The 72,089-nt window shown below is 45.0% G+C and overlaps 1 protein-coding gene across 1 annotated transcript; it reads left to right on the top strand.

The window, feature by feature from the left end:
- The first annotated feature begins 38,071 nt into the window (after positions 1-38,071).
- On the top strand, positions 38,072-39,174 carry LOC125526004 (homeobox-leucine zipper protein ROC8-like). Its single transcript, XM_087536150.1, has 3 exons — positions 38,072-38,248; positions 38,391-38,508; positions 38,629-39,174. Exons 1-3 carry the CDS (start codon positions 38,139-38,141, stop codon positions 38,848-38,850), a joined length of 450 nt encoding a protein of 149 aa, XP_087392276.1. The 5' UTR covers positions 38,072-38,138; the 3' UTR covers positions 38,851-39,174.
- Positions 39,175-72,089: the final 32,915 nt, after the last annotated feature.

Below are 72,089 nucleotides of genomic sequence, written 5' to 3'. Positions count from 1 at the left end.
CAGTTGGCGCGGCTTCCGGCAACGATGAAGATGATCTGAGGCGGCGAAAGTAAGTCTGCAGGGGGGATCTCTGCTGCAGTGAACGCTTCTGTCGATGGTGCACCTCAGGTGGGGTGGATGACGGCATGGCAGGAGTAGGACATAACACACAGAGTTTTCTTTGACGCCTATCTGAAAATGAAGTAAATCTGTAAGGGCTCTTTAGAATTGGAGGATTCTATAAATGCAGAGACAGGAAAAACACAGGAATAGGATAGGAATGCACGTGCAAAATAGAGCATTTGGAAACGTAGGATTTCAGTCAACCTGGGTGTTTGGCTCACATGAATTGGAAGAACAGAGGAATGGAGAAACAAAGTGATGTGACGAGTGTACAACCTCTTTGGCATAGCCTTGTGGACCTCAGCATCATTGGGTTGGACGTGGAGGATGGTGATGATGCTGGTGTGACTATCAGAGGCGGGGAAGAAGATCCGTGGCCTCTAGAAATGGCGCCGAGGGTACTGCTCCGCTGTGATGGACGGTTCCGTCGTTGGAGCAGCTCCGCTAAGGTGTACGGTGACGAGGCTGAAGCATGACAAGACAGACAACGTTAATCTGAAGTGGGACCCTAATATCATCTGCAATAGATGATGTAAAATACATCACCAAAAAGTGCTAGATGTAAAACGCATCAGCCACGCCACGGCTGCTCCAACAGATGTTGTAAGTACTGTTCACTCTGAACTTAACTGAAGAAAATGAACTTCACAGTCGAAACTGAATTTTACTGTCGAAACTGATTGAGCTAGTAACAGAGCATTGCAATAGATGTTTAGGGCGTTCGAGCACTAGTAGCAGAGAAGCAGTGATCTAAATCAGTAGACGCTCGAGCAGGGAACGCACTACCAGAGAGCAGGTCCTACAATAGCACCGCGAGCGAGTGCTAAAGCAGCAACTCCTGTAGCTGCCGGAGGTCGTGCAGCAGCAGCAGCGCAAGCAAGAGCAAGAGCAGAGCAGCAGCATGAACGAAAGCAGGAGCAGTGCAGCGGCGCGACCGACAACAAGATCAGAGCCGCAGCGCGAGCGAGAGCCGGAGCAGCTGCTGCTAGTGTCGTTGTGGAAGTTGCCGCCGAGGGAGCAACGACGTGGGGAGAGACGCCGTGGATGATGTGGCCGGCAACGGCGCCGCCGATGGAGACACGCCATGTCTGCTCGGTATCGAGCACCGGCAACCCCGTGAGATCGAATAAAAGATAAAATGCAGCGGTGAGTGCAGAACCTCCTTGGTGGCGCCGAGTTGGCCTCAGCTTCATCGGAGGAATTGGTGAGGGTGTTGCGATTTCGGTGGGGCAGGTCAAGACGGCGCTGTGGGGATTGAGGTGGCGTGATAGACGAGGCGAACGTTGGGGCAGCTCCTTGGAGGTGGAGGACGGGGCGGCTGATCCGGCGGGACAACGAGATCGACAATGGATCCTCATCCGGTGCGGTGGATGAAGGACGGCGAGCTGTTCCGGTGGACGACGTAGTCGGGGAAGAGTCTCCGGCTGGGCGGCGGTCGGGAGGCCAACGGAAGAGCATGGGGTTTCGCAGGTTTTGGCGGCCTTAGTGTACGAATGGGGGCGAAGGGGGAGGGGTGAGCCAAGCTTAGGGACGCGCTTGTCCGAAATGTAGGGTAAGTTACCAGCGTACCCCCACCGGTTTTGACACCGTGACGTGGAACTTCATTTCCGGTTGAGGGGTAGAAGGGGGATTTCGCGTGTCTGGGCTGCGGGAGCGATTTCGGATGAGGAGGGAGTTCTCGCGCGCGTCCAAATTTGGGGATAACAAGTCGCGGCGCGGGTTGAAGAAGCGGGAGTTTCAAAGCATGTGAGACAAAAGATACTCGAGCTTGAAAATTTTGGGATAACAAGGTGCGGATTCCTTGTTCGGCAGAACAAACTTAATGTGTAAAAAACAATTCATACAAGACACAAAAGAGTCATGTCCCCTTTTACTATATTGCTATAGATGCCATTGAAAAAACTACAACAAAAATGTAAAAAAATTGGGAGAACAAGATTACCCTGCACAGTACCAAATTGATTCGCACTTCCCTCAACAACAACAAAAAACAAAATCAATTCCCACCAAAGAAAGAGTAATGTCCCTTTTTATATGATTACAGATGCCATGATCTTGAATTTCAATTTTTGAATCCACGTTATGTTGAATTCGAATATATCGTTAGGTGACCTTGCGGTTTATAATTGATGTAGTCATACATTTTGATCTTCCATCATATATGAACATTTTACTCCACCATGTGAACATATATATTGTCGTCTACCATATGGACTAAATTTGAATCAATTTTCCTTACTTGAATACAATTGTTGTCAAGTTATACAATAATTTAAATATTATCTTGATAACAAAAAACATACATATAGCAGTAATCATATTTCAATATGAACTACATGTATATACCATACACTCTCCAATTCAAATATTTGTATCCATTTTATGTTGAATTCAAATCATAGTACATTATTGGTCTAGGTAGCGAGATGTTTGGGATAATCTAAACCCTATTTTCATACATATAATTTTTGGCTGAATTGGGACAAGTTTTGGTATAAGCCTCTTGCAAAACCGGAGATTCTCTCAACAAGCCTCGTGGTTCCGAGAGGGAACGTGTCACCTTTGTGTGCGAAATGATATACGCTGCCTCCTCTGGTTTTATTTACAGAGGCAACATAGAACTATATGAGTGCCCTATTAAATTTTGGAATTATTTCGGGTTCATTTGGCCTTTTTATACATTAATTGAGTTTCTGGACTTTTAATGTGCATAAGCTAAATATGAATTGCATGCACATGCTCCGGTGCACCAAAGTGGGTTGAAAAATCACATGTGTGTCCCTGGTTGAATTTCTAGGTCCCATGGAAGAAATGAGAATGAAATTCAAACATCTGGGTGTCATGACTCGGCCGAGAACATCAAGAAACTTTGATTTTAAATTCATGTAAATCAAACTCGCGTGGAAATCATGAAACTTGGCATGGTGTCATGTCATGGCACTAACATGTTGTGGTAAAAAAATGGGCCAATTTGGAAGCTTGTGGTTCTAAGAGGGAACGTGCCACATTTGAGTGTGAAACGATATACGCTGCCCCCCCCTTGAGTTTCTTAACAAAGGCAACATAGAACTACATTAGTGCCCTGTTCAATTTTGGAATTATTCCAGGTTCGTTTGTCGTTTTTTATACATTAATTGAGTTTCTGGTCATTTAATGTGCATAAGTCAAATTTGAACTACAAGCACATGCTCTCGTGCACCAAAGTTGGTTGAAAAATCACATTTGTGTCCTCGGGTGAATTTCTAGGTCCCATGCAAGAAATGAGAATAAAATTAAAACATTTGGGCATCGTGGCTCGGCTGAGAACATTGAGAAACTTGGTTTTAAAATTATTGTAAATCCAAAACACGTCTGAAAATCATGAAACTTGGCATGGATGTCATGTCATGGTACTACCATGTTGTGGTAAAAAAATGGCCGAATAGGAACAGATTTTGGTATAAGCTTTGGCAAACCGAAGCATCTCTCAAGAAGGCTCGTGGTTTTGAGAGGGAACGTGCCACCTTTGAGTGCGAAACGATATACATTGTTCCCCTTGAGCTTATTTACAAAGGCAACATAGAACTACATGAGTGCCCTGTTAAATTTTGGAATTATTCCGGCTTCGTTTGGCCTTATTTACACATTAATTGAGTTTTTGGTCATTTAATGTGCATAATTCAAATTTGAACTACAAGCACATGCTCCCGTGCACCAAAGTTGGTGGAAAAATCACATTTGTGTCCTCGGGTGAATTTCTACTCCCTCCTTCCATCTATATAGGTCCTAATGCGTTTTTCGACTCTAACTTTGACCAAACGTTAGAGCAATAATATATGACATGCAACTTACACAAAGCATACCTTCAATTTTGTATGTCAAAGGAGCTTCCAATAATATAATTTTCATAGTATACATCTCATGTGCTATCAATCTTGTCAATAGTCAAATGCTATCTTGAAAAACACATTAGGCCCTATATAGATGGAAGGAGGGAGTAGGTCCCATGCAAAAAATGAGAATAAAATTCAAACATCTGGGCATCGTGGCTCGGTTGACAACATTGAGAAACTTGGTTTTAAAATCATGAAACTTGGCATGGTGTCATGTCATGGTAAAAAAATTTGCCGAATAGGAACAAATTTTGGTATAAGCTTCTTGCAAATCGGAGCTTCTCTCAAGAAGGCTCGTGGTTCTGGAAGGAACGTGTCACCTTTGTGTGCATAATTCAAATTTGAAATACAAGCACATGTTCCAGTGCACCAAAGTTGGTTGAAAAATCACATGTGTGTCCTCGGTTGAATTTCTAGGTTCCATGCAAGAAATGGGAATGAAATTCAAAATTCTGGGCGTCGTGGATGGGTTGAAAACATTGAGAAACTTAGTTTTTTAATTCCTGTATATCCAAAACACGCATGAAAATAATGAAACTTGGCTTGGTGCCATGACATGGCACCAACATGTCGTGGTAAATTTGCAGTCCGATTTGCAAAGGCGCACAAATTAACAATCAACAAAGTCATTTTGGAACAAGTGCTATCACGTTACAATCGGAAACACAAGTATTATTGAAACCGTGGGCGTTCTACTTACTAGTACCATTTACGTGCCGCCATCCCCATTTTTTATTATCTAGGAGGCGTCGTGCAGGGTAACTATTTGAGTACGAGAGGCATGTGATCAGACCCCTGCGCATGCTTATCGGGAGGAGAGCCCTTTGACCTCCATCTGCCGTCCACCTCTCTCCCAAGGTCTCCATTAATTGCGCCCGAGCCTCTGTTTAATGGCGTGGCTATGTCTCACTCGACTGAGATTTAAGAGAGAAAAAAGAAAATCTGAAAGCATGGATCTTGATGTAAGATCCGACGGACCTATATAGCATCTACTGCGACTTATAGCAAGACTGATGAATATATAAGGACGATTAAAAAAATTGATCAAAGAAGGGCTTGCCCCTTCTGATTTTCATTACTAAAAACCACCACAATTCACAAGAAGTTCAGCACAACTCCAGCCTAACACGAAGGACTAAAAGCTACCAGATTGAAATCTCAACATCCCAGGAGGCCAACAAAGGCCAAACATCCGCGCTAGAACCCAACATTTCACAACCGACGACACAATCCACATCCTAAACCGATTATTACATAAAAAAAAACCAGGAAACTAGTCTCCGCGGCGAGTGGTGATGAGCTCTTTCGTGTCCTCAAGACGCTGCTTGAGAACATCCACGGATTCCTCCACCAGCCTTTAGCGCTCATTGTGGAGCATGTCATTTTCATCCATAAGTTTCTTCAACAAGGCACTGGTCTCCTCCTGCAAGTCTGCACTTCGGACGATCTTCTTGCTCAGTAGGTCGCGCTCGGCCCGGAGCCTCTCATTGCCCTCCCTTAGTTGCCAGATGACGCCCGTAGCCTGTTCAAACGAGGCTATCATGTCGTCCTGCAACCTCGCCGAGCCGGAGATCTGATCCATCTGGCTATGGACGATCGCATGCATGCGCCTGTAATAGTCGTCGCCTGCCCGCGAGAAATTTCCCAGGCCACCGCGGCGCGGCGGGACATCTCTGCTGCATTCGTGGCGCGGCGGGACATCTCTGCTGCTTCCACGGCGCGGCTGGACCAGTCTGCTGCATGACGGCATGGCGGGACCTCCGTGCTGCTTTAGCGGCGCGGCGGGACCTCTGTGCTGCTACTTCCGCGCGATGGGACATGTCGGGTGCTCTCGCAGGGAGGCGGGACATCTCTCGTGCTTCCGCTTCCATACTAGCCTCTCCCTGGTGGCAATCTCTCGACCCAGAACTCACGCTGGCCATGGCAGAGGCAAGGGAAGGATAATGAATGAATTGTTTGTTTTTGTGGATGAGGAGTTGAGGAGGAATGTGCAGTCATCTTGGCATACTAGTATTTATAACCGAGTACTAATACACTCCTAAGTGGGAAACCGTTTAGGTTGTGATCGGTATGAACAGGTTTGCAATTCAATATAGCGTGGAGTAATTTGGAATGTGACGAGACGCAAGCTCAAAATTTATTGACGGTTCTAGTTTCGAAGTGCGGCACTATTCTCAGATGGAGTACTTCTTTTTCTACTCCCTCCTTTCCGGTTTTATAGGGCTTATCTCAAAATTTTAGTTTTTCCATTTTATAAGGCTCAATTTGGTTGTCCCCAACACATGTTCAGATTCCAAGGTGCATTAAATCATTGCATGCAAGTATTAAGAGAAATTGACCAATGCATGCATTAAACCTATCTCTCGGGACTTCTTGCACACACCATCGTGCCACCCACAAAAACTTGTACTTTGAGTTTAGTAGTACGTTATACAGGAAGAGAAGAGGTGCACGCACGCACTCGTCCTCTCACACACGCGTCTGTTTTTTCTCGAAAAGGAGGATGATGACCCCCGGCCTCTGCATCTGGGAGTCACACACGCAAATTATTGAAATATATCGAGTGTAGTGCTTTGATGTGTCACGTCAACTCGTACATCAATGAGAAGTTTGATTATCCTCTCCCTCGTGGACTTAACTGCACCTGCCTTTGGCTGTATGACAGGTTGGCCACACACCTATAGGGCCCACCTGTCATACACGCAAAGGCAGGAGCGTCCCTCCCTCGCCCATGAGCGTGGTGGCTGGCAAGACTAGGAGAAGCTTTCGCTACACGCTCTCCCTCCCGCACGCGGTGGACATGCAGCAGTTCAATCGGTGTCAGATGGCCAGAAGCGTACTGTAGTACTCCTCCAGTGCAGTAGTATTCCATCATTGTTCGACTTCCCGAAGAGGCGAAGAGCCAAGCACAACCCGGATGCTCGTGTGGCAGTTTCATGTGTATAGTAGTCTAGGATAGTGTGTACCGTGCCTGTAAGCTTAAAATCGTTGGGGTCGGCTACATGCTATGTGGTCGTCTCGAAGTTTAAAAAAAATTAAAATAGTCTTCTAGCCCTACCCGAAAACTGCTGCGCGTACTGCCCGAGAAAAACCCCGCCGTCAACTTTTAACTACGTGAAAATAGTTCGAGCTTGTTCGTTCTATATAAATGCAGTACTTACTGTATGTTTATTCACCCATGGGGTTGTTCAATGAATGGAGGGGCGGGAGGCACAAGTGAACAATACTGTAGTACTACTAGTAGTAAGTAGGAGTCGTACAGTAGTCACCTTAAATAGAGAGTTTCTTTTCTTTAATGTCACGTACACAAATTGAAACGCTTGTTGTGGAGAGAAAAAAGATAATCACTCCACTATATATGGACGCAGGGGCCTGAGCGCTTGCTTTACTAGGGTTGCTCTCTTCATTCTCTCATCCTCTCCAGATATAAACAAGATAGCGGTAGCGACATTTTCTCTCTGCTCACCGCTGGTCACGGATCTGGCCGGATCCCTTCGGCCAGTGTGTGTAGAGCACTAAAAGGTGCATCATTCACGCGGTCATCGCCGCCGAGGGAGGAAACCCATAGCTGCTGGAGGGGCCCGATCCTCTGCCCGTGCCGTTCTCTCCGACACATGGCCGGCTCGGGAGGTCCTCTGACCCTTCTTCCTCCCTGCCGTATTGTCCGCAGATCCGACCTACCGCCGCTGACATCCCGGCGACCCTCAGGTATAAGTTCTTCAAAAGAGGCCTTGCTCTACTGCCCCAGCTCCCCACGTGTCTGCATGTGCATCTTTTTCTACTCCCATCAGCTCTTCCAAAGCCACCTAAATTTTTAGTATTATTAGAGGTAAAGCTACTTCATGCATTCGAATCTAGGGCTTTGTTCAAACAACTAAGAAAGGGGGGGAAGTTGTAGCATGAATCTAGGACTTTATTCAAAGAGGAAATAATATGGTGAGAGTAGTAGAGACCGGATACCCAACCGGTCTCTTGGTTGAAAAGGGAAATAATGGGAAAACGCAGTACAAACTGGATAAGGAACAGATCTATTATTGGTTGAAAAAAGGATAGAAAGTGGCGGCTGGTGGACAAGTCAACATAGTATGTCCAGGATTAGATTTGCTGCCATCACATAGTAAAAGGTCTCTAGGATTAGATTTGCTGCCCTCACATAGTAAAAGGTCTCAGGATTATATTTGCTGCCCTCACATAGTAAAAGGTCTCCAGGATTAGATTTGCTACCCTCACATATTAAAAGGTCTCCAGGATTAGATTTGCTGCCCTCACATAGTAAAAGGTCTCCAAGATTAGATTTGCTGCCCTCACATAGTACAATGGCACTCCTGCTGTTTTCCCCAGTATGATAAGTAAGTTGCTCCTTTACGCTGCTGAGTGTCCTAGTGTCCCCACGGTCCCATGCCCTTAAACCAACTCTTTAGCTGCTGTTGATTTACTGTGTCTGGTAAACAAGCAATGCCACCATTAAAGTAATCCCATATTTGAGGAATCTCATTGTTGATCGTAATGCTTTTAGTAACATGAAGCATTGCTGACGTTTTAAAATTTCTACTGTCCTTGCGTGATTTCCATGAACATAATTAAGATGCTTCTTTTCATTTTGTATATGTTTCATATATTCTTATTGACGAGCAACTATTTACTTTCTATCTTTTTGTGCAGATAGGGATGTCCATTTCACCTTGTTGCTATTGTGACCTTTTGGTGAATTGCACAAAACACTTTTTTTTGAATGAGTGTCTTGTGCAGTTCAACTAAAATGTCACGTGGGCAACATCTCTCAATTTTGGTGGAACTGCACAAAATGGTGATTGGAGTTTCCAAAATCTCCGTCAAGTTCTGCTGGTAATCTCGTGCAACATTTTATTAGCCTTTGCAAGATGGAGCCGTCACTGTCACCACAATGGCACTTTATTTTAGTGGAACTGCACAAAAGGATAAGAAAATTATAGTTGCACCTTACATGAGCCGGACAGCCAACATTAATGTTCCTCAATTTTAGTGCAACTACTAAAGAAGAACCTACCAGCTCACAAGAGCAATTACTTATTGCTAGCTGGATGATGCAATCTTTGCTTCATTTCAGGTGAACTGCAGAAAAAGGCACATGAATTGAATGATGGAACTCCAGGCAGACCTCATCCAAGTAGAGCTGGAGGTTGAGTTCAAGGAGGCCACTATTAAAGCGAAATCATGCTCTCCTATCTCCTTGTTTGTGCTGTGCAAACAGGAATACTCAACTACAGATGTTGTGACGGTCAAGAGCATTCGCCAAGTTCTTCGATCGTATGACATGGCTAGCCAAGATGGATTTAATCCTGATATTCACTTTATCAAAAGGCTCTAATGGGTTGGTTCTGAATCTTGCAAGCTGGGAATCAGTGAGATGTGTAGGCATCTTTGTTGTACTTATTATTTTGATCTTATTTGTTGGTTCTGAATCTTGCAAGCTGGGAATCAATGAGATGTGTAGGCATCTTTGTTGTACTTATTATTTGGATCTTATTTGTTGGTTCTGATTGACGCGAAATTATTTGTTCATCCAGCCCAGCAAATGGACTGTACATTCTATAAAATGTGGGTTAAATATATGCCACATTTTTGCAGGCTGACATGTGGGCCAATAGGTCAAAGCCTATGCAGGGCATTGTCAACTTGGTCAACAAATGATTGTGTCATCCACAGCCATTGGATTTATATCCAATGGCCGGCATGCACCTTCAATATCTCGTCTTCTTCCTCCAATGTCGCCGGGACCGCCTGGTCCGGCCTCCGGCGGCTAGCGGCTCTGCTTAGCACGCATCACTGCGAAGCACTACCCCACTGCCGGCCAGGCTATCCCTCTACCCCTCGACACCTCCTGTTATTCTCCATACACTACAGCCCCATGCCGCAACAGAACCAGTTATAACCCTTCTCCTCCTCTCAATCTGTGACTCCACTGCCGCGTTTTCCCATCTCCGAGTCGTTCCCGTCTGGGGCCTCGCCATCATCCACCGCCTCGCTGCATTCGGTGCGGAGTGGTCAACAAACGAGAGTCATCGGAAGAGGACTTTACGTGGAGAGCCTGACGGCTGGGACCCACGAGGTCCATGGTCGCACGCAAGGAAAGTTCCTCCTTATTAAGATGAAAAAATGTTTCCTCCACCTGACAGCTGGGACCCACCGGCTGTATCTTCACACGGAAGGAAGTGCCTCCTTGTTTTGCGAAAAAAATTATTCATCCCGTTGACAGCTGGGACCCGTCAGATTTGGTGACTGACTTGTGGGCCTACTAAGCGGACGTGTACGCACGGCTTTGTTAACTTAATCAACAAATGATTCTAGCAGCTGGACCGTTGGATGTTAATCCAACAGCCGTGCTCCTTCTTCAACCTCTGTTCTTGCTCGAACCAGTGAACCCGAACCAGTGAAGTTTCCCACTCCTCTCCATCTGTGACTCCACTGTAGCTTAATAAATAGTAACGTCTTTTGGTTTTAGCCCGGTTTTCCATAGATTAACCAGGCAATTCTCTTCTTCTTAATTAATCGACGAGGCAATTCTTTTGCCTCCGTTTCGAAAAAAATAGTAACGTCTAACTGAGCCAGTTAGTTAAATGCGTACACTTGGTGTAGTAGGATCTTTATTTAGTTTGATGCATACACTTGTTCTTTTTTGGTAGCCATTTTGTAATGATGGCTGATATTTGGTTTGGAAGAGAGAGTTGCGTCTTCACTCTTCTGGCCTGCTTACTGCTTCTGTTGCACCCCCAGCCCTGGTTGCTGCTGCTGCTGTTTTCAATGTACAATCAGTAGTATATTTTGTCTGTTGGTTGAATAAATGTGTTGTTAGAACGACAAACACAATGTTTTGGAACTCGTTGCACGGTTCGATCCTTTAGTGCCGCGTACCGTACGTAGCGCATACTATTTATCGTACGGAACACATTTTTTTTGAAACTCGGAACACATTTTCCACTTGTTGATAACATGCAGCCCACTGATGAAGGCCCAATAGAGAAGCCCATAATTAACTGGAAGGGAGGCTCTCACATGAATCCGACCCAGGTACTTGCTCATGGTCCCTAATCATAAATAAGTAAATAAATAAAGCTAAATGCTCATGCACCAGTTCTTTGGGAAAATAGGTAGCCCAGTATTTCTTTTTGAAGAATACCCAAGCTAGGCCTATTTGTTTTCTCCGAATTACTAGGCTGCAAATCTTTCAAGATGAGGAGGGATGCATTCCGGCCTGGCTTAAGAGTATGGTCAATGTCTGTTAAAAGTAATATCAAAAGGGGTTAAAAATTCCAAAAAATTTATAGCAAATGGGATATAAGTTTCTTTTTTTGTTTTTGTTTTTCACTGATATCTTATACGTATTTCATTGGATTTAACATGACATAGTACTAATTAATTTTTAAATTTTTTTAGTATGGCTACTAATTTTTGGATTAACAATATTTCGTTCCCCAGCAAAAATTTGCGAATTTTCAAAATTTCCCACATATTTAGTTAATTTTTTGACCCTGGTACTGACCAGAAAATGGCCAGCAATTCTAAAAATGCAAAACGGGCTGCAATAAATTCCATATGAATTAGAAAATGAGTAAAAATTATAAAAATAATAGCAAATGGGATGTACACGCCACAGATTTTGAGGCTGGCTTGTTTACGCAAGGCTTTGTCAGTGAACACACGATTCTAGCAGCAGTTAGTGATGGATCTCCATCCAACGGCCGACGTGCTTCTTCAATCTCTGATCTTCCTGCTCTAGCCGCCTAAACTAGCGACGGCGGGACTCCCTGCTCCCTCCTCTTGTGGCCCGCTGTGATGCCGCGCAGGCTTCCCCGACCCACCCTACTCCCTCCGCTGGCCTAGCCGCACGCAATCAACTGCCTCCTTATTACGTGAAAAAATGATTCCTCCCACTGACATCTGGGGCGCACCGGTTGGGAGGCTGACCTGTGGGCCTACTAAGTTGACACGTACACAGGGCTTGTCAACTTAGTCAACAAACGATTCTAGCAGCAGTAACCGTTGGATTTGAATCGAACGGTCCTACTGCTTCTTCAATCGCTGCTCTTCTTGCACCAGCCGCCCAAACCAGCGCCGGGGAGACCGCCTGCTCCTGCCTCCAGTGGCCGGCTGTGTTGCCGATGAGGCCTCATCGCCCCCTACTACTCCCACCGCTAGCCCTGCCCTGCGGCGACGGCAGCCTCACACTACAGCCGAACCAGTGAACCCTCGTACTCCTCTCCGCGTGGGCATCCACTACCACGTCTTCCCTGGCTCCGTGTCGTCCCCTTCCTAGGCCTCGCTGTCGTCCACCGCCTTGGTGCTCTCGGCGCGGCGTGGTCAACATGGTCAACGACATTCCATCGGAAGAGTATTGTACGTGGAGAGGCTGACAGCTGGGTCCACGGCCACAACCCAGGTTTTTTGTGATTTGCCAAGTAAGTCGATTTGTCAGGCCTGTTGGACTGCAAATCTTTCAAGACGAGGAGAGCTTTCATTTGGCTGGCCGAGAAAATGGCCCATCAGTAATGAGAAATGGGTTGTAAATTTTTAAAACACATCAAACCGGCAATTAGTTTCAAATATCTTTTTTTCATTTCGAGATTTGAAATTACATTAATTTTTATGCATGGAGAATTTGTTGGATTTTATATTGATATACATTTATTTTTAAAATCAGTTTGAATGTGAGTCGAAATTTCGGGATTAAAAACAGTTCGGACTGCACCGAAATATGCAAAATTTCGTATAATTTTTTAACCATGGCCACAATATGGGCTGTAATGCTAACAAAAAGAATATGGGCTCCAAAAAAACCTTAATAATTAGCAAATGGGGTGTAAATTATTAGAAATAATGGTAGATGGGTTGTATGCTGTTTTCCACAGAGTTGAGACTTTCCTAGAAAAAGGTTGACACACAAGCAGTGACTGTTGGATGGCCATCCAACGGCCCTCGTGCTTCTTCAATCTCTGCTCTTCCTGCTCCAGCCACTCAAACAGGCGCCAGCGGGACTGCCTGCTCCCTCCTCCCCGCAGCCAGCTCTGCTGCCGCGCAGGCCTCACCGCCCCATCGTACTCCCATCGCTGGCCTAGTCATCCCTCTACTCACCCACACCTGCTGTTATTCTCCGGCGACGGCAGACGAACCAGTAAACCCTCGTACAATCGTACTCCCCTCCACGTGGGAAACAACTGTCGAGTCTTCCCTGCCTCCGTGTCGTTCCCTTCCTAGGCCTCGCCGTCATCCACCGCCCTGGTGCTCTCGGCGCGGCCTGGTCAACGTGGTCAACGACCGACATGCATCTGAAGTGGACTTTACGTGGAGAGGCCGACAGGTGGGTCCAGGGCGCACGCAAGGAAATGCCTCCTTATTACATGCAAAATAATGATTCCTCCACCTGACATCAGGGACTGAAAGTGCAACTATCCCTGGGTGGTTTTGGTAATTCCTAACAACATATAGCTCACTGAGCTGACATTATTCCAAGATTAATATTTCAGGAAAATCTCAATGAATGGCATGGCATGGATGAGGAAAGTGGATCCCTCAAAATTTTAAGGACAAAAAGTTTGGCTCAAGCATGAAGCTCAAGACTCTACATTTTATATTTTAGTGATCCAAGATCACATTGAGTCTATAGGAAAAGCCAATACTATCAAGGAGGGATGAGGTGTTGCTTAATGGCTTGCTTGCTCAAAGTGCTTAGTGATATGCTCCAAAATCCTCAACTACTCTCCCACATCCACATATGACCTAAACCAAAAGTCAAACTCAGCCCCACCGATTCTTTCTATCCGGCGCCATCGAGTTTCAAATGTCATAGCCACTGCCACAAACCCTAGGCAAATCGGTCTCACCGAGATGGGATTGTAATCTCTCTGTTTCCCTTCGTAACGTTTCGGTCTTACCGAGATGAGCGATCGGTCCCACCGAGATTGCAATGTAAACTCTCTATTTCCCTTTTGTAACATTTCGGTCTCACCGAGATGAGCGAATCGGTCCCACCGAGTTTACCTGACCAACTCTCTGGTTAGCTTATTACCAAAATCGGTCGCACCGAGTTTGTGTAATCGGTCACACCTAGATTACGTTATGCCCTAACCCTAACCATATCGGTCCTACCGAGTTGCACCTCAGTCCCACCGAAAATCCTAACGGTCACTAGGTTTGCTGAATCAGTCCGACCGAGTTTACCCATTCGGTCCCACCGAGTTTGGCAAATTGTGCGTAACGGTTCGATTCTGTGTGGAGGCTATATATACCCCTCCACCCACTCTTCATTCGTGGAGAGAGCCATCAGAACATACCTACACTTCCAATACACATTTTCTGAGAGAGAACCACCTACACTTGTGTTGAGGTCAAGATATTCCATTCCAACCATATGAATCTTGATCTCTAGCCTTCCCAAGTTGCTTTCCACTCAAATCTTCTTTCCACCAAATCCAAATCATGTGAGAGAGAGTTGAGTGTTGGGGAGACTATCATTTGAAGCACAAGAGCAAGGAGTTCATCATCAACACACCATTTGTTACTTCTTGGAGAGTGGTGTCTCCTAGATTGGCTAGGTGTCACTTGGGAGCCTCCGACAAGATTGTGGAGTTGAACCAAGGAGTTTGTAAGGTCAAGGAGATCGCCTACTTCGTGAAGATCTACCACTAGTGAGGCAAGTCCTTCGTGGGCGACGGCCGTGATGGAATAGACAAGGTTGCTTCTTCGTGGACCCTTCGTGGGTGGAGCCCTCCGAGGACTCGCGCAACCGTTACCCTCCGTGGGTTGAAGTCTCCATCAACGTGGATGTACGATAGCACCACCTATCGGAACCATGACAAAAACATCCGTGTCTCCAATTACGTTTGAATCCTCCAAACCCTTCCCTTTACATTCTTGCAAATTGCATGCTTTACTTTCCGCTGCTCATATACTCTTTTGCATGCTTGCTTGAATTGTGTGGAGATTGCTTGACTTGTGCTAACATAGCTAAAATCTGCCAAGAACTAAAATTGGGAAAAGGCTAGATTCTTATTTGGTCAAGTAGTCTAATCACCCCCCCCCTCTAGACATACTTTCGATCCTACAGGGACCCACCGAAAGGGCCTCTGTATTTCGCGAAAGAAACATTACCGCCACTGATAGCTCGGACCCACCAGCTATATCTTCGCACGCAGGGAAGTGCCTCCTTATTACGCACAAAAAGAATGAATACTCCCCCTGTTAGCTGGGACCCAGTATAGTGGCAGGCTGACTTGTTGGCCTACTAAGTTGACGGGGACGGAGGGCTTTGTCAACTTAGTCAATATGCACGATTCTAGCTCCAGTGACCGTACGATGTCCATCCAACGGCCGTAGTGCTTCTTCAACCTCTGGTCTTCTTGCTCCAGCTGCCCAAACCAGCGCCGGTCGTGCCTCGTGCTCCTGCCTCCCGTGGCCGGCTGCGATGCGGCGGAGGCCTCACCGCCCCCTACTACTCCCACCGCTGGCCAGGCCATCCCTCTACTCACCCACACCCCCTGTTATTCTGCGGCGACGGCAGCCTCACACCACAGCGAACCAGTGAACCCTCGTACTCCTCTACGCGTGGGCATCCACTGCCGCGTCTTCCCCGGCTCCGCGTCGTCCCCTTCCTTGGCCTCGCCGTCGTCCACCGCCCTGGTGCTCTCGGTGCAGCGTGGTCAACGTGGTCAAGGAACGGCTTCCATCGGTTGTGGACTGTATGTGGAGAGGCTGGCAGCTGGGTCCACGGCCGCAGCAAGGAAGTGCCTCCTTATTACGTGCAAAATAATTATTCCTCCACCTGACAGCGGGGACCCACCGGACGGGCCACCGTATTTCGCCCCCTGACTGCTGGGACCCACCAGCTACATCTTCGCACGCAAGGAAGTGCCTGACAGTCGGGACCACCTGGTCGAAGCGTACGTAGCGTTGTCATTCTGGTCGTGAACGTGTATGTACATATATACTGGTGGATGTAGAGGCGCGCACGTGTCGTAGTAGAGGCGGCCAGGGTGCAAGAAAGAAAATACGGCCACGTATGTGTACATACGGGCGGGGTCTCGAACGCCTACTTGCGCATACGTATGGCCAGGGCTTGTGTACATGGCTGGGTCGGAACTGAGAAACAGCGTCGTCGTCGTGTTCATGGGGAGGCAACGGAATGCGTCGTGTTCATGGGGAGGCAACGGAATGCGTCGTGTTCATGGGGAGGGAACTGAATGTGTGGTCGTGTTCATCAGGAGGGCTTGGACGGAACAGGCGATGGAAACGAGGCGTGGCGTACCGCAAAACAGAGGAAACGGCCTTGTGTTCGACTGGCCATGTTCTAAACGGGATCCTGTTCATTGGGAGGGGTCTGGCGTACTGCACAACGGAGGAAACGGACCTCCTACGGTCGAAACGGGGGTCCTGTTGATCGGGAGGGGTGTGGCGTACCGCAAAACGGAGGAAACGGACTTGTGTTGGTGCGCTACGGTCAAAATGGGGGTCCTGTTCATCAGGAGGGGTGTGGCGTACCGCAAAACGGGACTCCACGGGATACTGTTCATCTCCATCGTTGACCCCCTCCAGACTCCACGAGCTACTGTTCACCCACTGTTGACCTCCTCCAGCCTCCACCTGCGACTGTTCATCCATGGGCTCCTGTTCATCCAGCCTCCACCGCGCGCTACTCCATCGGCTACTGTTCAACCAGCCCTCTCCACGGGCTCTTGTTCAACCACCCCTCCACGGACTACTGTTCATCCTGCCCTCCATCGTCTACTGTTCATCCAGCCCTCCATGGGGTGGTCTTGTTCATCCAGCCCTCCACAGGGTCCTGTTCATCCAGCCCCAACCGGCTCGATCGACCGTGGTCCTGTTCATCCAGAGGCAACACCACAGGGTCCTGTTCATCCACCCCCACCGGAAAATGTTCATCCACCCCCCCCCCCGCAACGCTCACTCTTCATCCAGAGGCAGCATCGATCGGCTTCAGTTAGCAGCAATAGCGAAGGAATCGCTTGATCGGGTTCAATTAACAGCCATCGATCGATCGCTCGGGTTCAGTAATGCGTAGCCTGCAGTGCAATCGCTCGGGTTCAGTTAGAGCCCAATGCCTTGCTCGGGTTCAGTTAGAGCCAACGCCTCGCACACACGCGCGTACGTGTACGAGAGAAGCGCGCATCGCTCGGCCCCCGACCTCCCACCGTAACCGGGAACTCCCCAAAATTTTCCTCGCCCTCACTTCTACCATGGTTTTTTCCGTCATGGACAGCCCAAAGAATGTCATGCAGCTACGTCTCCGGCCCGCCCAGGACGACAAGCCCATTTTCTGTCATGATTTTTTGTCATAGAAGTAGGATCCCACCACATCTATGATGATACCGGGTTTTGTCACAATTATCGTCATAGAAGTGTCATATGTATGACAGAAAAAAAATTCGTTCGGCCCAAAATGTCACGGATGTGTCTTTTTTTTTGTAGTGAACCTGTCCAGGGAAGTATTTTCTCCGGCGGTTTCGAATGCACACAATTCTCTTCATCACCATTTCCAAAGATGTGGAGGATCATGATGATTGGTTCAAACTCAGGAGGAGTGCATCCGGAGAGATTGGTGCGAGCCCTTTGATGAAGTGTATCGTAGTTGTTCGATTGCTTGCCTATGGGTGTTTGGCCGATGCCCTTGACGAATATGCTCGTGTTGGAGAAGATACAATCTTGGAGGCCGCTCGAAGGTACACAAAAGCCATGACTGAGATATTTGGGTCAGAGTACTTGAAGGCACCCACCGGTGAAGACAACGAGAGGCTCTTGGGAATGAGTGATGAATCATGATCTCCTCGGATGCTTGGATCAGTTGATTGCATGCACTGCACAAGGAAGAATTGCCCTGCGGGGTGGAAAGGTTAGTACAAAGGCCACTGCAAAGATCCAACATTCATACTTGAGGCTGTTGCGTTGGAGGATCGATGGATTTGACATTAATTCTTTGGATTCCCTGGCTCTCATAATGACCCGAATGTGTTGTCGGCATCACTATCGTTCGCTAGGCTTGTTGCCGGAGATTCCCCTCCTTACAACTATGTTATCCATGGCGTCAGTACATGCTAGGTTACTACCACACAGATGGCATCTATCCTCCATAGTCCACATTCTCAAGACAATCCAACGTTCCAAAGGGAATAAGAGATCTTACTTTGCAATGCGTCAGGAGTCAGCAAGGAAGGATGTGGAGAGGACTATCGGTGTGCTTCAGCAGCACTTTGGCATTATTCGGGGCCCTACCGAGTATTGGAACCCCAAAGTCCTATGGAAAATAATGACATGTTGCATCATCTTGCACACCATGATCATTGAAGATGAGACAAGCATGCCACAGAACTTTTGGTACATCTCCATTGTGAATCCTGTTGAGACGGAGCATGATGCAAACATGATACAAAGATTCGTCGCAATACATCGAAGCATGGAGAATCAAGAAATTCATTCCCAGCTTCAAGATGATCTTGCTGAGCATAAGTGGCAACTCCATATCACTTCATAGTTGTGCTCTTATCATGATCTTTACTTCATTTAAACCCTTTCATGTGTTTGGCTTTGACTATTTGGTTTGTAAACTCTGAATTTGTAATATTCACAAATTGTGTGAACCTTAATTATTATGTTTGGATTTAATATGTAGTTGACATGTTGTATATAAACTTAAACGTGAAGATTTGGCACGGAAAAATTAGGGTGTTAAGTTTAGGTGATTGGTTAAGAACACTACTTTTTTAAGGAGCAAATATAAGGAGTTAAAGGATAAGAGCCAATATAGGGGCCTAAATCATAAGGGATCGCTTAGAGATGCTCAAAGAAGGCTATCCGTCCTTCTGTTGCTTTGTATTTCATCTGTTAGGGCATCTCTAGCCGAAGTATGAAAAGGACTTAACTCCTTAAAAGATTCCCTTTTGAGGTTAAACTGGATCCAGCCAAACCCCCAAAAGGGTTAGCTCTTCAAATATTTTAGGAGACGCATCAGCCGCCTCTCAATTTTGAGCAGGTGAAACAAATTCTCGGCAAAGCATTCCCTTGCCTAGCACAGTTGCTCTCTTCCCCACTCGACGTCCTCCACACCGGTCCTAGCCTCCTTGACTCTAAAGGCCAAAATGCAGGCACGATGGCACCCTCAGCCCCTGCCTCTCTCCCCACCCAACTTTGACTTGTTTGGCGCCCACCGTTCTCGCCTGATTCGATGCATCTAGAGATCATCGCCGCCACGCTCTCATCGATGAGGAGGACCACCGTGGAGCCACGAATCATTCGGAATGGGTCCACGTAGCCACCGCGAGTGCCTGTTCCATCCTCAGACCTCTTGTTTGAGCCACCACTGCCTCCTTGAGGTCCATGTCACAGACCGCCTCCGCGAAAGTATCGTGATGTGCATCAGCAATTGTTGTCACTTACAGTGAATATCCAAAATACAGAGACGCGGGAGAAGAAGTGGTTCGGCACATTCGCCACTATGGAGGAGGTGACATGCGTGTATGACATGATGGTGGTCCACAACTTTGGCATCTACACGAAGTTTAACTTCCCCCTCGGCACTCCTGTTAGATTGCTCTCCCACACTGAGGAGAAGGAGCATTGCAATGCCTTGAACCAGCTCGAGGCTGAGTGCATCGATAAGGCCTTCGTGGCTGAGTTAATTGTGAAGAATCCATAGGTTCTCGCCGAGAATGGCGTGTGGTTCGAGTAAAAGGAGAGTGACTGTATATTGGAAGATCTCATGGTCGAGCCCTCCGATAAGGAGGAGGATATGTTGTTGACTTGGCCTTGCACCAATGATGATGTGGTCACCCCCTTTGGTAGTGGGGATGATCCCTATCTCCTCCGACTGGGATGACTTTGACGCGTACTGTGCCCAAGGCGGAGACGATGTTTTTTCTCTATTATGCTAGCTATTGATAAATCGTCTAATTGTGCTTTGTATGATGTGCGACCTTATGCAATTGAGTAGTTTACAATTGTGTTTGAAATATGTTTTGCAAATTTTTGATGGAGTTAAGTTTGAGTTCAGCTAGGAACCACTTTTGTTAACTCCTCATATTTGAGGAGCTAAGGTTTGAGGAGGCGTTTGAGGGGCTCAATTTTAGGAGTTCGGCTAAAGATGCCCTTAACTCTGCATGGTTCGAGTCTAATGTATTGATGCAGTTCTAAAAATTGTGCACTCATATATTAGGATGAATTAGTTTTACAAAAAGTTACATTTTCAGAGTTGGGACTATTAAATTGTACTGCTTGCCAACTTTTCTAGATAATCCAAGAGACTTAATGGCTATTTTAATCTATTAATGCCTCACTTTATAATAACTAATCATGCGCTTTTGCTTCTTTTAATTTGCAACTACGCATTCAATTAGTGATATGTTTGATGATGACTTTTTAATATAGTCTTGATTGCAGAGTCGGTCAGATTATATTTTGTTTGGGATATTATGCACGTTAATTGCCACATCATGTATGAAAATAAAGATATGGTGTTCATCAATTTTTTTTTTGCATAAATAATTTCTTTGTATCCCTTTTCCCACTCCAGTGTTATGTTTAGTCTACTAAATGCTACATCTGATCAGTCTCAGACATTAAGTATTGAAGGGAAGTACCAAGTTTGTGCAATGCTAAGCAGTAGCATTATGACAATTTCGATACTGGGTGCAAGCAAGGTATATATTATGATCTAGGAATGCTTACAGAATGTTATTATATGTTGTATCGCTTTCAAATCGGTTTTCTTTACTTTATGACCAACTAACGGAGACATGTTAATAGTTTCTATTATTTTTTAACACCCAGTTTATACAACTCACAAATTATAGCTCATGATTAAACTTAATATGTTAATATTGTTGTGCTCAGTAACAAACAGAAGGAAAGGATGGAAATCTAGGAACACATCTTTTGAACTGCACAGTGCATTTTAATACAAAGGTCTATTTTATAAAAAAAACAAGTTTACTCTATGAAGTTCAATTAGTTTTACAAACTATCTTACTAGCACTTTACCACATGTCACATTGGGTGAGCATCTTAGACATGTCACATTGGGTGAGCATCTTAGTAACACTATCACGACATGTCACATGTAGTCAGCGATAATTAATATCAAATGATTCTCTCAACATTAGTTTAATTAGCTGATTCAACCTTATGTAGTTTGTCGTAGATTTTTTTCATCTCATTCACAAATATGTGGTATTTTGTAGTTAAAATTTACTCTCCATAAAAAACGCAATAAGATATCCATATGTATGGAAATATGTGAGATCCTATCATATACAAATGGTTTGCGATATTGATTAGAAAAAGTAATGTCACCAAAATATAAATTCTCCATATCACTAGGTGAATATATTGTTCCTATGCAGTACCAAAGTAAACTACTTCATGGTCCTTTCAATTCATGGCTTCTTTTTTTGTATATCCCGCAATTCTGGAAAAGAAATTGTCAGAGAGCTTCCCCTCATTTATGTTGTAAAAAATATTACTAGCCCATGTGAATTGGTTGATGACTATCTTTTGCTAATAGTAATGCATGCCTAACGTACTCTGGTCCCTAAACAAGTAGATGTATAAGCCTATAACCAGTTTTGTGGAAGAGTCCATATATACCTTTCAATGCACTACCATAAAGTACATGTACAAACCATGAAGGTGAATTTAGTACTCAAAGTACTATGCACTATTGCAGAAAACCAAAAGGCAAAATTAATACTTTCCTACGAACTCAATAACATATGTTAGATTACATATGAATCAGAGCAACAACTATATAGTAAGTAAATCGTTTCAGTCTACTACTTACATATGTGGGAGTGAGGCTTGTGGTTTGCTAGTTAGGACAACAATTCTACCATGCTTCATACCTATCCCTCCCGGTGACTGCTTAAACAAAACTGATCAATAATGTAGCCAAAATTAATTAGAAAGTAGTATTAGATTCTTAAGGATAACAAAATCTATCTTCTCTCTCTCTCTCAGAGGTGAATGCCACATACCAGGAGTTCCTAGATAAAATCTAGTAATCTGTTCAAGTGGTGATGAACGAATATCTGCTAGCACTGTTTTCTGAGGAGGATGTTATGTGGGATGTCTTCAGCATTGGAGACTTCAAGGCCCCTCGGCAAGATGGGCTGAACCAATTTTTTCCAAGAAATATTGGCATATAGTTGGGCAGGATATCACACAGGGGATTTTGCAGGACATAAATACTAAGCAGATTCCTGATGGACGGAATGATAACACTATGGTTTTTATACCGAAGGCAGAATCTCCTGAAACTATTACATAATTTCATCCTATTAGTGTTTGTAATATGTTATATACAAGATTATTTTAAAGATGCTTGCAAAGAGATTTAAAATGACCCTTTTAGAAATTTTGCTCCGACACAGAGTGCTTTCGTCCATGGTAGGCTTATCACGGATAATGTATTGATTTCATATGAATGTGTTCATAACATAAAAAAATAATAGAAATGAAAAAGAAGGTAGTCGTGCTATAAAATTGTACATGCATAAGGCTTATGACATAGTAGAGTGGGGATTCCTAAGAGATATGATTTGAAAATGGGATTTTACAGTGTCATAAGCCTAGTCTACTATGCATAAGGCTTATGACATAGTAGAGTAGGCTTATCACTTATGACATAGGAGAGGTATATAAAAAGACTCACAAAAGAAGGTAGTCGTGTTGTAAAATTATACATGCATAAGGCTTATGACATCGTAGAGTAGGCTTATGACATAGTATTTCAATTATTAAATTACCAAAAGGTGTTTGCAAGGGGATTTCTTATGCTATTGCGAAATTATGGTGGGGAGATGATGATGAAGGTAAAAACCTTCATTGGTGGGCATGGTGGAAACTCTATGTTCTGAAAGATCAAGGAGGTATGGATTTTTATGATTTACATTCCTTTAATCTTTTAATGCTGGCTAAACAAGGTTGGAGGATCCTGGATTTTTCTAATTCTTTAAGTGTGCAAGTGCTATGAGCGAAGAACTTTGCAGATCGAAATCTGCTGGCTGCCGACCATAAGAAAGGATTATCCTTTACATGGCAAAGCCTGGTCACGGGTATCGAAACATTCATGCGGGCATGCATTTGTAGAGTTGCAAATGTTGAGCACATTAACATTTGGGAAGATGCATGCGTCCTCTCAAGTCCAAACCATAAGATCATCTCTTAGAGAGGGGCGCACTCATCAAAAGTTAGTTGGATCCATGATCAATTTTGATTCTGTGATTAATTATTCAATTCATAAACATTTTTTTAATTCAAAAACATTTTTTTGCATTCATGAACATTTTTTGAACCCACAAACAATTTTTGAATGCCAGCAATTTTTTTAAAATTCATGAATATTTACTCTAATCCATAAATAGTTTTGAATCCAAATTTTTTTTTGAATATAGTGAACATTTTTCTCATTGCGAGCATTTTTTCAATTATGCGAACATTTTTCAAGAGGCCATTTCTTAGAAAATTATGAGCATTTTTAGAATTTGTGAAACTTTTTAAATAAAGATAGGAATTTTTCTACTTTGTGACCATTGTTCAAACGTTGCATAGTGAAAAAAACAAAAGGAAAAAAGATCAATAGGCTGAGGGATACAAACAATAAGTTTCACTTATTCGTCCCCTTCTTTCATATACCTCTCCTTCCTCTGACTTAACACCGGTGGTCTTTCCGGGTTCCAAACTCATAGTGGCTACTAAACACGAGGGTTGCACTCGTTGCGAGACTTAACCCAACACCTTACGACACGGGCTAACGACAGCCATGCACCACTTGTGTCCGTGTTCCTGAGGGCACCCGGTACGGAGCCATCGTCATCTTCGGCGTAGCGTGAGGACCTTACCATGATATTTGAGTCGTTCTTGCCTACGGAACAAGCACCAGTAAATTCAACCGGCTTGTGGTCGGGACATCGCCTTCTTCTCTAGAATCACACAAGTAGTACCACTCCCATGGTGAGGAGAAAAACCTTAAGGCCCAAGGAGATAAAAGCAATGGAAGAATTTCTTGTCCCTTCGAAATTAATGAAATAAAGTAAGTCAGATTATTTTAGAAAAAACAGATCCTAACCGGATGCCACCTTTTTAATTCTTTCATGTGTTTCCTTGTTATTTCTATGTATTTTTCCTAAATGTAACGATTGTACTTTTTGTACAGGAACAAATAAGTTTTTTTAGGGGAAGGAACAAATAAGTACAATCGTTACATCGGTAAACCTGGCCAATGTAGGCAATGCATGGTGAATTAAGTGGTGTCAGCCCAAACCAACCTTCTCTTTGAACCGTTTTGGAAACATTCTAGAAGATTCCACAGATTTTTTTGGCTAGTTTCTTTATGGTATTTTGGGATCGAGTTTTCCTAGGTATTTGCTTTTTCTTTTCTTTTTTCCTTTTTATGAATTTTGCAGATTCTTGAAAAAAATTTGGTGAGTTTATTAAATAGACAAACATATTGTTCAAATCCATGAACTTTTCCTCTCAATTTCGTCATGTTTTTGTATTTTCATGAACATTTTTTTCAAATTCACGAACATTTCCAAATTCGTGAACATTTTTTTGTTCGTGAACTTTTTCAAATTCAGGAACTCTGTTTGTTGCGATGTTTTTAGATTCGTGAACTTATTTTTCAAACTCTTGAACTTTTTTTGAATTCCATTTTTTTTCAAAAATTTGAAAAGTCAATGGTTAACCGGTGAACCAAGGACCGAGCCAGAAAAGAACCGACCGAGGATTTGTGATAATGAGCCGGCCCAGCTTGTTACGCCCGTGATCGCTAGCTGGCCAACTGGCGCCGAATAGGAGGGCTAACCCTATTCGGCGTACAACCCCTCCCTCTAGGTACACTTTGGCTGGCCCAACCGGCTCTTTCCCTGTTTTGGAAAGGTTCTTCTTTCGGCTCTTTCTGCTTTTTCATTTTCGTTATTTTATTTTTTTTATTTTTTCATTCATTTAATTTTAAATTTTTATTTTTATATTCGGCTTCATTTTTCATTTCTTCACCATTCCCCCTTTTCCTTTTGTGAACATATTTTCAAATTCGTATTTTTTTTCTGATATCAAGGATAGGTTTTTTTAATCTTGACCATTTTCTTTCTAAATTTACAAACATTTTTATGAAATCGTGAACATTGTTTTTTCCTCAGAAACATTGTCAATCTGCATATGGCTCCACGTGTAGGCTCTACCTTTGATGGGCAATTAAACCAGGCTTTGTGTGCGCATAAATTCTTTGAAAGTTATCATATCAGAATAATGCGCCCTGGCTTGTTGCAATTTCTGGGATGCGAATGAAATTGTAATCTCCTACTAGAAGCCATTCTTTATCATGGGGGATGCTTAATCCAAAAATCCAGTTGGTATAATTCACTCTTTGTTCTCCATGACAAGGCCCATAAATGTTAACTAGTGTCCAAGATTCTGCAGATTGTGTTGACCGAAAACGAATTACCATGTAGATGTTTGTCTGTGTGCTCGTGCCCATATGATCATGTTACTTGGCACATTCAAGTCACAAATTTATCGCAGGATGGATCTTTAGTTAGGCAATAAAAGCCGCCACAGTTAATGTAGGATTAGTTATCCATTATCATCGCGGTCCATGAATGCACTAAATGCCATTACGATTTTCACATGCAAAAATTATTGTTGTATAGTTGTCAGCAAAGAATGTAACCATAAAAAGCACGACTACTTTTTGTCGAGCATGTAGTATACACGGATGCATAGCTTCCATATATTTTACAAGCTTAGCAACTTTTAAACACATTAAACAGTCAAAACTAAACATGCATTTGTGTTGGTAAAGAGTATGATTGTTCTCCAAACTCATTTTATAATAAGGCCTGCTTTGATTATGCTACCTGATATTTAGTTTGTTTGATCTCAAACTCTAATGAAGTTGATATGAAGTGCTTTGCAAACTCTACTAGATAAAACTTTAGAACATATTAAATCTGACTGCTGACAGGCTTCTTGCAAAACTTCAGATTTTATTTGAATTATACTTAACACAATATAGTTTGTACAAATAGTATGGTCAAATACCATAACAAACCTGAATAAAATCATGTGTAACAACCATAACAACAAAAATAAATATAGAAACAATGTGTACTATTAAGCATCCATTGGAAATGAACACAGATAACATGTTGACATGATGCCTCATACAACCGTGCGCGCATAGGATATATGTTTTTTAGCTTTATGATATATGTTTTATTCCAGCATGTAATTTTGGAAACAACATATAAAGAACCCACTTCTGTAGTTTACATGAAGAACATTTTCACACATGTACGAATGTCAACTTGTATGTAAGCGATATGCCCAGTATACACGTGAAAGATTTTTCGTAACACCACCATAATTATAGAATATGTTGTTGCTAGAATGCATATATGCTTTTCTTGTTTACTAATCTACAACTATACCTACTTCACAACAATCCCCACAACTAGTAATTCTAAAGTTATTTACAGTGAACAAAATTTATAGAGTGCACACAATACATTAGCTTGTGAAACATTATTCACATAAATAGAATAAAAATATATGCCACCCCATATAATGCGAAGCACACAATATAACTCACATAAATCAAGTATTAACATAGACTAAGCATGGTACGTAAAATCTTACATTTGCTTTACAAGAAACAGTCATCCTGCATGAATGGAGGAGTACACAGAGAGGTGCAAAGGGAGCATAACGATCCCTTGCAAACATTTATATGCTATAATTGATTTTAGCGCGGATCTTTTAATCTGTAATCATCAAGTGGATTAGATTATTCTATATTATAAATCACACCACGATCAAAATTAATTTGCTCTAGCAATAAGTATAAACTAATAGTTTAAACTTGCTATTATAAATTTACTGGAAGTATTGACTAATTTTAAACATTTTAAAGCTTTTTGACAGTCGATTTTGTTTGTTTGTCTAGAGCATCCCGGATGTCATTTCTCCATGAAATACTCGAGCATCTTTGATTTTTTAAGTTCTTTGCTAGCTACTTTAGTTGGAATTCACTGTTCATGAGAGCAAATGAGCTCGGTCACAAAAAGCAATTTCCTAATGTATTACAAATCAACTAAGCATGAAAGGAAATATATATAAAGAGAATAACAACATATTGTTTTCTGCAAATACGCAATGCCGCGGATCATTTCATTTATAGGGGGAAAAGAAAATACAGGGTCCAACTCTTTGAGGCCCATGCTGGCGTCCCAAAGAGTGTAAGTTGAGCACCGGCGCGCGCAGCCTCCCATTACACCAAGCATGTAGCACATCGGCTCTGTGGTAATCGGCTCCCAAATTTACATGAAAAAAAAAGCAAGCGAGCCTGCTTGCAGCATGGAATGGGTCATCTCTCAAACAAATAAGCACGTCACCTTTGAGAGTGGATTTTCTACTCCCGTGCATGCATCCACCGCTTTTTTTTTCTATGTGGAATGGGACCACCTACATACATCTACATGGTATTCTCTACTCAATAAGTTACATTCAAATAAATTGTTCTAATGTATATAATGAAATAAAAGTTTGATTTACATTCTGTTTGCACAATTGTGTTTTTACTGCCGAGATCTTTAAAACAAGACTAATGTTGAATATATTTTTAGAAATTAAATTTTTAGACAACTAAATCACCATGCGTCAAACTTGTTTCATACAAATTTATTAATTCCATGTGAAATATTCAATAATGTTTATTCTATTTCGCAAAAATACTTTATTTTTTATTATGGCTCACTATGTTCCACTGGGAATCACAATTTTAGAACTTATTGAAGTAATTCAAAAGTGGTCTCGTTTTGAAGTTCTCATCATCATAAACACAAAAATGCAAACAGGTCATAAGTTATATTTTTGGTTTAAAAATGAAATAGATTTAACCTTGGAAATAAAATGAAAAAGTATGGGATGGTGGAAACACTACCGGACTCGCGGGCTATGCCTACGGCCACGGGCCGTCGGCATAGATCTGTGCCTACGGCTGCCGTCGGCATAGCCCCGTCGGCGTAGATGTCGTCAGCGTAGTCTTGTCAGACCGTCGGCATAGTATAGCCGTCGGCATAGGGGCCTATGCCGACGGCCCGACGTCAGTCGTCGGCATAGTATAGCCGTCGGCAGTGTTTTTCGTCTGACGGCAACGGACGGCGCCGTCAAAAGCGCTGATGAATCACGTAATGCCACGTCGCAGGGCTATGCCTACAGCAAAGCCGTAGGCATAGATGAATCTATGCTGACGGCAAAGCCGTCGGCATATCTCTGCCACGTGGCAGCTCCTGGGTTCTCCTGGCAGCAGGGCTATGCCTACGGCAAAGCCGTCGGCATAGATTTTCATATATGCCTACGGCTTTGCTGTAGGCATAGATGTGCCACGTGGCAAGCCCTGGTAACTCCTGGGCGTATATATGCCGACGGCTTTGCCGTAGGCATAGTTTTTTTTATTATTTTCCCTGTTTTCTCTTTTCCAATTCATTTGACAGCATTTCAAAACAGAACAATATGAAATTATGCAGAAATATGACAATTCATCATGTAAACATACTCAAGTTCATCTAAACATACTCAAGTTCACCATCATCATCTAAACATACTCAAGTTCATCACATCATCTAAAGATCATCACCGACGGAAGTTCATGAACATAAAAGTAGTGCAAGACATGAAACATGATAAAAGTAGGAATATGAAAGGCATGGCACGATGGCCACATGCACGGAATCATCAAGCAAGAGCACCTCCGCCAGAACCACCACCTCCGCCATAACCACCACCACCTCCGCCAAAACCACCACCACCACCTCCGCCAAAACCGCCATCACGACCACCACCACTCTGCCAGATCGGAGTGACTGGGGTCGACGGAGCAGGAGTCGAGCCACCGGTCCCCTACATGTTTCAGAAAAGATTCTAACGGTAAATATGATATGATAGTGTTTCATGAACGAGAACTAGTTTTCTAGTAGTTAGGCAAATGTACTAACCGGACCATCACTGCCTAGTGCCACCCATTCATCGAACGTGGGCACGTGTGGGGGTTCTCACGCAGGTGGTGGTGGGGGTCCCATTTGTGGTGGATCCGTGCGGTTAGTCCAAGACGCCAACATAGCCTGAATGTTAGTTAAACAAGCAAACTAGAAGATCAGAAGGAATGAAAGTGCAAAAATTTAGCTTGGTTTTAAGAGGGCAAAACTAACCATCATCATCTGACGGTTGTAATCATCGTTTGCCTTCACTCGTTTCAAGTACTCCCGCACCTCGAGATTCCTATGCTCGACAAACTCCTTATATGCCTACATAATTTAGGTTGTTTCTAAGTGAGCAATGCTGAAAATAAACTGAGAATGCTAGATAGAAAAAGATAAAGAGGAAGTACTTACAGCATGCTGGCGGGCTAAGGGAGTCTGTGAACGCTCCGTACTCTCTAACTGGCTTGGGTTGGTAGCCCGAAGCCGTGTGTACGAGATCGAAGGAGTGATCAAGCCGTCGAAACACGGATACCGGCCATTCTTCTTCCCCTGGATGGCCACCACCGCCGTGTCGTCGATCTGAGACTGGGCGACCTCAGCAACAGGAACATCCGGATGCAACTCCTGATAGTGATGAATGTAAGACCCCAGGTGCTCCTTGGTCTTGCCGTAGTACTGGCTCTCGCCCTCCTTGCGATGACTCCGCTCGCGGGCCAGCTTCCACGACTCCATGTCTGAGAGCGGCCTCTTCAACTTGTCCTCCTACAACGTCAAATAGAAGTCAGCCATACATAAGAACATGACGTAAAGAAGAACAAAAATGCATCATGCACATAGATATACCTTCATGGCCTTGAAGCCCAGTGGTTCCTGTTTCCTTGGCCGTGTGTCCCGTCGTCTCCACGGTTAGCCCGGGCCTTGATGCTCTTGGCAGCAAACTCTGCATCAGCGCCGAGCCACCTATCCACCAAACTCGCCCATCTGTCATGCCTTCCGTAGCACCAACGAGGAACAACCTATGCAAATTTTGGAAGCATGACATGTGAGAACGAAACATATAGTTGACTGCTTGAAATAATGAAAAGTTAGTAATAGTTACCATCATGAACTGCTCCTTGCTCAAGGTAAGTTGTAGCTTCTGCGCTTGAGTTTTGGTCATCTTTTGGTGCAGGTAGTAGTGGTAGTACTGCGAGACGGCAACCCAGCGCACCTCGTACTGCAACTGACGAGCTTTCTTCTTCGCAGCCGCAAGCAAGACCACGTCGGCTTTGGCCTTGTGCTCGTCAAGAACTCTATAGAGTTGCTGCAATCATGCATAAACCAGAAGCAAACAAGGCATGAGTTGAGTGATTCAATGATAAACTATGAACGAAACTGAAGACAAGTGATTCAGAAGAGAACTTACCCAAAATTTTGTGAGCACGGCCTTAGCGGTCGTCCCGTACTCCGCGTTGCTGCAAGCCTCGTAGTGGGCCCATCTCGTGGCCAAAACCCGCTGCTGCGGGTCCCTGTCTGGCCGCGGGCAGAATAGGCCAGGCCAAAACTCCTTCAACAGGACGGTGATAAGGCCGTTCGGTTTACGGCCCTTTTCGTGAAGGATCCAGTTTCTGTAAAAGAATCAAATGATTGCCATGTGTACAATAAGAAAATGTTGTCATGTGTTGAAAATATGATTGAGAGGCACTTACTCTGTCCCCACAGGTTCAATGAGCCACTTGTGCTCCTCGATAGAAGGTGGTGTAGGTAGTCCGGCATTACCACGCAGCCACCCCTGCGAAGAACCCGGTGGCAAGTCACCCCACAACGCGGGATCAACCTCCCCTCCACCCTCCTCGCCCTCCTCCTCACCCTCCTCCTCGGCGTCCTCCTCCTCGCCATCAGGAACATACTCCTCCTCCTCAGACTCAGAAGGTGCCTCTGTATAGGAGGGCATCGAAGAAGACCCTCCTATTTCAGACATGGCCCGGAGTTTTTTGCCCCGGTTGCCTCTCCCCCCACCTCCTCCTCCTCTAGGGGCTCTCCCCCCACCGCCTCCTCTAGGGTCTCCTCCCCCGACCCCTCCACCTCCCTGTGAGGTGTCATCCTCGCGTAGTCGGGAGGGAACCTTGTGGGCTCGTCCACTCCGAGTAAGTCCTTTAAATTTACTGAGGAAACTAGCGCCGCTGGACTTGCCCATGATTAGCAAACCTGCATTGAGAAGAGAATAAACAATTAGTAAGGATATCAATTAAACAAGCATACAGGAAAAACATTAATACCAGAAGAGAACATTAAGCATACTATTGTAATGATCATTAAAAGAACTTACATTTTCTAGAACCCATATGAATCATCACTATTGTAATCTATTTGTGGACCGGTCTCATCATCACTATCACGCATATCTTCTTCGTTGTCTGACGGAGGTGGAGGCTCTTCCTCATCGTCAATGTCTTCATTTAACTTTTCAAGCATAATTATGTCTCTTTGATTCACAACTGCCTCACCATCAATCCATGCGTCGTCGTCGTTTGGGGTCAGGTCAACATAACCCAAGTCATCATCCTCGTTGTTTCGGACCACGTCGTCATGTTCCTCTTGATAGAACACTCCCTCGTATGTCATGGGGTTTATGTTGTAGTAATCATCATCGTTCGGGTCCGGTAGCTTACCATGCGGCGACACCTTGAACACAACTTCCCAACCCTTTAGGTACTCTTTCTGGCATGGGTAAGGCAGATAATATACTTGTGTGGCCTGGGTAGCGGCGATAAAGAGATCAGCTCCGGCATAGACGGTTGATGGTTTAACTTCAACTAAACCAACAGAAGGCGTATGTCTCAGACCCTTTTTGGGGTCGAACCATCGGCATTTGAACACAGTGAGACTTAGGTGTTCGCGGCCACGTTTGAATGTAAGCTCGTATATTTTTCCTACCCTTCCATAGTAATCTACTTTATTATCTCCTTCAGTGAAGACTCCGGTATTTATGGTTTTGAGATCAGGCCGACTATTCTGGTGCTCCTCTGTATGGAAGCGATACCCATTCACATCATACTTTTCGCATGTCATGACGACAGGATCAAAACCCATGGAAACCCATCTCAATTCTTCATCCATTGATTCGGTCGGATCATTTCCCTACAAGTTTAATTGAAATTATAGGGTGCATGAGTTTAATTGAAATTATAGGGTGCATGAGTTTAATTGAAAGTGTGAAAAATTACTTTCTCGATGAACCACGCAACGAAATTTTTCCTTCCATTAGCACCCTTTCGGAGAAGAGCAAGTGCCTCCGCTTCAGAAGGAGGCATTCCCGTCCATTCTTCTTCAACGAATCGACTACAATAAGAAAAGCGGTATAAGAACTAGGCAAAGTGAACATAACGAATTGACTAAAAGAATGGTGCAAAGGTATTACCTCATCCACTCATCCTCAACTTCCTTGATGTTGTGCAAGATATAGAACATGACATCCTCCCACTCATCTCGTGGCATGAGATAAGATTTCGAGCATCCAGCCCTACTACCTTGCCCGATGAATAGAGGCAACTTGGGTTTATACTTGGGTTCTTCTGTATTGTATCGAGACACCTTATTGTGCAACATGGGAACATGGTCCGGATAGTAGGCTGTCCTAAGGTCTGCCACCTCCTCTAGGATAACTGCCTCAGCTATGGAAGCTTCAATCTTAGCTTTGTTTCCACATTTCTGTCTCAGATGCTTGTTCTGTCTCTCAGGGCCGTACTGCCAACGATTCTGCACAGGGCCCCCCAACAATACCTCATTCGGGAGGTGCAAAAGGAGATGTGTCATCGGAGTAAAGAAGCCTGGTGGGAAGATCTTCTCTAGCTTGCATATCAACTCCGGCACCTTCTTATGCATTTCTTTTATCTTCTCAGGACATACTTCTTTAGCACAAAGCGTGCGGAAGAAATGGCTTAACTCCGCAAGCACACGCCAGACACGCTCGGGAACATAGCCCCGAACCATCACCGGCATAATCCGCTCAATCCATACATGATAGTCATGACTCTTGAGCCCGGTCACTCTGCATGCACACTGGGCAAGGCATCTTTCCACTTGTACACCATCCGCAGAACAAGGCATAACCGGGAAAGTCATGCATGCAATATTGTAGCCAAACTTTCATCAAGAAATTTTTCTGCAGATGTCGGTCGTATGTCAACCTCGGGAAGTATCAAGAATGGTGCAAATCATCCACCAACGGCTGCATAAACACACTCAAATTCTTCCTCGGATATTGAGGCCCCGGAATTATAAGCGACAGGAACATGGTCTTGCGTTACATTATGGCGCCGGGAGGGAGATTCAGCGGAATAACAAATACGGGCCAACAGCTGTATGGATTAGACGACATACCATATGGATTGAACCCATCACCTGTTATAGCAATTCTGACATTCCCAGCCTCGGCTGCTTCCTCCGGGTACTCTATATCGAATGACTTCCATGCTTCACCTCCTGATGGATGTACAATTTTTTTTGGATTGTACCTTTTCCCTTCCTTGTGCCACTTCATCATTTTGGCAGGCTCCTCGGTGATGAAAAGGCACTGTAGTGTTTTTATAAAATCAAGATACCGAAGAACCTTCATAGGGATTTTTAGCTGCTGCTTCTGACCATGCTTATTGACCACCTCAATATACCGAGAGGAACCGCACTTCCTACAGTACTTGTCATCCGCATACTCATGCCTAAACAAAAGGCAATTCTTTGGACAAATATGTATTTTCTCATAGTCCATCAAGAGCGCCTTCATGATTTTCTTCGTACCGTACATGGTTTTCGGCAGTTCATGGCCCTTAGGCAGGCTGTTAGCCCATACTCCCAGAAATGCTTCGAAGCAACCTCGGCTACAGCCGTACTCAGCCTTGACTGCCATCAGTTGCGAGATGGCATCCAGCACAGACAGCTTGGCACCCTCATAGAGAGGTTTCTTTGACGAGGCCAAGATTTCCAGGAAGGCCTTTGCGGTTTCCTCCGGCTCCTCCGGTTCATTCGCTGAATGTGACAGAGGTGTCGGCTGTGCAGCAAAGACATCATCTAGCATGTCTCTAACCCCATCGTCCTCATAACCAGCGACGCGTTGTCGTATCACATCCTCTCTACCACGGTCCCGCTGGGCAAAGTTTATCGGCATATTAAAGTTGGGCATAAATCCATGCGTGCGAAGGTGCTTAGTCATCTCACTCTTATCTCTGCGGATACACCTCTTACATCTGGCACACGGGCATTCTGGCACCATCCTCATTTGACTACGGAATATCTCTTTCAAAAACACATCAATTTTCTCGACCCACTCTGTTGTTACTTGATTCCGACGGAAAAACCCACTATACATCCATTGATTATCTGCCATCTCTGCTTTATTGGAAGCCACACAACAAAATTAAGGATTCATTTAAATTACTCACATCAATATTTTATTTTTTACAAGGTTGACGAGAAACGACATTTAATCCACCTACATCTCTAATAGGTAAAGATGGGTCCTAATCCCACCCGAGAATGTGTAGATTGAGTACGTTGTCCATGCTCTACCCCATTCCGAGACAAAATTTCGGCAGCACCTCCCCGCTGTTCTCCAAATACACGTCTCGGCAAAATGCCGAGAGAATGTGCATCCGGAGAACAACAGGGAGGCGCCGCCAAAATCCTGTCTCGGAACGGGGTAGAGCATGAACAACGTACCCAATCTACACATCCTCGGGCTGTCCGTGGAAAGCGCTGGACAATCCGAAAGAGCTGCGGTAATAAATATGCAATTGAATGGATATTTATCGATGCAACCCTTTCGGACGGGAGACCTAGGTTACGCGACTTGATGTGAAAATTTAATCTAGTGACATCGAAAAAAAGTGGACGAGGTCATGGAATTGTTGCTCACCCTCCGATGTAGAGGATGTAGTCGATCAAAGGAGGGACGATCCTGGACCAACACCTCCAATGTCGACGGTCACTCCACGAAGATGGGAACACCCCAAATCCTATTAATTCCATCAAGTGAAAAAAATTAGGTCTTCACCTCACATTAACCATTTGGCACAACATTATGAATCGACATGAAACAACATGTCAAATTGCAAAAAAAATCTTTATTAAGTATTTTAGAAACCAAACGTCGGTGGCGGCGGCGAGCAGTTCGGGTGTGCTCGGGATCGGGGGCAGCTAGCTAGGGGAGAGAACGAGTGGACAGGGTGGTGAGCGAGGGGATAAGGCACTCTATGCCGACGGCTGACGTCGGCATAGATGCCACGTCAGCGATCCGCGTGAAGCACCCCCACTGGCCGCAGCTATGCCGACGGCTTAGCCGTAGGCATAGCTGTATTTTTTATTTTTTAATGTTTTTAATAGTTTATATTTTTTCTTCTTTATGTTTTTTTATTTCATATAATTTTTTTGATGTTTTTTATAGTTATATTTTTCCTTTTCCATGTTTTTTATGTATTATTATTTCATATGGATTTTGAATGTTTTTTTAACGCCGCCGGGAGGGGGTCGTCGACGGGGGGGGGGGGGGGGGGACCGGAGGCGCGTGCCGCCTCTTCGGACATGCCACCACACCACCCCGCATGTATGAGGGCCCGGTGCGATGCTCCGGTGGCATTGCTACCCCCCAGGGCCCCCGTCCCGCCTAACCCTGTAGCGTTTGACCACGGGATCTAGCCCTTTGACTTTGCACGGACGGGATTTGACCAGTGGACCTCTCCACCCGGTTGTGTTAGGTCAGCCCATAGGAACACTTTGGAGCAACATCCGGGCCAGACCCACAGCAAGATCCCCTCCGTGTAGACCCGACGCGTCTGTTTCCCCCCTCCAGGTGCCGGCGGTGGCGCCATCCGTGAGGGGGGCCAAACCCCGGAGACGCGTGCCGCCTCTTCGTACATGCCACCACACCACCCCGCATGTATGAGGGCCGGTGCGATGCTCCGGTGGCATTGTACCCCCAGGGCCCAGTCCCGCCTAACCCTGTAGCGTTTGACCACGGGATCTAGCCCTTTGACTTTGCACGGACGGGCTTTGACCAGCGGACCTCCCTGCCCGGTTGTGTTAGGTCAGCCCATAGGAACACTTTGGAGCAACAACCGGGCCAGACCCACAGCAAGATCCCCTCCGTGTAGACCCGACGCGTCCGTTTCCCCCCTCCAAGTGCCGGCGGCGGCGCCGTCCGTGAGGGGGGGCACACCCCGGACATGCGTGCCGGGCGTTTGCAACCACCACAACACTTCCAAACTTGTGAGAGGCCGCCTACGCAAGATTTGGCGGCATGCTAGCCCCCGGAGGCCACCGGCCACAGCCGTAGACGTGCGAAGGGCAATCCACGTAGAGGGAATTTTTCGGATACTTCTCCATCACCAAAAATTATGAAAAAAATATTATCGTTCCTATAGCACATGTGCCCACGTCGTGCAAAAAAACTCATGATTTTATCGCGCTCCGAGTATTTAATAATATTCACGCAGAATGGCTACTACCGTGTCATCGCCGTCCGTTAGGGGGGGCCACGCCCCGGAGACGCGTTCCGCCTCTTCGGACATGCCACCACACCACCCCGCATGTATGAGGGCCCGGTGCGACGCTCCGGTGGCATTGCTACCCCAGGGCCCCCGTCCCGCCTAACCCTTTAGCGTTTGACCAAGGGATCTAGCCCTTTGACTTTGCACGGACGGGATTTGACCAGTGGACCTCTCCACCCGGTTGTGTTAGTTCAGCCCATAGGAACACTTTGGAGCAACATCCGGGCCAGACCCACAGCAAGATCCCCTCCGTGTAGACCCGACGCGTCCGTTTCCCAACTCCAAGTGCCGGCGGTGGCGCCGTCCGTGAGGGGGGCCAAACCCCGGAGATGCGTGCCGCCTCTTCGGACATGCCACCACACCACCCCGCATGTATGAGGGCCCGGTGCGACGCTCCGGTGGCATTGCTACCCCCCCCCCCAGGGCCCCTGTCCTGCCTAACCCTAGAGCGGTTGACCACGAGATCTTGCCCTTTGACTTTCCACGGATAGGCTTTGAACAGTGGACCTCTCCACCCGGTTGTGTTAGGTCAGCTCAGAGGGACACCTGGGAGCAACATCCGAGCCAAACCGACAGCTACATCCCCTCCGTGTAGACCCGATGCGTCCATTTTCCCCCTCCAGGTGCTGGCGCCGGCAGCCGTCGGCTTAGCACGTGGACGGTGCGCCGCGGATCGGTGACGTAGCATGACGATATATGCCGATGGCCGCCTGTTCAGGCCGCCGGCATAGATTTGACGACGTTAGCCGCTGGTCACGGGCGGGGTCGCCGGGCCCACGGTTATGCCGACGGCCTGGGTATGCCGACGGTTGCTGTCGCCATGTTCGCAGCTGGGCCGACGACATATGTATGCCGACGGGTGCCGTCGGCTTAGCTCGTGGTAGCCCGACGGCCAAGATATGCCGACGGCCAAGACGTGGCTGTCGGCATAGCGCAAAGTAGGCCGACGGCAGCCGTCGGCATTGATTTGGCCGTCGGGGTAGGGCCAGTTTCCGGTAGTGAAAATAGCTGGTACAATGTGCTTGCATGCTGTCAGAAAAATATCTAAGAAAGTACAAGCTCAATCAATGCGTCTGGCATCTAATCTCTAAGCAAAATCAAGGGCTCTCTCATGCACGGGACCTCCCGTGCATGGGAGAATTGCTTTTCTCCGTCACCTTCAGAATAGGACTGCGTGATATTTTCCAGGAAGTACTCTAGCTACTCTCTAAAGTTTTGCAGCTCTCAAATAATGGTAATTCTGGCAAAAGATTAATTAGTAGGTAAAAAAGACGGAATTAAGTCATTCTAATATATGTGCACTCACCAAAAGAGAGGAGGAGATGCAAACGCAACACAAGAAGCGGGGGCTCTCGAGCAAGATGGACGAAAGAAGCCAAGGAGCGGGGCTTCTCGAGCAAGATGGACGAAAGAAGCCAAGGAGCGGGGGTGGTTAGTAGATGGAGCCAAAGAAGGAAACGACGATACCATGGGTTGGCAGTGAGCAGCACAATGTTGGCGTTACCAAGGCTTCTGTATAAATAGGAGGGCACCGGCCGGGAGGGATCACACATCAGAGCAAAAAGCCATCGCTCCCCTTCCATCCTCTCCTTCTATAGCCAGCCTCCGAGAGAGAGCGAGCGAGAGCCATGGACTTCGGCGACCACCAGCAGGGGGCCTCCGACAGCCAGCAGCAGCTGCAGGAGCGCCGGAAGCGCCAACGCCGCCACACACCGGAGCAGGTCCAGAAGTTGGAGGAGTAGGTTCTAATCTCTTAATATCTTATTTTTTGTCCATTTCCCGTGATTTGATGTTCTATGCATCTTCATACTACTGCGTACTAGACACTATAGTGATTGGCAGAAACTAATCAATTATGTATGTGTGGTGTGCGCGCTCAGGTCGTACAAGAAGTCCGATCACCCCAGTGAGATCGAGTGCGCTCAGCTTGGACGCGAGCTTGGTCTGGAGACCAAGCAGGTCAGATCCTGGTTCCAGAACCACCGCACACAGATCAGGGTATGGGTTATGCACTGGATCTCTGATTTGCTCCATAGTTTTCCATTTTTCCATATTTTCGATCGTGTCCTCGATCGGTGATGCAATTAACGGGCTGGAATCTGTATGATGGCATGGCAGATTGAGCACGAGCGGCTGGAGAATCGCTTCCTCCGCTGGGAGAACATGAGTCTCCGGTCCGAGATCATGGCCGTGCGGGAGGCGCTCAAGAACTCCGCTACCTGCCCCAACTGCGTCGGCGTCGCCAAGGACTGCATCGACCAGCAGGAGCTCAATCGGGAGAACGCTCGCCTCAATGCGGGGCTCCTCCACTGCACCACATCTTTCCAAGAGGAGCCCTAGCTTTACTTTTTGCATGTCGATGTTCCTCCGCCATGCTTTCGGCGAGGAAATTGTATGACCAAACATGCATAAGTTAATAAACTAGTACAAGGTTTGGAATAAGAGACATGATTTGGTCCTGATTAATCCTTAGTTGTCAGATCTCTCCATCGAGTCGTGGGCAATTTGTTGTGCCTTTGTGTTGTAAGTGAGGACTGTGCCTACACAAACTGCCGGGGAAGTCTTGTACTCTAGTTCGTACTCATTTATTAATTGGAGCCACCATAGAACCTCCAACATTACTCCTGGGAGAAGTCAGAACAAAGGAGATCTACCTACTCAATTCGATGTATGAGATTATATTTCATGAAAAGCCGGTTCTGCTACTTCGGTAAGAAACATGGTTTCCTTCGATAATACTAGTAGTAGATCCCGTCGTTCCTTTTGCTGTGTGTGTGTTGTGACTACTGTCCCGCTCCTCGGCCGGCAGGACGCGGCGGCTTGGTTCTCTCCGGCAGCAGCGTCAACCCTATTAGATGCGAGACCGTGAGAATCTCATCACCGCGACACCACAGCTGAGAAAGTGGAGAGAGATCTAAGTATCTAACACGCCAAATCCAAGGAACAGGTTATTTGTCTAAGAGACTAAGATTGATGGGTTTCCTAAATTGATCGCAGCTTTCTGCGGCCTTCTCATCAAATAAAAACATTTTTGTAATCCGAACGTCCCTGATGAAGGCATATTGATCCTACACTGCATAGTACTGCCACACAAGACACAACTCAAAAAACTCCTAGATATGTATATGTTTGCAAACGCTACTCGCCTCTCGTTGAATCTTCACAAAACTACCTTCCTAGGTACCCATCCACGCGTCCACCCCTCCATCCCGGCCCTATCTAGGCGGATGTGTAGAAGGACAAGTTATGGGCTGTGCAATCTCGATATATTGATCGGTGCACCAGGCACGTGTATATAAGTACAGAGGTGGGCCACAACCTCAACTACACAAGGAAACAAGAGGTGGACCCTACACACAAATATACATGTACACAATATACTCAACACCCCCCCCCCCCCCGGCAGTCGAAGCGGCGCCAGTGACGCAAAGACTGGAACGGAACTCCTCGAAGGTAGAAGTCGGCAGTCCCTTCGTCATCACATCGGCGAACTGTTGTGCAGTCGGCACATGGAGAACCCGTATACGGCCAAGAGCCACCTGCTCGCGCACAAAGTGGATGTCCAGCTCGATGTGTTTAGTCCGGCGATGATGAACGGGGTTGGCGGAGAGGTACACCGCAGAAACGTTGTCGCAGTAGACAACCGTAGCCTGGGAGACGTCGTGATGCAGCTCCTGAAGTAACTGTCGTAGCCAGGTGCACTCGGAAACAGCGTTGGCCACAGCTCGGTACTCAGCCTCCGCGCTGGAGCGCGAAACCGTGGGTTGTCGCTTGGACGACCACGAGACGAGTGAAGGACCGAGGTAGACGCAGTAGCCAGAGGTGGACCGACGAGTATCAGGGCAGCCAGCCCAGTCTGCATCGGAGTAGGCCACCATCTCCAGAGAAGTAGACGCCGTGAGTGTCAACCCGAGGGTCATTGTGCCGCGGATGTAACGAAGGATCCGCTTCACGAGAGTCCAATGGGAGTCACGGGGAGCGTGCATGTGAAGATACACCTGCTGAACAGCATACTGAAGATCCGGTCTGGTGAGAGTCAAGTACTGAAGCGCGCCGACGATAGACCGGTAGAAAGAAGCATCCGACGCAGGCGAGCCCTCAAGAGCAGAAACCTTGGCCTTCGTGTCAACGGGAGTAGCAGCAGGGTGACAGTTGAGCATGCCAGCACGCTCAAGAAGCTCATGTGCATACTTCTGCTGATGAAGAATGAAACCATCCGGACGCCGAACGACCTCAATGCCAAGGAAATAATGTAGAGCACTCAAGTCCTTAATGGCAAACTCGTCACGCAGCCGGAGAGTAATCTGCTGAAGAAGAGCTGCGGAGGAGGCTGTCAGGATGATGTCATCGACGAAGAGAAGCAAGTATGCAGTCGTGTCACCGTGGCGATAGACAAACAGTGAGGCGTCCGAGCGAGTAACGCTGAAGCCCAGTGTCTGAAGAAACCCGGCGATCCGCTGGTACCAAGCGCGGGGTGCTTGCTTGAGCCCGTAAAGAGAGCGGGACAACAAACACACATGGCCAGGAAGTGAAGCGTCGACGAAACCGGTGGGTTGCTCACAATACACCTGCTCCTCAATATGGCCGTGGAGAAAGGCGTTGGAGACATCCATCTGGTGAACGGGCCAGCCGCGGGAGACGGCGAGCTGGAGGAAAGTGCGGATCATGCCCGGTTTGACAACCGGGGCAAACGTCTCAGTGAAGTCCACTCCAACGCGCTGGCGGAAACCACGGACCACCCAGTGAGCCTTGTAGCGCTCGAGAGTACCATACGAGCGAGTCTTATGGCGAAAGACCCACTTGCCGGTGATGACGTTGGCGCGAGGAGGCCGGGGAACCAGTGTCCAGGTGTGGTTCCGTTGAAGAGCATCGAACTCTTCCTGCATCGCCGCAAGCCAGTGAGGATCACGGAGGGCGGCGCGAGCGGACGCGGGAAGAGGTGACGGTGTCGTGGTGGAGGCTGCGAGGACATGCTCGTCGCTCGAGTACTGGGCCAGGCGGTGCCGGCGAAGCCACCGGCGAGGCGGCCGGTGTCGGAGCCAGCGAGGAGGCCGGCGAGGTGGCCGGCATCGGGGCCGGCGAGGAAGCCGGCGTGGTGGCCGGCGTCGGAACCGGCGAGGGGCCGGCGTCAGGACCGGCGAAGAAGTGGCCGAGCCAGTGGCGCCCGACCCCGCGGCGCCCGAGTCGGGGCCGGCGGGTGAAGGAGAGGCGCCATCTGCGCTGGCAGGGTCGGCCGAGTCGGCCGAGGGAGTGGGCGCCGGCATGGTGGCGCGAGGACCGCCAAAGCCCGGAGGCGGTCCACGAGCCGAACGAGACCGTCCACCTGACGAAGTCGTCGAAGATCCGCCGGTGGGCGGCGGTGACGAGGCGACAAGAGGTACCTGCTGCTGAAACGGAAACACCATCTCATCAAAGTAAACGTGTCGGGAGGTGAAAACACGATGGGAGACGGGATCATAGCAGCGGTAGCCCTTAGTGTTAGGTGGGTAGCCGAGAAAGATGCAGGCGACGGAGCGGGGTGCAAGCTTATGAGGCGCAGTAGCGGCGATGCTAGGGTAGCAGAGGCAGCCGAAGATGCGAAGCCCATCATAAGAGGGGGGGTGCACCGAAGAGAAGATGATGAGGTGTAAAGTTCCCGCGAGTACGACATGGACGGATGTTGATGAGAAGGGAAGCGGTGGCGAGAGCGTCAGGCCAAAAGTGCGGAGGCACATTGGCATGAAAGAGAAGAGTCCTAACGCAGTCATTGAGAGTGCGAAGGATGCGCTCAGCGCGACCGTTCTGCTGCGAGGTGTACGGGCAAGTGAGACGGAAAATCATGCCATGTGTGGTAAGAAGATTACGAACAGCGAGGTTGTCAAACTCCTTCCCGTTGTCTGTCTGCAACGCGAGAATGGGACGACCAAACTGCGTAAGGACGTAGGAGTAGAACGCGGCGAGAGTGGATATAACATCCGACTTGTGGCGCAACGGGAAGGTCCACACATAATGCGAAAAATCATCAAGTATGACAAGATAATAAAGAAAGCCCGTATTACTAGTAACAGGAGAGGTCCAAACATCACTATGAATTAACTCAAACGGGTACGATGCAACAAAAGAAGAAGCCCTGAACAGAAGACGAGCATGTTTGCCGAGGCGACATGCATGACACGAGTGATCCTCGTTCTTATTACACGTGAAAGAAAAACTCCGAAGTATGTGGCGAAGGGTGGCAGGATTAGGATGACCCAAGCGAGCATGCCAAAGATCCACTCCGATGGCGAGGGCGACAGGGGCGGCGGAAGTGGTGGAGGTGGCGGAGTGAACCGGGTAGAGCTCGTCGGGGCTGTCGCATCGGTGGAGCACCATCCGCGTGCGAGCGTCCTTAACAGAAAAACCACATGCATCAAATTCAACGGTAACCGGATTTTCACATGTAAGAGAACGAACAGAAACGAGATTTTTGATAATTTCAGGGGAAACTAGGACATTAGACATGGATATTGGAGTGGAGTTAGACGGAAAATATGCGTGACCTATATGGGTGATAGGGAGAGAGGAGCCGTCACCGACGGTGATGCGGTTGGAAGTATGGACATGATAGGAGGTGTGGAGAGTACCGGGATAGGCCGCCATGTGGGCGGTGGCTCCGGTGTCCATGTACCAGTCGCCACCGCCGGTGTAGCTGGATGGGGAGGGAATGGTGTGAAGAGCCGCCAGAAGTGTCGGGTCCCACGGCGCCGGCGGGAGATGTGGCGCGGCCGTCAGGGGAAGCAGCGGCTGCGACCCACCTGGCTGCGTCTGCTAGCCGTAGGGCGCCGCGTAGGGCGGCGACGCGGCGTAGAACGCCTGATGTGGCTGTGGCCGGGCGCCGAGAAGTCCCGGGGCGGGGGCCCGAGGAACCGGCATGGAGTAGGCGTGCACAACGCCGGTCCATGGGTTCTGGCCGGCGTACCACGGGGCCGACTGATAAGCCTGCTGCGGTGGGCGGGGTGCTCCTCCCTGAGCGCCTGCGCCCCCCTGCTTGCGGCCACCACGACGGCCGCCGCGACGACCCCCCCCCCCCCCCATTGGCCGCCGGCTGGGGCGGCGGGAATGGGGCGGCCGGGGCGGGCGGGAAACCTGGCGGGAAGGCAGGCGCCGCCGGCTGTGGCGGCGTCGGGCGCGGCGGTGGCGGGGCAGAACCCCCGCGGGTGCCGGCGACGAGGGCGGTGTGGGTCGCGCGAGTCCGCGCCACCCGCATCCGGCGCTCCTCCAACTTGAGGTACACGACCACCTTGGCGAAGGTGGGCTCCGGGATGAGGGTGAGGTTGGAGGCGGCGTTCCCGAAGTCCTCGTTGAGGCCGCCGGAGAGGGTGCTGATGAGGAGCTCGTCGCCGATCTTTTCCCCGAGATCACGGAGCTCATCGGCGAGCTTCTTGATGCACATGCAAAAATCATCGATGGATGAGTCAAGTTGCTGGCACCCGTAAAACTCACCGTAGAGCAGGACCTTGCGCTGCAGCCGGTTGTCGGTAAAGAGGCCGTTGAGCTTGGTCCAGACCGCATGGGCGTCATCCTCGTCGTCCACCACGGTGTGGAAGAGGTCGCTGGAGATTGTGAGGTAGAACCAGCGGATGATGGTGGCGTCGAGGATCATCCACTCCTCGTCGTTGATCATGAGCGCCGAGTCCCCGGTGCCGTCCACGTGGCCGTGCAGGAGGTACTCACGGAACACAAGCAAAAATACCGCTTCCAGGCGGAGTAGGACGCGGTTGTGTGATCAAGCTTGACCGGAACACGCTCATGGATGTTGAGGTCGCGGACGAGAGTGACATCGGGACCGGCGAACGGGTTGGAGACGGTGGACGAGGAGGAGCTCATGGCAAGGGTTAGGGTTTGGGATCCGCGGGGCGGGTTGCGGCGCGGGCTGGGGGTGCGGCGGCGCAGGTGGCAGGTGGGGTGGGGCGGGTGCGGCGCGGGTGGGAGGGCGCGGGTGGAAGCGAGAGAAGCGGCGGCGACCTCGGGAAGAGGCGGCGGCAGCGGCGTGGGAGGTGGTGGGAAGAGGCGGCGGCGACCAGCAGCGGCGACGGCGACTGGGAGGGAGGTGTAGGCGGCGGCGGCGCGTAGGGGCGCGGCGGCGGCGGCGGCTTTAGAGTTTAGGATCGTGCTGCGATAGATACCATGTAAAAGGACAAGTTATGGGCTATGCAATCTCGATATATTGATCGATGCACCAGGCACGTATATATAAGTACATAGGTGGGCCACAACCTTAATTATACAAGGAAACAGGAGGTGGACCCTACACACAAATATACACGTACACAATATACTCAACAGGATGCACGCCGTTTCCCCACCAAGCTCTCCTGCAAACCGGGACTAATGATGCCCGCGCTCTACCCGTTGGAATCGGGACTAATGGTCACATTAGTACCGGGCTGTAATCGAACCGGGACTAATGAGGCGAACGTAAAGTCGTTTTTCTACTAGTGTCCAACTTTTTTTTTGGAAGAACTTGGTGCAATTCTTCAAGCCTTTTTTTTACGGGAGAGGAAACATATACGGAGACTCATTGTCTTATTGCTTCAAAAAATGTTTGCAGACCAAAAAATATGGTGGTCCAGGTTTGAAGAACTTTGCTTACTGAATAATTATGTACTAAAGAAGTTTGCTCTAGATTAGTACCATACTGGCTATACACATGCTATTGCTCACAAACATAACCATTCGTTCCTCTGGAAAATTATAAACTCACAACCCCCACCCTTCAAAAATTCTCAATCGTCCTCACGAGTAATGGCCTCACCACTTTCTTTTGGACTGATACCTGGATCTCCTTCCAACCTCTAGCCGCTCTCTACCCACACTCTTTTCCCTTCTCAATTAAAATTAGCATCCTAGTGTCGCAGGTCTTGCAGGAGGGTTCATACTCCCTGGTTTTATATTGGGCGATGCCCGAGCTAGCAGATGGTCGAGAACAGAGTTGTTAGGTACGATCGTTAGTTCTGGGTACATATGTTTGGTTCGCTAGTCCGCTGTTGTGTCTGGGTGTGCCGGGCACGCCCATGCGATGGTGGTGGAGTCCGACATTCATGGATCCCACTCGGCTACCCCGCTCATACGGTATGGATGGTTGATTTGCTTGTCTGGCGTTGTGTTCGGGTGTGCCGGATAGTCCAATGCGATGGTGGTGGGGTCCGACGTGCGCGTGCTTGTATCCCACCCATTTAACGGTTATCCCGCCCAGAGGCTGCCTAGCAATGGGCTTTGTGTGGCGGGTACACACTGTTGATTTGCTGGTGGGCTGTTGCGTTTGCTTGCGCCAATGCGCCAGCCCACATACTAGGTGTGTTGCATCCCGTCGTCTGTCATAATACATACGTCTTGCCGACTCTGGGAAATGTTGGTGGTGTTGGTTCCTGCTCCATGTTATATCATGATTGGTCACTAAAAGGCCCGACTCAGAGATGTTGGAGGTGGGCTCCTGGACGTTCGAAGGGCTGCCCTTCTCAAAAGATACAAGAATATTGTTATCTATGTCTTCATTGTGTGAGCCAGTGTGTCAATGCACATGCTAGGTGTGTTGCGTCCCATCGCCTGCCATATAGCAAATACATGTAGGCGCATTGGCCGCCAGACTACTGCTGGTTTGACCCATTGAACGGTGGCATGCATCGCTTCGGGCGCCAGCCATGCCGTGTCCCAAAGTCCACAACCTTAGATCTAGGCACAAGTTTCAACCGGTGCGTGGGACGTTGAATCGCAATTATCGTGTTTTCATTTTGCGCAGGGTTTGGAATTTCGTGAAGTGTTATGTACCAACTTCTATGTCCATAGTTCGAAAAGTGTAATTCAAGGTTATTTGTCACAAAAAATATGGCATCAGTAAATACATATTCTGAAGCTTCTAATGGTGTGGTCGTTATGGTTTATAGACCATATCGCTTGTTTGTATGATCATTGCTATATTTGATAGACTCGATGGCACTTGTGGATAAAGCTGCCAATAGGAACCCAGTTGAAAAATTATCGATAATTGAGCAGCGAAAGTTTTGCATCATAAGACATCATGGTGAGCATAGCAGTGGGATGCCGCTCCATCTGACAAACCAAAGGTATGAGATCTTGTATCGATGGGCGTGTACTACCCAGAGGCAGCCGAGGTAAGTGAATGGCATAGTTCCAGTGGTGCAACCAAAAATGCTAGCCATCATTGGTGCAAATCGAACCATTGTAGCTGATTGGAATGAGGGTGGACTTGTGGAAGTTGATCTTCAAACCAATGGAAATAACATAGTCAGACAAGATTGTTTTGATCGAAGCAGCTTGAACTCGACATGCCGACATCGTAGTAATTGTATCGTCGGCAAATTGGATCATGAGATAATCTGCTAAATTTTGGCATGGAAAGGGTAAACTGACTCTCTCTTAACGAAACACATCATTTACTACTGCTTGAAGTAAATCTACCGCCAGAACAAAACTCAAGGGTGATAGCGTGTCTCCTTGAGTTACCCCACGTTTGCAATGGAATTGGTGTCCAGATATCCCATTTAATAGTACCAAAGATTTCCCCGAGGAAAAAATGCACTTAATCCACCCAAGCGCCTTGTCATTGAACCCCTTGCTTTTCATAATCTTGATCATTGCTTCATGTTTGATCGTATTGAAATCTTTTGGAAAATCATGGTAAGAAGGACAATTTCTTTCCTGGAGGCATTGGAAAATGTATTCAAGCGCCCATGCTAAGCAGTCTTGAATCGACCGACCTTTAAGAAAATTGTATTGATTATGGTGATTGATTTTCAAGATCAAGGACTATAGACGATTATCAAACAATTTAGTCATAACCTTTAGGCAATAATTCGAGAGTGCTGAAGCCATTTATCGGGGATTAGAGTGATAAAACCATTGTTAATGTTTCAACGTTTAATTTTCCTTCAAAGAATTGAGAACACATAGCATATAAATCTTCGTTGATAATGGGCCAATAGGTCTTATAAAAACCACTACTAAATCCTTCTAGGCCAGGATCTTGATCAACTGGCATTTCTTTCATTACTTCGTCAATTTCCTCTCAAATAAAACGAGTAGTGAGCTGATCAAGGCCTTCAACCTTTTTAATAATGTTATAAATATTAAATTTCATCTCGTGTGGGGAGGATGTGCGAAACCTTTCTTTGAAGGATTGAAACATGATTGATTCTTTACCATCATGATCTTCAATGTAAAAGCCATCTAAAGTTGTAAGTGATGGAATAGTATTTCTTTTGTATCGTTCAAATGCCATGGCTTTGAAAAGTTTCAAGCTCTCATCTCCAAATTGAATCTAATAATGCAATGGTTTTTTCTAATACTATTTGTCATAGCATAAAAGGCGACACAATTGTTTCTTCAGAATAGTTCCGAAGTTGGCTCCAGGGATGGTTAAAGCTCTATTTTTGCAAACTATCAATTCTAGCAAGAGCCTTATTTGAGGTTTCAATTGCACTAGAGCGTTTGGAAATGTTCTTGCTCCAGTTTTTAAGTTAATAATGCAACTTCTTGAACTTTCTACAAAGAATAGTGGCACTGTTGTCTCTTACCAGTTTCGCCTAGCAGATTGAACCATTGCCAAGAAACCCAGGTGTTGTATCCAGTAGGAACCAAATCGGAAGAGCTTGCTACAGGGAATGCTGGTCTCAATGCTAACAACACAAGGTATCATGTCAGACACACACTTTCGCAGGGGTTTAATTGGTTCAATGGTTGGTAATGAGAAACCAATCAAGTTGTTCCAGCAAAGCATCAGTCTGCATATTTCTCCACGTGCTGGCTCTACCTTTGATGGGTAATTAAATTGAGCTTTGTGTGCTGATAAAGTAATTGAAAGTTATCACATCGGAATAATTCTCCCAGGTTTGTTGCGGTTGTCTTGGATGTGAGTGAAACAGTAATCCCCTGTTGGAAGCCATTCTTAATCATGGGAGATGTTTAATCTGAAAAGCCAGTTGATATAATTCACACTTTGTTCTCCTTGACAAGGCCCATAAATGTTAAGTAGTGTCCAAGATTGTGCAGAATGTGTTGACTGAAAACGAAATACCATGTAGATGTTTGTCTCTATGCTCGTGCACATATGCTCATCTTACTTGGCAGATTCAACTCATTAATTTATCTCAGGATGGATCTTCGGTTACAGAATAGAAACCGTCATAGTTAATGTAGAATTCTTATCCGTTATCATTGCAATCCACGAAGGATGCACTAAATGGCATTACGGTTTTCACATGTAACAATTATTGTCGTGTAGTTGTCAACAAAGAATATAACCATAAAAGAGCATGACTATTTTGTGTCGGGCATGGATGCGTAGCTTCCATATATTTTACAAGCTTAGTAACTTTTGAACACATTATAGAATCAAAATTAAACATGCATTTGTGCTGGTAAAGTGTATGATTGTCCTCGAAACACAATTTATAATAAGGCATTGCTTGGATTTGGTGTAATTTTTTGTGCTCCCTAATATTTAGTTTGTTTGATCTCAAACTCTAATGAAGTTGATATGAAGTGATTTGCGAACTCTTCTAGATAAAATTGTAGAACATATTAAATTTCAATGCTGATAGGCTTCTTGCAAAACTTCAAATTGTATTTGAATTATACTTAATACAATATAGTTTGTATAAATTATATGGTTAAATAGCACAACACACATGAATAAACTCGTGTGTAACAACTATAGCAAAAAAAATTCAGTTATGGAAACAATGCGTACTATTAAGAGAATACATGGAAAATGAACACAAATAACTTGTTGACATGATGCCTCCTACTGCCATGCATACATAAGATGTATGTTTTTTTAGCATTATGATATATATTTTATTCATATAATTTTACAAATAACATATAAAGACCCTACAATTGTAGTTTACATGAAGAACTTTGTCACACCGGTACAGATGTCAACTTGTATTGTAAGCAATATACCCAATATACATGTGAAAGATTTTTTTCGTAACACCACCATAATTCAGGAATATTTTGTTGATAGAATGCATATATGTTTTCCTTGTTTACTAATCTACAACTGTACCTATTTTACAGTAATCCTCACAACTACTAATTCTAAAGTTATTCACAGTGAACAACATATACAGTTGACACAATACATTGGCTTCTGAAATATTATTCACGTAAATAAAATGCCACCCAACATAGTGTGAGGCACAATATATTATTCACATAAAACAAGTATTAACATAGACTAACCATGGTATGTAAAACCTTACATTTACTTCATCATCCTGCATGAATGGAAGTACATAGAGAGATGCAAAGGGAGAATAATGATCCATACAAACATTTTAAACGATGTAATGTTTTTAGCATGGCCTTATTAATATGTAATCATCATGAAAATTAGACTATTCTAAATTGTGAATCACATCACCATGAAAATTCATTTGATCTACAAATTTTATAAACTCACAGTTTCAGCACCCGAGATCATATTTCCCATATGATGGGTAGTATATTACAAAAATAGAAAAACAAATCTGAATTCTTACGGCATCAATGTTGCTTGAGCGTTCTAGGTGAGGGCTAGGTTTCGTGATAATGATATTTGTGCTGCTTGGGAGAAAAAAAGGGTCACCAAAATGTCTATTTTCAAAGTTCTTTAGGGTAAATTTGTTTGTTTTTCTACAACATCTTGGATTTCATTTCTCCACGAAATTTTGCATGCACCTAAAATACTCGAGCAGCTTTAATTTTTTTAGACTTGTTTGCTATTTTATTTGGAATTCCCATTTCATGAGAGCATCTGAGCTCGCAGTAAACGAAAGCAATTTCCAACTGTGTTATGGATCGCATGGAAGGAAAAATATATAAATTATTTGACTAGAGTTATTTCCATTTTTACCCCATGTTTTTTCTTTTTTATGGAGTTTACCCCATTTAAGAAAAATCTATAAATTTTACCTCATTTAACGAAACACGGGTCGATTGTTTTTTAGATGAACAGGGAGGCCTCTCCCCGATTCCATTAGCTAGAATGAAACCATCGAAATACAACCCAACTTTTGTTTGAGGGTTCGCTTATTACAACACACGCGTGCAATCAACTAAGCTGATGCAAAACAGGAAATGCAGAGAAAAATAAACAAGATGACTAAGCTAAGCTCCTAGCAATCTAAACTTCTGTTAGCCAGAGAAAGCAAAAACAGAGACAAGCAGAGTTTCGAGTCACATCACGATCATGTCTTCCCCTTTTCTGAACTTGAGCGGCACCGCTAGAGCAGCTTGGGGCGACCAAAAGGATCACAAGGGTGGACACCGCGCTGGTCACTGCGACTTTGTCGTTGGTATCTCGCTTCTTGGCAGGGGAGTGGAAGCAACTCCCATCTTCTGAGATCCTGAGGTTACGCCAGTTGGCTCCAACATCAAATCTTGTGGTCTTCATCTTCAGCCACTCAAGATCCTCAGGGGTTGTTGGAGAAGCTTTGTCAGAGCACTCAAGAATGCTTCCACCTTGTTTTTGCTTGCTTCTAGGGTCAGAATTACCCAGAACTTGAGCATCCCAGGGAGCAGACTCCATACCAGAGTAATAGAGGTCCAGATGGTGTTGTTAAAAATCATAGAGTTCCTATATTTCCACAAACACCATAGGACAACAGAGCTAATAACGTTCAAGGCTAGGTTCTTCTTATTAGAGATCCAAAAACACACTACAGACTCAAAATTAGTGCCTATCTCTTTTTGGAAATGATGACTGACAAAAGACCATATATTCCTGGCAACCACACAATCAAAGAATAATTGATGATTTGTCTCATTTTCAGCACTGAACACACAATCTAGGGTTTGATTTTGTGCCTTTTCCTCAGGTTATCCCTGGTCATTAGCTTGTTTTGGGAAAACAACTAGAGAAACACATGAATCTTGGGGGGGGGGGGCACTGCTAGCTTCCACATAGCAGGCAAAAACAGTGGTTACACCCCCTGAAATTGTTCGCATGGTACACAGAGCTAGAAGAATAGACTCCCTTTCTTTCAAGATGCCAGATGAGGGCATCAGGGTCATTGCTAAAGTTAATCCCCCCGGCAATTTCAAGAAGTTTGTACCATTGCTCCATGAGCTTGTCATTAAAGTTTCTCCTGAAGTAAGTTTAAGGATTTCCCCATTCCAGACCTCACTAATACTTTTAGTTTGCTCATTACAGAGCACATAAACTGGCCATAATTGGGCTGCCAGGGGAAAGTACCAAACCAAGTATCTTGCCAAAACCTGATTTTATCCCCCACTCCTACCTTCCATCTATATCCAAATTTCAAAGTTTGGACGATGGATTTAACCCCGTTCTAGAACCTAGAAACATTTATGTTGGTACTGGGGGTAACAACATTGGTTTTGCCTCTCATATATTTCTGATCTATCATTATTTTCCAAGGTTTTCCTTCCCCTTCCTAGTATCTCTTAACCCAAGATCATAAGAGACAAAGGTTAACATCGTGGAGGTTTGGGATACCTAGGCCTCCAAATTCTTTTTTCATACAAACCATTTTTCCGGTTGGTCAAATGCAGCTTTCTGTGACCCTCAAAGTCATTCCACGGACAGTTGGCCATTTGAGAGTTTATAAGATCTATGGCCCATTTTGGAAATTTAAATAAAGAAAGTAGGTATACAAGGATGCTAGTCAGACATGCCTGAATGAGGATTACTCTGCCCTTGTAGGAGAGTAGCTTCCCTCTCCACCCAGCAATCCTTTTCATGATCTTACCAATAAGAGGTTGGATATCCTCTCTCCTAAGCTTATCATAATGTAGAGGGATCCCAAGATACTTAATGGGGAAAGAGCCCCCAGTGCACTATAACGTTTCTAAGAAACTCCCAAAAACATCCTCTTCTATGTTGATGGGAATGAGCTCACTTTTACTGTAGTTAATTCTCATACCAGAGATCTGCTCAAAACAAGAGAGAATCATCTTAAGATTCCTAGTATGTTCCAAGTTCTTATCCAAGAATAAGATAGTATCATCAGCATATTGCAGATAGATGATCCCCCAAGGGCAGACCTCAGGGCACAACCCCTCAATCAGTCATTTGTCTTTTGCTTCGATTAGCATCCTAGTAAGTGCATCAACCACTAGGTTGAAGAGCAGAGGGGAGATAGGGTCCCCTTGCCTCAAGCCTTTGCCGGTAAGAAAAAAATCACTTTCAGTGTTGTTCATTTTGACCCCCACTGAACCCCCCCCCCCCTAGTGATTTGTAGGATCTAGTGGACCCATTTGTCTCCAAAGCACCTTCTCTTAAGTAGCCCCTCTAGGAAATCCAAATTCACTTTTTCAAAAGCTTTCTCATAATCTAATTTAAGAACTAACCCTTATCTCTTGCTAGAGTGGATGGAGTGCAGCACCTCATGAGCTATGACCACACTTTCCAAAATGTATCTCCTTTCCAAAAAAGGCAGATTGGTTGCTAGCTATGAGTCTTTGGAGAATCATAGACAGTATATTAGTAAGGACTTTGGTAAAGATCTTAAAACTACAGTTAAGCAGGCTGATTGGCCTAAATTTCTCATACAAGAAGCACCAGCCTCTTTTGGGATAAGGTTCAACATGGCAAAGTTAAGCCTGTGAATAGCAAGTTCTTCTTTATGTAAATCTTCAAACATGGCCATCAGGTCTTTCTTAACTAACTCCCAAAAATGCTGGTAAAAGAAAAAAGGAATACCATCAGGGCCAGGGGCCCGTCAGAGTATGATTCAAATACAACTCTTTTGATTTCCTCCTCAGATAAAGGAGCTTCTAGGATCTCATTCTCTAGGGTATTAACTTTTTCTTCATCTAAGAAGAATGAGGGGTTTAGATGAAAACCCCCTCTTTCTTCCAATTTGAACATGTCCTTATAGAAACTACAGGCAATGTCAAACATCTCTTTTGTATCAGTGAATGGCCCCTGTGGGCCATCTAAGGAGTGGATAATAGTCTTCCTCCTCCTCTGGTTGGCCGCTGCATGGAAGTATTCTATATTCCTATCTCCTTTAATATCCCTATCTCTAGTCCTCTGTTTTGCTTTAATCTCTTCCTGCAGCCAAATTTTCTGGAGCTCAGCATGAGTAAATTTGAGCCTAGAGAACTCAGTATGAGAGAGGACCATAGTTTCAGATTTAATGTCTAGCTTATCATATTCCTCCAGTAGGATTTTTCTTATATATTCTAAGTTGGGCCTTCTCATTGGAGCTCCAGCCTTTAGTCACCCTCCTAAGTTTCCTAATTTTATCTTGTCAATTGTCCATAGGGGTGGTTCCTGATGTGGGCTCATTCCAAATTTTAGCAACTAATTTGGAGAAGTCCTCCCTTAGTAACCACCACTTTTCCATCTTGTAACTACTACTCTTAGGTGTCTGCCCAAGCCCAGAATCCCAAATAATGGGGGCATGGTCACTGCCACACCTAGGCAGAGCATTGCAGGAAGCTAAAGGGAAGAGCTTATCAAGTTTAGTATTACAAAAAAGTCTATCTATTGTGGACATTATCAGGTCCACTTGGTTGTTGGCCCAAGTGTACTTCCTTCTAGATAGTTTAATTTCTAACAAACTCCAAATTTCTATCCAGGCATTGAAGTTATCACACCATCTGTGATTGACAACTCCATTACTCTTCTCTCTAGCATATCTGACCAGATTAAAATCTCCCCCCTATCAGAGTGGGGAAGGGGTTTTCCATGAATAGAGAATGAAGCTCTGAAATGGAAGCCTCCTTTCCTTCTTCATAAGGAGACCCATACACAGTAATGACCCTAAAGGTGGTATCCCCACTTTTCAATTTGAGGACACAACTGACAGAAAAATCAAGATGAGACCAAGAGATGACCTCAAAGATGTCTGCATCCACCCCCATCAGGATGCCTCTAGTAGAGACTTTGGATGGGAGGTGGTGCCAAGAGAAATTCCTACTACCAACTAAAGATTAAGGTATGAATTAGAGAAGTCCTCTTTCTTGGTTTCCTGCAACCCAGGGATAGAGGTATGCCTTGGGAACAATACCCCTAACATTCCAAAAAATAGCATTCATGACAACAACTTAGGGTGCTTGCCCCATTTTTTTGCATACCAAGTTGCACAATTTATCAGAGTCTGGGCTACTGTTATGATCCACCCCTCCTTCACTACTACATCTGACAGGGGTGGTGAATTCTGAAGCAGGACCAACCATCCTGTCAGAAATCAAAGAATTAAAAGCAAGTATACTATCCCTATCTATTCCATCAAAGTCAACATCAATCCCTATCTTTGAAGCTACTACAAGAAAGGAAGTATTATTGAAAAGGGAGAAAGGAGTGGAGTTCATACCATGCTCTTTTTTAGCTGTTGCATCTTGAGCTTCTTTGAGTTGTTGAGCTTTCTGCAGGATGGTCCTAGTGTCTCTGGCATTCCTGGCACTGGCCCTAGGAGCTTGAGTGGGGCCCCACTTCTCTTTTCCCCGACTAATTTGTTTGGATAGGGGGATAATCTACTTCATAATGTTGGTTTTGCGGAGTTCCATTCTGTTTTCCAGGCTACTTGACTTGCAGTTCCTCTTGCAGACCATCCCATTCATCCTTAGTGTCAATGTCATCTTCATTCCATCCCTCCATTTCTCTTAGTAACCCAAAACCATCCAAACTGTCATTGTTCTTGCTCAGGAAGAAATCCAGAGCATTTGGCTTGACCTGTTGCAGGTTTTCTGGGGCCTGAGATTTTAGGAGAGAGGTATGGGTGGGTGGTTCTGGGGCTACTGTCATTTGGTTGAGATTCGAGGTTCTGGGATCTCCTCCTCCTCCAGTCCCTGTGTTGGAACCACTATTAGAACCACTAGGAAATATGCCCGTACATTGCAACGGGACAGGAAAATCCTTGCATGCTACAAGTGACCCATTCATATTGTCACTCTCTCTGCTATCATCGCTGATGGTTCTCAAGGTGCTGATCTTGGTCATAATACTTTTAACACATTGCTTTCGCAAGCCCCTCCCTCCACCAACTTAGTGCATGAACCATCCCACACTCTTGCCTTGTAGTCCAAGACCCATTCGTGTCGTCGCTCCTCCTTGGCAGTAACGACCTCTCGCTACATATGGTCATAATTACTTGTAATAATGGCGGACACCACCATTATCTCATCTGCATCTGGTGCATGTGCCATCCCTTGAAAAAATGAATTACTAACGAGTAATAGGAAATATATTAATATCATGAAGATATACCAATTACACCTAGCCTCTGCACCAACAAAATGCCAACATCTAGTTGTCTATATGCAACCCTATGATTGAAATATTCAAACGATTTTGAAATGCAAACAGTTTGACCGCTGATCATATCAACTAAAATATCCACACAAAGATCTTCACAAAAAGACAATTAGCTATCAAAACTAAATCTGAAAGGGAAAATTTCTGAAAAGAAAATACCTTAAATGGTATAGCATAGACGGGATTATGAAATAAAGTAATGAACCTCCTATAATATCATGTGAGTCCCAGAAAACTGCGGATCTCTCCAACTGAGGTGGGTGCCAACCACTCAGTGACAAACTGAACCTTGGTAGGGTCTACGGCTATACCTTCTCCTGATATAACATGTCCAAGAAATCCAACTTCCTTCAACCAAAACTCACATTTGCTGAACTTGGCATATAGCTGAATTTCTCTGAGCTTCTCGAGAACTAATCGCAAATGTTCCTTGTGCTCCTCTTCATTCTTCGAGTATACCAAAATATCATCAATGAACACCACAACTAACTTATCCAAGAACTCCATGAACACCTTATTCATCATACTCATAAAATAGGCAGGGGCATTGGTCAATCCAAATGACATGAACGTGTACTCATATAGCCCATACCTTGTGGTGAAAGTTGTCTTAGGTATATCCTATTCTCGGATCTTCAACTGGTGGTATCCTGATCGAAGATCGATCTTGGAGAATACTTTAGCTCCCTGCAGTTGGTCAAACAGATCATTGATCATCAGTAGTGGGTACTTGTTCTTGATCGTCACCTCATTCAATGCCCGATAATCAACAACCATTCTCAGAGATCCATCCTTCTTCTCAACTAAGAGCACTGGGGCTCCCCACGGTGATGAACTTGGTTAGATATAACCTTTGTCCAATAACTCCTTAATTTGCTTCTTAATTTCCTCCAGATCGTTAGCAGGCATCCAATACGGTCTCTTCGATATTGGCCCGGTGCCTGGAAATAGCTCTATCAAAAATTATATGTCTCGATCTGGCGGCATGCCTGGTAGTTCCTCTGGAAATACATCCGGGTAATCCTTCACAACTGGAACTTCTTCCTGAACAATTCCTGAGAGGGAATTTACTTGGGTCCTCTTTGGCGCATGCCTGGATACATACTTAATCCTCTTTCCCTTCGGGGTGGTTAGTAGAATTGACTTACTAGCACAATAGATATTTCCTCCATACATCGATAGCCAATCCATGCCTAGTATCACATCCAATCCTTGTGACTCCAGAATTATTAGGTCTGAGGTGAAAACATGCCTACCTATGGTCAATGGCATCTGAAAACATCCTCCGCTTGCCATATACTCCGCTCCAGGTGAGCTTACTAACATAGGTTTCTTAAGAGTGTTGGTGGGAAAATTATACTTATCCACAAATCCCCTTGATATGTATGAATGCGATGCACCAGTATCAAAAAGAATAGTAGCAGTAAATGACTTAAACAAAAACTTATCGGTAACTGCATCTGGCTGCTCTTCAACTTCCTCCCATTAACATGGTTCTCCTGTCCTCTGGTGAAAGGGTTGGGCTTCTTCCCAGAGCTTCCATTGCCATTTCCATTATTTTCTTCAGGACACTCGGTGGCGTAGTGTCCAGTCTTCCCGCACTTGAAACAAGTAATGTGAGTAGATCCTTCTTGGTGGGTGTAGTGGGGTTGTAACGATTCTGACCGTTGTTTCCTCCATTCCCATTACCATTCTTAGGGCCACTGTGGTTATGTGAGCTTCCTTCATTCTGGGTATGGCCTCCATGGTTATGATGGGTATGTTCTCCCGAGTTCGGGGTAAAACGAGGCTTCTGCTGAGCTCCAGAATTGTACTTCCCCGGTCCATACTTCCATTTCCTGCTCTCTATCTGCTGCTGCTTGCCTTCAATCATGAGGGCCTTGTCTACCAACTCATGGTAGTTAGTGAATGTTTCCACCATGAACTGCATACTCAGCTCATCATTCAACCCTTCCATAAACTTCTTCTGCTTCGCGGCATCTGTGGCCACATCATCTGGGGCATAGCAAGCTAACTTACTAAATTCATCCACGTACTGCCCCACAGTACGATTTCCCTAGCGTAAGTTGTGAAACTCACGCTTCTTCATACTCATAGCTCCGGTTGAGACATGGGCTGTGCGGAAAGCTTGCTGAAACTGATCCCATGTGACATTGGCTATGGGAAAAGTGGTTGTGTAATTCTCCCACCATGAGGTTGCGGGTCCATCCAATTGATGTGCGGCAAAGCGCACCTTCTCAGCATCTGTGAAACCAGCAGTGGTCAGATCCCTTCCAATCCTGCGTAGCCAGTCATCAGCAACAATCAGCTCGGTGCTACTAGAAAACACCAGCGGATTCAACCTCAGAAAACGGGCTAAGTTGTCCACTGGAGGTGGTGGTGGTGGGTTGTTGTTGTTGTTGTTGCCTTGGTTCTGGACTAGTAGCTGCATCAAGGCATTATGTTGTTGGATCAACTGAGTGAGCTCCGGTGGGAAGACAAATTCAGGGTCACGTCTTGGAGGCATCTGATAGGTTTAGAGGGGTGAGAAATAGAATAGAGTGAGGTCTAAAGGGAAATCACTACCCATATGCACATGAGACAAACACATTCATTTCACACCACTCAATTCAAACAAGGGCATACAATCGATCTAATCTACCATTACGAAATACTCGGACTACTACTATATACATGGGGGAATTCTACTGATAATATGGTGGTCGACTAGAAATTTTGATCGGAGGAAGACTCCATGATATATGCTCCAGCTTTGTCTTCCTAATCATCATCACTGTTGGGGTCGGAGTCGGTGTCGTCAATGATGATGTAGTCCTCGGGGTGGTTGTCCTCTCCAGGTGTGGGATCTCCCATGAATATTCCTAGCTTCTTCTTTAGGTCTTCATTCTTCTCCAGTAGTACTTCAATTTCCTCTTCATATCCATCGCGTGTAGACTTGAGTTCCTCTTCTAGCTCCATGTTCCGGGACATCACCTTCTTCATGTCCATCATGCTGGTGCACATCTGGTTCTCATGACGACAAATGTGTTGGTTCAACTCCTGGATGTAGGCTGTAATGGACTTGTCCCTCCTCGTGCAAATCATATCCCATTGCTCATCTCGGCGTCCACATATCTGGTAGATGGTGTCCTTAAGATCATTGTGCTAAACTTCGTTGATGCGTCCCATGGCGATGTGAGCTGCCATGCTCTTTCCTAGACTACAGGTTGGTGCATCAAAAGAAAACTCTATGCTCGGTAATTGGTGTGAATTTCCTTCCTGGAACATGTACTCAAATTGTCCAGCGCTCTTCTTCAGGTAGAGTGGTGGTGTAGGTCCCCGTGAAGCTTGGTATTCCGATGCTCAGGTACTTAGTGGCCTCCTTCAAGTGTCGTCCAAAAGGGGTATATTCATCCGGTTGAGCAAACTTGTTCCTTGGGTCCGCCATCTATAGAGTAGAATGTGGAGAAGAGTCAGAAATGAGTAGAGAAGAGTGTCATATGGCTCATCTTAGTGGTCGCGTCCTACAGTCAGTGTGTGCTCTGATACCATCTTGTACCGATCCGACCTCAAATGGTCAAATCTCTGTGCATAAGTGTCATCCCTGGATCGGTAATGCTGACACATACAGTACTCGAGGATTTATAACAAAGTGCAATCACACACTTATTACATCGTATAACTCAAAGAGAGTACTTATTACAATAATATGGCTGAAGGCCATCTAAATAAGATAACTTTAGAAGCTTTGAGGGTAAATGAGTCCATCAACTCCAACGACATAGCTGAGTGCACGACAATGACCTAGAGCACCTTACTCTTAGTCTGAAAACTCTGCAACATAATATGTTGCAACCTGTGTAGGTCAGCACATGGAATATGCTGGCAAGATAATACTATAGAGTAATGAACAAAAACATCTATAACTATATACATATACGGCTGGTGGAGGCTCTATGGTTATCATTTGCATAAAGCTAGTTTTTCCCTACAACAAAGGAATATATTTTATTTAACTACAAGTTTGTTGAAAACATGGAGAAGGTTCCTCAACTCAATCCCAAAATAATAATTATCAACCCAACAATTTAATTAAGTAAAGTGATGAGATGAAATAAAAAATTCAAGTACCAGATACTCAAGATGTCCATAACTGGGGACATGGCTAACCATGATTAGTTTATACACTCTGCAGATGTTTGCGCACTTTTCCCCATAAGACTCGATCTTCTCCGTTGGATTTCTCGCACTACATGATGTTTGAGAAAAGGATGACCAAGACACAGTCTTTTCGAAGAGGTCCCCTTAACCGATAGATAGGCCGGTACACCTACAATCCCCTACATCTGCTAGCCCATCATGGAAAGGATTCCCACAACTTACTCAACTATGCCAGAGCCCATAATGGCTTGTGGCTGCACACATAAGTTTCTAGCATGAATAATCTTATGATCCCTATGAGACTGGGTGGCAAACCATAGGATGGTCACACGGGTACTCCGGGATATCCCAGGACAACACTGGATTACTCCAGGTGCCCAGACAACCACTGGGTGCTCCAAAGTGTCTCAACCAATCCACCCAGATGTGTATTAAAGTAGCCACCTTAAGTTAACCATTAATTAAAACTCTCATATCTGTCATGGATCACTCAAACCAAACCACGTCTACGAGCATAGCATAGCAGTATAAGCATAACGTAGAAGTGACTCCCATGGTTGAAATAAAGACAATAGGTTCTACCTCATCACTACTTAATGATACCCACATGTTATCAAGTCCTAACCATGAAGTGTTTGAGGGTTTGAACTAATGCATAAAAACTGGGTAATAAAGGGTATGATCAAAGTGTTACTTGCCTTGCTGACGATCTGAAAACCCTAGTGACTCTTAGTAGCACGCTTCGCACTCTGAAAACTCTATCGTAAACAAACAATAGCATACATAAGCACTCAAGCAAAGGGGCAAGGGTAAACTCAATAGAAAAGATCCAAATTGAAATTTCAACTAAAGAGCTTTGATTTGCAAAAAGATTCAATCAAATCGGAGCTACGGAACTCAGACTACGATCAAAAGAAGTTTGAATTCAAATATTCTTGAAACCGAATTTTAATTTGTCAAACTCATGTTCAAGTTTATTATCTGGAAAGAGGGGAACAAGACAAAGATTTTGGCATTGGTTTTAGTGGATTTGGACGAACGAGCAAAAAGTAGCGAGGGTTTGAAGATCAGGGACTAATCTGTGATAAAACTAATCGTGGATAGGTCCCTGGCTAAAAATAAAAAAACAAACGAACAAACGTTCGCTAACAAAACTAAACTGAAGAAAACCGTTCGGTAAAGAAACTAATCTAACGAGCGCTTGCAAAATAACGAACTAAAATAAAACCGATCTAAACCTAACTAACCGAAAAAGAAAACCGATGATTTTTACAGGTTAACTGGACTTGGCCGACGGCGGTCAACGGCGAGGCGACGGCGGCGGGCGGCGATGGTGCGGTAGGCGACGGCAGGGCACGGCGGTGAAGCAACATCGGCGGGTGGTGGGCGGCAACGGCGCGGCAAGCGGCGCGGCAGCTGTAGCGGTGGGGCAAGCGGCGCGGCAGCTGTAGCGGTGGGGCAAGCGGCGGGGCGCCGCGCGGCGGCTCGGGGAGGCGGCGGCGGCTGCGGTTGGCGGGGTGAGGAGGAGGAAGCTGTGCGGGGCGGGTTATAAAGGGGGCCGAGAGGGTCTTCTTGGAGGAGGGGGCGCGGCGGGGATCCGGAGTCCGGCTCGGACTCCGGCAGCGGGCGGCGGCCGGACTCCTCCCGCGGAGGAAGGAGGCGGCGGCTGCGGGCCGGCTCGGCTGGGCCTTCAGCCCAGTCGGGCGACGGGGTTTTTTTTTAATAAAATTTCGCCCGAAAGGAAAATTTCTAATAAATTCTAAAAATACCAGAAATAATTTCGCCGTCCAAACTTAATATTTAGGAAAAAGTGAACATTTTTCTGACCTAAAAATCAATTTTAAAAAATGCATATTTTTCTAATTTCAAATAAAATAGCAAATAAAATGCAAATAAAATATTAATTTGATTTTAATATTTCCCCTCCAATATTCCTTTGTTGTTGAAGAAGTCATTTTATCTTCTCTTGTTTATTTTTGTTATTGAAAATAATTGGAGGGTAAAAATATTAAAATCAAATTGATCCTTTCTTCAAATTTGAAATAAATTCAAATATGAAAATTTGTGAAACCTCCAACTCTCTCCTTGGGTCCTTGAGTTGCTTAAGATTTCCAGGATCACAACCAAAATGCAAAATAAAATATGATATGCATATGATAACCTATGTATAACATCCAAATTGAAAATTGGGATGTTACACAAACAAGGTAGGTTCTTGCAAGTTTTCTTAACAAAATATCATGTTGAGCTCCTCGAATATCATGAGTTTTAGATTTCTGTGCGAAAAGTTCTCAAAACTTCAAGGTCAAGCATTGAAATCTTTTTATTGTGTAGAGCTCCTCAAATGGTTTTTTGGCATGAAAACATGCAAGCACCTAGAAAGTTTGATCATGTTTGAGGCTACAAAGTTTTAGATTTTTTATCTATTTTTCTTTAGTTTATTGTTCATAGAGGGTGTAGGGGAACCCGAGAGTGGAAAACCCACTCTCAAACATTTTTTTGTAATTCAAACGTCCCTGATGGAGGCATAGAGTACCTTTGATATTATACCACAACGTTCTCATAACTATTAGTGCAGGATGTAGCACTCCATTGCAAGTTAGTGCAAGTTCAGCTACAATTCATCGTATATGGCACATGGTGCCATGTAGACTAGCTTCTTTTCATAGCCATAGGATCCATGAATGGACCAAGTTCCACTATCAAAATATAATGGAAGAAAACATAAAAACATCGTCTAAGGCACAAGGCAGGAAAACAAAAGCAAAGGTTCATCCCAAAACGAAAGCTCCCATACCGCATGCGCAAAAAAAAGTTCAAACAACATTATTGTAGCATATCGATCCTACACTGCATACCACACAGGGCACCTTTTTTTGAGGAAGTGGACAGTGAGAGAGAACTCTCACTGTATTTTCATATATCTATATAAATGGGGTGTTTACATAGACATACAACTCACATATCTATTACATTTCCACTCCTGGTGTCACTACCAGGATTTGGCTGCTACTCCTTGATCACCGATATGTGCTCTACTATTTGTAAAAAAGGAGGAAAAAAACAGAAGCAGGACTCAACTACGTGTGTCACAGTAGGAGAGCAGGGCAGCCCTACGTGCCACCTTAACTCTGTGTAGTAAAAGCCTTAGATCCTCCTTAAAGCGCTCAAACCAGGATGCAATGGATGGGGCAACACCTCTGAAGTGTTTTTTATTTCTTTCCTTCTAATAGCTCCAAGCAGCAGTCAAGAATAATTCGATGAAGAAAGGGTGGGGCCAGTTTGTTTGTGCCTCTTGCAACGCAGCGAGCCTGTTCTGAAAATCAGGCCAGTCAATATGTAGTTTGGCCCAACACCTCTTGCTGAACGGTCAAGTGAAAATCATATGCTCAAGAGTCTCATCAGTATTATGTCCACAAAGAAGACATGCAAAATCATCACCAATGTTATAGTGTCTTCTCCGTAGCATGTCACGTGTATTTAGCCTATCATGCAGAAGTAGCCAACCGAACACTTTGATCTTCATCATACAATTTGATTTCCAAAGAAGCCAAAAGGCAGGATGAGCTATTGCATCATGGAAGTAGTAGCTCTAGTAATCCTTCGGCCTATAATCAGCAGCGCCCCATGAGTAATATCAGACATCCTTCACTACTGTTGAGGGGTGCAAGTTGGACGAGGCATGCTGGATGTTCTGCACCTCATTGAGAGCTAAAGTGGACAGTGGTAGGTGAAAGGTTTCATGTAGCTCAGTGCTTGCCCATAAATCAGCGACTGTCATATCTTCATGCAAGGCAAAAGAGAAGGCACGTGGGTGCGATGATTGTAGTACGTCACTTGACCACAAGTCTTTCCAGAGCAACATAGTCGAGCCATCAACCACTTGGACACAGGAAACTCCTCGGTAAATGGGTGTTAACTTGAGGACATCTTTCCACCAAAAAGATCCAACCGAATCCTTCGCATGAGGTACTTGATTGACATACTGATTATCCCAAAGCAAATTAACCCACGGAACGTCAAGCTTGTTGTAGAACTTATGCAAAAATTTCAACAAGAGAGCTTCATTGTGGATTTTAATGTTAATCACTCCCAACCCATGGAACAAGAGAGCTTGATTTTAACTTACATAGGGCACGTTATCACATATATCTCTTCCTTTGCCCCGTATCCTCACCATGTAATTCCTCCATTATAAGACTGTAGCTCTTTCAGCTCCATACCTTCTCATGAAATCTTCACATATGTTTCCATATGGTTGCAAAATAAGGCTAACACAGCTAGAAAGGTTCGTTCCAAGAGCATCTCTAACAGATCCCGTAAAAGGTGTTAGAGGAGTAAAAATTCGGTCTTCCTCCTCTAAATCGCACCTAACCAATCCCCTCACTGTCAGAGGAGTAATTTTTTTACTCTGGCACCACCCTAACTCTCAACTATACTTTGCCGCCTACCCGTGGAGTAAAAGTTTTGCGATCCACCCCACACCACATCATCGCCGGTGTTGCCTCAGGTGACCAACCTTTGCCTCCGCAGACACACTGTTGCCTCCGCTGCCCTCCTGCCCTACTCCAAGATGCTAGTTGGTCGGTGCCCTCGCGGAAATCAAGCTCTATCGCCGCCGCCGCATCGATCCCGTAGCTGGGAGCACGCGTCACATCGTCTTCGTCCAATCCCCTCCATCGGTCGCCGGCCATCTCGAAGTCCCACTAACCAACTAGCTGCTTGGGCATCGGCTCAACATTGCCAGTTGGTCTTGACACTTCCGCCGTCTTTCAAGTGTTCGACGGATTACCTAGGTGAGTTTTTTTGTGCTTTTTCACCTCATTTTTCCTTTTGGCAATTGAATGGACCTTGTCATTTCTAGTGTAGATGAAGAGGTTGAGGGAGTTGAACTTCGATGACTCTTCATTGGATGAGGAGGAACAACATGATGACAACTTGGAAATGGTCGTTGCCATGATCTTCAATGGGGATTTTCAACGGTCGAGAGTAGGGTCACAATTTGGCCATATGCATATCAATTAGGATAGAACGGAGGGCCATGCCAAGATTATGAGGGATTACTTTAACCTTGATGCAACCTGTCCGGGGAAGTATTTTCTCTGGCGATTTTGGATGCACACAATTCTCTTCATCACATTGCCAAAGATGTGGAGAAGCACGATGATTGGTTCAAACTTAGATGGAGTGCATCCGGAGAGATCGGTGTGAGCCCTTTGATGAAGTGTATCGCGGTTGTTTGATTGCTTGCCTATGGGTGTTTGGACGACGCCATTGACGAATATGCCCGCGTTGGAGAAGATACTATCTTGGAGGCCGCTCGAAGGTACACAAAAGCCATGATTATGATATTTGGGTCGGAGTACTTGAAGGCACCCACCGATGAAGACAACGAGAGGCTCTTGGGAATGAGTGACGAATGAGGATGTCTTGTGATGCTTGGATCAATTGATTGCATGCATTGGACATGGAAGAATTGCCCTGTGGTATGGAAAGGTTAGTACAAAGGCCACTGCAAAGATCCAACAATCATTTCTTGAGGCTGTTGTGTTGGAGGTTCGATGGATTTGACATTCATTCTTTGGATTGCCTGGCTCTCATAATGACCAGAATGTGTTGTCGACATCATTATTATTCGCTACGCTTGTTTCCGGAGATGCCTTGATAACCCACAAGTATAGGGGATCGCAACAGCTTACGAGGGTAGAGTATTCAACCCAAATTTATTAATTCGGCACAAGGGGAGCCAAAGAATATTCTCAAGTATTAGCAGCTGAGTTGTCAATTCAACCACACCTAGAAACTTAGTATCTGCAGCAGAGTGTTTAGTAGCAAAGTAATATGATAGTGATGGTAACGGTAACAAAAGAGTAATGAAAGCAAATTAATGCTTTTGGTATTTTGTGGTGATTGTAACAATAGCAACGGGAAAGTAAATAAGCGTAAACCAGTATATGGAAAGATCGTAGGCATTGGATCAATGATGGATAATTATGTCGGATGCGGTTCATCATGTAACAATCATAACATAGGGTGACACAGAACTAGCTCCAATTCGTCAATGTAATGTAGGCATGTATTCCGAATATAGTCATACGTGCTTATGGAAAAGAACTTGCATGACATCTTTTGTCCTACCCTCCCGTGGCAGCGGGGTCCTAATGGAAACTAAGGGATATTAAGGCCTCCTTTTAATAGAGAACCGGAACAAAGCATTAGCACATAGTGAATACATGAACTCCTCAAACTACGGTCATCACCGGTAAGTATCTCGATTATTGTCACTTCGGGGTTAATGGATCATAACACATAATTGATGACTATAGACTTGCAAGATAGGATCTAGAACTCTCATATATTGATGAAAACATAATAGGTTCAGATCTGAAATCATGGCACTTGGGCCCTAGTGACAAGCATTAAGCATAGCAAAGTCATAGCAACATCAATCTCAGAACATAGTGGATACTAGGGATCAAACCCTAACAAAACTAACTCGATTACATGATAAATCTCATCCAACCCATCACCGTCCAGCAAACCTACGATGGAATTACTCATGCACGGCGGTGAGCATCATGAAATTGGTGATGGAGGATGGTTGATGATGACGACGGCAACGAATCCCCCTCTCCGGAGCCCCGACTGGACTCCAGATCAGCCCTCCCGGGAGGTTTTAGGGCTTGGCAGCGGCTCCGTATCGTAAAACGCGATGATTTCTTCTCTTGGATTTTTTCTCCCCGAAAGCAGTTATATAGAGTTTGAGTTGGAGTCGGGGGGGTCTCCAGGGGCCCACGAGGTAGGGGGCGCGCCCTAGGAGGGGGGCGCCCCCCACCCTCGTGGCAAGGGTGTGGGCCCCCTGGTCTTCATCTTTGGCGAGGATTTTTTATTATTTATTGTAAGATATTCCATGGAGTTTCAGGTCATTCCAAGAACTTTTGTTTTCTGCACATAAAACAACATCATGGCAATTCTGCTAAAAACATCATCAGTCCGGGTTAGTTCCATTCAAATCATACAGGTTAGAGTCCAAAACAAGGGCAAAAGTGTTTGGAAAAGTAGATACGACGGAGACATATCAACTCCCCCAAGCTTAAACCCTTGCTTGTCCTCAAGCAATTCAGTTGACAAACTGAAAGAAATAAATAAAAACTTTTACAAACTCTGTTAGCTCTTGTTGATGTAAATATGTCAAGCTAGCATTCAAGTTTTCAGCAAAGATTATAACTAACCACATTTGCAATAATTCTCGGGTCTCATGTTTACTCATATCAATAGCATAATCAACTAGCGAGCCATAATAATAAAACACGGATGACAACACTTTCTCAAAACAATCATAATATGATATAACAAGATGGTATCTCACTAGACCTTTCTGAAACCGGAAAACATAAATGCAGAACACCATTAAAGTTCAAGGACTGACTAGACATTGTAATTCATGGTAAAAGAGATCCAATCATAGTCACACCCAATATAAATTAACAGTAATGAATGCAAATGACAACGGTGCTCTCCAACTGGTGCTTTTTAATAAGAGGGTGATGACTCAACATAAAAGTAAATGGATAGGCCCTTCGCAGAGGGAAGCAGGGGTTTGTAGAGGTGCCAGAGCTCGGTTTTGAAATAGAGGTGAATAATATTTTGAGCGGTATACTTTCATTGTCAACATAACAACCAAGAGATGGCTATATCTTCCATGCTACACACATTATAGGCGGTTCCCAAACAGAATGGTAAAGTTTATACTCCCCTCCACCAACAAACATCAATCCATGGCTTGCTCAAAACAACGAGTGCCTCCAACATACATCAGGTCCCAGGGGGATTTTTGTTTGCAATTATTTTGATTTAGTTTGCATAAAGCATGGGACTGGGCATCCCGGTGACCAGCCATTTATCTCGTGAGTGAGGAGCGGAGTCCACTCCTCTTGAGAATAACCCGCCTAACATGGAAGATACAGACAACCCTAGTTGATACATGAGCTATTCGAGCATACAAAACAGGATATTTATTTGAAGGTTTAGAGTTTGGCACATACAAATTTACTTGGAACGACAGGTAGATACCGCATATAGGAAGGTATAGTGGACTCATCTGGAATAACTTTGGGTTTTAAGGGATTGGATGCACAAGCAGTATTCCCGCTTAGTACAGGTGAAGGCTAGCAAAAGACTGGGAAGCGACCAGCTAGAGAGCGACAACAGTCATGTACATGCATTAAAATTAATAAACATTGGATGCAAGCATGAGTAGGATATAGTCCACCATAAACATAAATATCGTGAAGGCTATGTTGATTTGTTTCAACTACATGCGTGAACATGTGCCAAGTCAAGTCACTAAAATCATTCAGAGGAGGATACCACCCTATCATACCACATCATAACCATTTTAATAGCATGTTGGCACGCAAGGTAAACCATTATAACTCATAGCTAATCAAGCATGGCACAAGCAACTATGATCTCTAATTTTCATTGAAAACATGTTTATTCATAACAAGCTGAATCAAGAACGATGAACTCATCATATATACAAAAACAAAAGAGGTCGAGTTCGTACCAGCTTTTCTCATCTCAGTCAGTCCATCATATATCATCATAATTGCCTTTACTTGCACGACCGAACGATGTGAATAATAATAAGAGTGCACATGCATTGGACTAAGCTGGAATCTGCGAGCATTCAATAAATAGGAGAAGTCAAAGCAATATGGGCTCTTTTGTCAGATAAACAATAATGCATATAAGAGCCACTTCAACAATTTAATCATGGTCTTCTCCTACTGAACCCCAAAGAAATAAAAGAAATAAACTATTTATACGGGAAAGCTCCCAACAAGCAAAAGAAGAACGGGAAATATTTTTGGGTTTTCTTTTTAATTACTACTACAAGCATGGAAAGTAAATTAATTAAAAGCTCCAACTATTTTTTTTGGTTTTTCTTAAGGTTTATTAAACACACAAGAAGAAAGGATAAAAGGAAATAAACTAGCATGGATGATACAATGAAAAAGTATGAGCACCGACATCTATCAATGAGTGTGTGTGAACATAAATGTAATGTCGGTGAGAAATACGTACTCCCCCAAGCTTAGGCTTTTGGCCTAAGTTGGTCTATGGCCACGGCTGGCCTGGCTGATATCCATAATAATAGCTGTTGGGGTTGTACTGTGATGCAGCGGCTACCGCCTCCTGAGCTGCAGTGTGGCGACGAGCGGCCTCCGCTCTCCTCTCGTAATCATCTGCGTCCTCTCTGGTAATAGTATATCCTCCTCTTGCCTGATAATCAAACAAAGCAGGAGCAGGGAGAGTAATATGGACAGCACGACGTCTGTTGAAGATTAGTCGGTACTGGAGAGGTGATTCGTTCCTCTCGACAAAATGGTGGGAAACCATATAATCAAAATCTAAATAAGCAGGAGGCAACTCCATGTCTCCTTCACGAATGTCTATCTCAAGAAATTTAGCTAAGCGGGTTGCATAAATTCCTCCAAAGAAATCTCCATTATGTCTATTATGATGGAACCTACGAGCTACAATGGCTCCCATATGATAAGATTGGTCTCCTGACACAGCACTCCTGATAATGCTAAGGTCAGGGACACACATGTGACATGCTTCATCCTTAGCATTTATGCACCTACCTATGAAAAGAGCAAAATAATGTATAGGAGGAAAGTTAATGCTCCCTATGGTAGCTTGCGTTATATCTCTAGATTCCCCTACAGTTATACTAGCAAGAAAGTTTCTAAATTCAGATTTAGGAGGATCCCTAACACTACCCCATTGTGGAAGTTTGCAGGAAGAAGTGAAATCCTCTAAGTCCATGGTATAAGATTTGTCATAAAGATCAAACATGACTGAAGGAGAATTACGCGAAGATGAATACTCAAACCTCCTCACAAAAGAGCTTGTGCGATCATGATACTGGGGGCATTTGTCTGCCTCAAAGTCCTCAAGACCGACATTATGCAAATATGCGTTAAATTCTTCTTTAATTCCCACTCGATCCTTAAAATTTTCAGAAGGCCACTCACAAGGACGCACTGGAGCGTCTCTTGGAGGCTCCTCATCAGCATCACGCATTGCAAGCCTGGGTCCTTGCTTCCTTGAGGAACCACCTTGGAACATTTTCCTAAGCATTTTTCTTCCTCTAAAAAATTCTGAAATTTTTGAGTAACTTCAAAATAAAAGTAAACCAATCTCAATAATATTGATAGCAATTACTCCTACAAGTGCCTAGGGCCTATATCATGCATCAAAACTACTTTTAACCATATAAATTTGACATGCAAGCTCAAGAACAGGGTCACCTAAGCAACAAAAATTTGTTATGAATAAAGCACTAGAACAAAAACTAATTGGACCAATGGAGGAGTCACATACCAAGGAACAATCTCCCCAAGCAGTTTTGTGAGAGGTGCTTTGAGCAAGGAGATCGAAAATGGCAGCAAAACGAGCTTGGACTCGGGTTTGAGCTGGTTTTTCGTGTTTGGGGAGGAAGATGAAGTGTGTGGCTAAAAGAATAAGTGGAGGAGGGCCACCGTGGGCCCACGAGGCAGGGGGCACGCCTTAGGGGGGTGGGCGCGCCCTCCACCCTCGTGGCAAGGTGGTTGGCCCCCCTGGTGTGTTCTTTGTTCCATAAATCCTCAAATATTCTAGAAAAAATCATATTTAATTTTCAGGGCATTTGAAGAACTTTTATTTTTGAGGTATTTTTATATTGCACGGATAATCAGATAACAGACAGAAGATTATTTATTTTTACTTTATTTCAACTAAATAACAGAAAGTATAGAGAGGGTACAGAAGGTTGTGCTTCTAGTTTCATCCATCTCATGCTCATCAAAAGGAATCCACTAACAAGGTTGATCAAGTCTTGTTAACAAACTCATTCCGATTATCATGAAACCGGAGAAATTTCGAATAACACTAGGTTATCTCAACGGGGATATGCACATCCCCAATAATAAGTATATCATATTTCTTCTTGACAGTAGGGAGAGGAAATTCAAAACCTCCAAATATAATCGATGGAATTTTTCCGATAGAATTGATACTATGAACTTGAGGTTGTTTCCTCGGAAAGTGTACCGTATGCTCATTACCATTGACATGAAAAGTGACATTGCCTTTGTTGCAATCAATAACAGCTCGTGCAGTATTAAGAAAAGGTCTTCCAAGAATAATAGACATACTATCGTCCTCGGGAATATCAAGAATAACAAAGTCCGTTAAAATAGTAACGTTTGCAACCACAACAGGTACATCCTCACAAATACCGACAGGTATAGAGGTTGATTTATCAGCCATTTGCAAAGATATTTTAGTAGGTGTCAACTTATTCAAATCAAGTCTACGATATAAAGAGAGAGGCATAACACTAACACCGGCTCCAAGATCACATAAAGCAGTTTTAACATAGTTTCTTTTAATGGAGCATGGTATAGTAGGTACTCCTGGATCTCCAAGTTTCCTTGGTATTCCACCCTTAAAAGTATAATTACCAAGCATGGTGGAAATTTCAGCTTCCGGTATCTTTCTTTTATTTGTAATAATATCTTTCATGTACTTAGCATAAGGATTGGTTTTAAGCATATCAGTTAATCGCATATGTAAAAAGATAGGTCTAATCATTTCAGCAAAGCGCTCAAAATCCTCATCATCCTTTTTCTTGGATGGTTTGGGAGGAAAAGGTATGGGTTTCTGAACCCAAGGCTCTCTTTCTTTACCATGTTTCCTAGCAACAAAATCTTTCTTATCATAATGTTGATTCTTTGATTGTGGGTTATCAAGATCAACATCAGGTTCAATTTCTACATCATTATCATTACTAGGTTGAGCATTATCATGAACATCATCATTAACATTTTCATTAGGTTCATGTTCATTGCCAGATTGTGTTTCAGCATCAAAAATAGAAATATCATTTGGATTCTCAGGTGCTTTTTCAACAATAGGATCACTAGAAGCATGCAACGTCCTATAATTTTTCTTTTTCTTCTTTCTAGAAGAACTAGGTGCATCTAAATTATTTCTCTGAGAATCTTGCTCAATTCTCTTAGGATGGCCTTCAGGATACAAATGTTCCTGAGTCATTCTACCACCTCTAGTCATAACTCTAACAACATTACCATTATTCTTACTATTCAGTTCATTGAGCAATCATTTTGAGCTTTAA

Source organism: Triticum urartu, chromosome 7A (assembly GCF_056163025.1).
Source record: "Triticum urartu cultivar PI428250 chromosome 7A, HENAU_Tu73, whole genome shotgun sequence".
NCBI lineage: Eukaryota > Viridiplantae > Streptophyta > Magnoliopsida > Poales > Poaceae > Triticum > Triticum urartu.
The sequence above is the reverse complement of the archived record's forward strand: the minus strand, read 5'-3'. Positions and strand labels throughout refer to the sequence as shown.

Bases quoted from the DNA above. Each gene is read 5' to 3' on its own strand.
- LOC125526004 (XM_087536150.1), top strand. From the start codon at position 38,139: ATGGACTTCGGCGACCACCAGCAGGGGGCCTCCGACAGCCAGCAGCAG. The intron at 38,249-38,390 runs GTAGGTTCTAAT...GTGCGCGCTCAG, and splicing joins CAGGTCCAGAAGTTGGAGGA to GTCGTACAAGAAGTCCGATC. The intron at 38,509-38,628 runs GTATGGGTTATG...ATGGCATGGCAG, and splicing joins ACCACCGCACACAGATCAGG to ATTGAGCACGAGCGGCTGGA.